The sequence below is a fragment of the Camellia sinensis genome, chromosome 4 (assembly GCF_055761805.1).
Source record: "Camellia sinensis isolate YWXY chromosome 4, ASM5576180v1, whole genome shotgun sequence".
Lineage (NCBI taxonomy): Eukaryota > Viridiplantae > Streptophyta > Magnoliopsida > Ericales > Theaceae > Camellia > Camellia sinensis.
Genome location: NC_138964.1, coordinates 215,598,641 through 215,660,214, shown reverse-complemented (window position 1 = coordinate 215,660,214; position 61,574 = coordinate 215,598,641). Strand labels below are relative to the sequence as shown.

At 36.5% G+C, this 61,574-nt stretch overlaps 4 protein-coding genes and 1 pseudogene across 4 annotated transcripts; 3 read left to right on the top strand and 2 right to left on the bottom strand.

Moving 5' to 3' along the window:
• The first annotated feature begins 13,457 nt into the window (after positions 1 to 13,457).
• On the top strand, positions 13,458 to 18,915 carry LOC145824444 (putative pectate lyase 7; annotated as a pseudogene).
• Positions 18,916 to 20,867: 1,952 nt separating this feature from the next.
• LOC114303742 (FACT complex subunit SSRP1) lies at positions 20,868 to 32,396 on the bottom strand. The gene is made up of 16 exons (XM_028248892.2): positions 32,160 to 32,396; positions 31,327 to 31,512; positions 30,398 to 30,503; positions 29,640 to 29,776; positions 29,437 to 29,520; positions 29,245 to 29,339; positions 29,050 to 29,158; positions 28,777 to 28,863; positions 28,586 to 28,678; positions 28,168 to 28,365; positions 27,864 to 28,009; positions 27,637 to 27,784; positions 26,335 to 26,433; positions 26,081 to 26,263; positions 21,343 to 21,421; positions 20,868 to 21,258 (listed from the first exon to the last, which is right to left on the bottom strand). Exons 1-16 carry the CDS (start codon positions 32,211 to 32,213, stop codon positions 21,131 to 21,133), a joined length of 1,932 nt encoding a protein of 643 aa, XP_028104693.1. The 5' UTR covers positions 32,214 to 32,396; the 3' UTR covers positions 20,868 to 21,130.
• Positions 23,924 to 25,403, bottom strand: LOC114320776 (uncharacterized). Its single transcript, XM_028267846.2, has one exon. The coding sequence runs from the start codon at positions 25,340 to 25,342 to the stop codon at positions 24,056 to 24,058; it is 1,287 nt and encodes a 428-aa protein (XP_028123647.2). The 5' UTR covers positions 25,343 to 25,403; the 3' UTR covers positions 23,924 to 24,055.
• Positions 32,397 to 46,357: 13,961 nt separating the features above from the next.
• Positions 46,358 to 48,484, top strand: LOC114303741 (AP2-like ethylene-responsive transcription factor At2g41710). Its single transcript, XM_028248891.2, has 7 exons — positions 46,358 to 46,794; positions 46,919 to 46,927; positions 47,033 to 47,121; positions 47,226 to 47,299; positions 47,392 to 47,442; positions 47,547 to 47,623; positions 47,751 to 48,484. Exons 1-7 carry the CDS (start codon positions 46,500 to 46,502, stop codon positions 48,341 to 48,343), a joined length of 1,188 nt encoding a protein of 395 aa, XP_028104692.2. The 5' UTR covers positions 46,358 to 46,499; the 3' UTR covers positions 48,344 to 48,484.
• A 4,412-nt stretch (positions 48,485 to 52,896) lies between these two features.
• On the top strand, positions 52,897 to 55,153 carry LOC114303746 (uncharacterized). Its single transcript, XM_082924104.1, has 3 exons — positions 52,897 to 53,049; positions 53,179 to 54,481; positions 54,819 to 55,153. Exons 1-3 carry the CDS (start codon positions 52,897 to 52,899, stop codon positions 55,151 to 55,153), a joined length of 1,791 nt encoding a protein of 596 aa, XP_082780230.1.
• The last annotated feature ends 6,421 nt before the right edge of the window (positions 55,154 to 61,574 follow it).

Genomic DNA, 61,574 nt, shown 5'->3' with positions numbered 1-61,574 from the left:
AATTATATTTAATTCTTGAAATATATACTCTTACTATTACCACTTTATTATATAGGTTTTAATTTGTTCATAATCCATTTCTGTAGGCTTGCTCCTATAACCCTATTTAGAAATATTTGTGTGGTCATCCGCGATGAACACGACCTTAATGTTATCCATGTTCGTGTGGTAAGTACAAAATCAAGTCAATAATTGTATTTATTTTATTTATATAACATTATATAAGATTTTTTGAATCTTTTGAATATTTTGTTTATATTTGTCAGGCAAAAGAAAAAGAAAATGTCAACCCTATGTCTAAAGGAAAAGAAAAGATGGCTCCTATTGACAAGAGAATGACAAATGCATGTCAAGTGGTATTTATTCTTTTTAAAAAATATGATGCAAAACTAATCAAAATTTTGAATAGTTAAAAGGCATGAATGAATAAAATGAATTTGTTGTTTTATGTTATTTTTGTAAAATAATAATATATTTTCCTATAACTTGCTATTATTTGTATGTGTTTTCCAAATTTATTTATTTTTATTTTGCATGGATACATGTGCATTTATAATTTACCATCCACAAGTTGCCACTTATATGAAGAGAATAGGAAAAAAGAAACGAAGGAATAAAGAAAAAATATATAAAGAAATGAGAAACTAAAAAATATAGGTTTTTAATTTATTTTTTTTTTAATAAAAAACAAAATGCATGAAGAAAGAAAGAAATAAAGATAACACTATTAAAAGTATAAAACAAATAAAATAGAAAATAAAATTAAGAGAAAGGAAAGAAATAAGAAGATAGTTTCATTTTAAGCACAAAATATTTACATATTTTGCATCAATGATAAAATATTTTCATTTTAGGTACAAAATGATAATGTAATATCAACAGCTGCATTGGCCCAACGTGCACGGCGAGAGCGTGAAAAAAATGAAAAGTCTTACTTTGAATTTCAATGCTTTGAACGGAAACAAAAGGGATTAGAAGAATGTGCTTAACTACGACAACCTTTTTTAACACCAATTTGTCGCGATCACACTCGCTTGGAGTGGGAAACAATAACTGAAGATTCTCCTTCGGCACAAAAACGAACAATGGTTACCAATCATTCTACATGTTTGTTTTCTATGCCAAGCACATCTTTAGCTCCACAAAGGAATCGGTAAACTACTATGTCTAATCTTGAAATACATACTTTTACTCATATTGTTTTGTTTTACGGAATGTTATTTATACACAAATATCCGTAGGTCTACTCCTATAAATCGATTTCTTCAAGAAGATCTATGTACTAATGATGAATTAGAAGATATGCCTATGAGTACATCGATTGACGCCCGGGCACACAAAGATTCTTGCCGCCATTATCTTGGCAAGATGGATGTATTATGTCCTTATTGTTCAGCCTTACATTGGATGGATGAAAAATTGACAAAATCATTTATGAAACGTCCCTTATTCGGAACTTGCTGTTTGGAAGGAAAGATCAGGCTACCTTTACTTATTACCCCCCCTCCACCACTTCAGGCGTTGTATGATGAGAATAATGATCAGTCAAAATCCTTTCGAAGTTATACTTAAGTGTACAATGCAACCAATGCTTTTACGAGTCTTGGTGGTACATTGGATCATAGAGTATTCAGTGGAAGAGGCCCTACATCATTCACAATTCATGGCGAATTACGACATCGAACAGGATCACTACAACCACAACCAGGGCAGGATGCGAGTTATGTTCAACTGTATATCCATGACCCATATTTAGTTTTAGAAAATCGTAATCATAGAAATCTTAACTTGAGAAGGGATGTTCTCAAAACTATTCAGGATAGTTTGTTGCAAGTCAATGCATTTGTAGATAAATTTCGCCAAGCTCACGCCATTTTACATCAATTAGACTCGATAGAAAACAATCTACCTGCTCATCTTCATTACAATTCAACAACTGAACGACGTCGGTATAACCTACCAACTGCAGATGAGATTGTAATTGTAATACTAGGTGATGGAACAGAGGTAAATGGAATGAGAGATATTATCTTACATTTCTGAGGAAATAATGAGTTGATGCAAATTAATGAATGTCACCCAGCATATTTGCTATTACATTATGTTTTATTTTTTCCATATGGTGAGCTTGGATGGGAACCTGAGTTGAAATCGTGGAACGTTCAGTATGATCGACCTTTAACTAGTCGACTTACTCAAATGGATTTTTATAATTATTGTTTGTTTGAACAACGCACAGAGTATCCAACAATTTTGAGAGGTGGGAAACTATTTCAAGAGTTTTTGGTAGATTCTTGGGTTGCAACTGAGCAAAATCGATTGACATACTACAAGCTTAATCAAGGGAAACTTCAGGCTGAGCTTTACCAAGAGTTGTTAGATATGGATCCAGATTATGTGTGATGTGGTCAAATTGGTCAAAGGTTTGTTTTGCCATCTTCATTTACTGGTAGTCCTAGACATATGTTTGAAATCTTTCAAGATTCAATGGGTATCACGCGATACAACCAACACCCAGATATTTTTCTTACCATGACTGCAAATCCCAATTGGCTAGAAATTACTTCAGCATTATTACCACATCAAAAACCTATTGATCGTCCTGATTTAATTGCCTGTGTTTTTTAGTTGAAAAGAAAATGTTTGATGAAGGATAGAAACAAATAAAGTGTTTGGAAATAAAGTTGCACATGTTTTTACAATTGAATTTAAAAAACGAGGCCTCCCTCATATGCATGAACTTTTATTTCTTAAGGGTCCAGACAAAATTCAGACATGTGTTCAAGTAGACAAATTGGTTTGTACAGAATTTCTAGACCCAAAAGATGATCCTATGCTTTTTGAAACTATCAAATGCTGTATGGTACATGGACCATGTAGTGCTCGAAATCCGCAAGCACCATGTATGAAAAATGGTAGATGCACTAAGAGATACCCTCAAACTTTCACAGAAACAACAACTATGGATCAAGATGGATACCCTATCTATCGTCGTTACAATAATGGTCAAATACATATTGTGAGGGGGCAAAAAGTTGATAATAGGGATGTCATACCATACAATGCATATCTTTCTAAACTTTTCAACTATCATATAAATGTGGAAGTTTGTGCCGGAATGAGATGTGTCAAGTATATACATAAGTACATTTATAAGGGTTATGATCATACAACGATGGTGTTAGGAATGATAAATAAGATTCAACAATATCTTGATGCGAGGTATATTGGACCTCCGGAAGCTACTTGGCGAATATTTGGTCATCCTTTGCATGCAGAGATACCAACAGTTGTATGATTGGCACTTCATGTACCTGGAATGTATCGTGTTGTTTTTAACCCAGAAGAGTCATTAGAAACGATTCAATCTAGAGCTGGTCAACAAATGTCAACTCTTACTGGCTTCTTTGCATATTGTGCTGCCAGTGAAGATGAATGTTCATTCACTTATCAAGAATTTCTACAGCATTTTGTTTGGCTCAAGTTAGAAAAGAGATGGAAATCAAGAGAAAGAGGATATGCGATTGGTATAATGTACTTTGCTAGCCCTAATTGTGGTGAAAGATTTTATTTGCGTTTGTTACTAACCATTGTCAAAGGACCAAAGTCGTTTTAGTCTTTACGCACGGTCGATAATGTTGTGCATGATACATTTAAATTAGCATGTGTTGTAAAGGGGCTTTTAGAAGATGATGAATAATGGATACAATGCTTGAAAGAGGCAGTAGCTATAAAAACTGGATATCAATTAAGGAGATTGTTTAGTATTATTCTCACCCAGTGCTCTCCACTAAATCCATGTGCATTATGGAATCAATTCTCAACGCATATATGTGATGATCTTGCACATAAGATTCGTATATTGTTTGTCATTTCTAACCCAACTGAGGCTCAAATTGAAGATTATGGTCTTCATCTTTTAAATCAAATGCTTCATCAATCAGGCAAAAATTTAATTAACTTCCCACCTATGCCACAACCTACTACAAATTGGAGTGCAATAGTTGGTAATCGATTGATATTCGAACATCAACAACTGCAGAGTGAGGCACAATAAGCAGATCCACAAATTACTATTAATTGTCTCAACAATGGTGTAACAACCTCGAACTCCGATTAACGCTAATCTATGATTAATTATGCCTAACAGTAATTAAGGAGGGATTCTGAATTAATTTGCATGTGCGTGTGTTGCATTATCTGTGTTTGTATCTGTTTAGCATTGAAAGATTTGTTCATATTTTAGCTTCGGTTTACAAATTGAAGGCCTTATCGGCATCCAATTCAGAAATTGACTTGACTTATGTGTTAATTGAGAATTTTAGAATTTTATGGTAAGTTTAATTGAAATCTGATTTGGAACGATTAAATTAGATTAAATTTATGCCATTTGATTAGTTTTGTTTACCTATCACTTAGTGGGCCTTTTTGACCCCACTAGTTCATCTCCTTGCATTCAACACACACACACTCTTGAGCCCACACACACACAAACGTGAGAAATGGAGAGTAGAGAGAGATTGAGCTCAAATAAAGAATTAGCTAGGAAATTGAAGACAATTCGAGGCCTTGAGTTAGAATCATACTTGAATTCAACCTTAGGTAAGAACTATACTCTTAAACTTTGTATTTAAGACAAAAAGTATATGGATTCAAGAGAGTTAGGTGTGCAACTAAGCTAAGATTGAAGAATTAAAGCTCAATACACACATGCATATGTAATTCATGGCATTTGAGGTTGTTTTCCCAAAGAATTCTTGCATGCATGTCATAATCCTAGCTTTGTTTTGGAAATTCTTCATGTTCTATGTCATTTTGTCATAGTTGATCATGTTTTTGAGTTGAATATTGCATTTGATCTTGTTTTGAGAAGCTTTGGTTCAAAGAATTGTATGCAAGTCATGTTCATGAATTATTCTTGAGTTTCAAGTTGAATTTTTGCATAATTGGCAAGCCTTTGGGCCATAATTTCTTTAAATGATCTTTAATTCATGTTGTTTTAAGGGTTTTCATGTATTTTCTCAAGTTTTGGACCAGAAAATTTAAGTTTGATGCTTTAATGTTTGAGTTTGAACTTGAAGATCAAAGCTGGAAATTCCAGAAATTTGATCCACGCTCGAGCAGGGATCTTCACGCTCGAGCGTGCACTCTGAGTACATGCACTTCTGCTCGAGCGGCGTGAATCACACTCGAGCGTGAAATGTATATATCCAGAAGCTCATATGTTTTGCAGTCCGCTCAAGCGAGGGAATTTACGCTCGAGCGAAGGTCTGAGTCTCACGCTCGAGCGGAGGTCGAGCGTCCATCAAGCGTGAAAATCATGCATCCAGTACTTTTATAGAGTTTTGCAGTCCGCTCGAGCGGTGAAAGCCACGCTCGAGCGAGCCTTCATATCTTGTACGTCCGCTCGAGCAGGGAAGGCCACACTTGAGCGTGGACTCTATTTTTAGCAAAATTTGAGAAATGTTTCCAAGTGCATTTTTGCATCATCTTTCCATCCTAGGCATTCCTAAGCCATGCTTGAGACACTATAATGAGGATAAAGACTAGAAACATGTCACGAACAAATAAAGCAAGTTATGAACCATTGAGCGAGTGTTTCAAGTGTGTATTTGTGTGTATGTTCGTGTAGGTTGCATGCCCGAATCAATTGATTAATCTACTCTGTTTGTCTATACCCGGAACCAACAGTATGTAATAACTCTGTAAAGTTATGTTTAACTTTAAGTATTTTCTGATTGATATGATATGATCTGCTCTTTGAAATGCTATTTTATGAACTATGAATGAATGTCCAATTTTCTGAAATGTATTACGGCACCCTTAGTTCACGTGGCCCTCACCCAGGGGTGGCAATACCGTGGCCAATATGCACGTGGCCCTCGCCTAGGGGTAACAATATTGTGGCTTATATTCACATGGCCCTTGCCCGGGGGTAACAATACCGAGGCCTGTATTCACGTGGCCCTCGCCTGGGGGTAACAATACCATGGCTACTTGTGCGCAAGATATGGACCTTTATGGTCGTTGGTACCAACTATGCATGTGGGTCTCCGGACCAAATCGATATGATAGCTAATGGGTGTACCACGCATGATCTTATGTAAAATCTGAATATGAAGATGAATATGAACATGTATCTTAATCTGAATCTATTTCTGATATGAACTCGGATTTCTGAATCTATGATGGACATTGCTCATTTAACTCCTTTACTTAGTTATTATTCACTGGGCTCTAGCTCACCGTATTATTTATATGTATGTAGATGGGCAAGCGCGTAACTAGGCCTGAGATGTCGCCTGGCGAGTTTTGGTGTCAGACAGCTATTATGCCTCCCGTGGAGGTTCTCTTTGAGATCTACCCAAGTTCTTAGTCCTTGGGATTTTTGTATTTCTGAAATGTTTATATCTGGCCTGAACATGTAGTAATCTGTATATGTGGCTTGGATGATGTAAGGCTACTGTGTTTTGATGTCTTATCTGTATGTCTGTAAACATGTATATGGAAGTTTTAAATTTTCTGTCTCATATATATCTGCACAGCTCTATGGACCATGTAACTTTGTATATTTGCTTTCGCAGCCCCTGTTGTATATATGTATTTCTAACAAAGGCCTTCGGTAATCCAAGGATTACTAGCCGATTACGATGCTAAACCTTTAGGAGTGGGTTTGGGTCGTGACAAATGGACTGTGGAATGCTTATAACACAATCGCTTCTTCAGTTTTTCAAAATAAAGGAACTGTTTTCTTTCTAAATGAGGGTGCTAGAATAGGGAAAATATTTCTGTACAATACAATTGCATTAAAATGTCGCAGCCTTGGACATATTGTTGTTACTGTGGCTTCATCTAGAATTGCATCATTGTTACTGGTAGGAGGTCGCACTGCACATTCAACATTTTCCATTCCATTAGATGTCTTGGAAAATTCACTTTGTGGGTTTAGCAAACAATCATTACAAGCTGAGTTATTTAGAGAAACAAAACTCATAATTTGGGATGAAGTTCCTATGCAACATAAACATTGTGTTGAAACTGTTGATCGTACATGAAGGGATATTTGTGATAGTGAAAAGCCATTTGGGGGTATTATTGTTGTTCTTAGTGGAGACTTTTGACAAATCTTACCAGTTATACCCAATGGAGTTCATGAGCAAATTGTGAATGCATCATTAAGACACTCTGTTCTATGGAAGCATATACATATCTTAACTTTGGATTTGAATATGCGTTTGAATCGTGAAGGCCATGAAAATGCTAATTTTGCAAATTTCTTGATGGAGGTAACACTACTTTTACCTTTTTCCTTATTATATAAATTATTTTAAATTAACAAATTGTGTTTACACTCCTACTTGTTTTTATTGATTTCACTTTTTTTAGATTGGGACCAATCCTCAAGAATCGTTAACCTTCCATTAACAATACACAAATGTCAAGATTTGAATGAATTACTCTCTACAATTTACCCACAGTTGAATATGATAGAGACGTCAACCCTACCATTTTTAACTGAACGCACAATTCTGTCTGCGTGTAACGATGATATCAGTGACATTAATACTACTGCGTTGAATATCTTTCCAGGGAGATTATATACTTATCTTGCAGCAGATAAAATGTCTGAAGATAATGAAATTGATCCTACCAGTACAAATAGATATCCTAATGAATATTTAAATTCATTGGATCCTCCTGGGCTGCCAACTTTTAAGTTAGAGTTGAAAGTGGGTTGTCCTATAATATTGTTGAGAAACATTGCACCAAAAGATGGATTATGTAATGGTACAAGATTGATGGTTACTAGGTGCGACACTCGCATAATTAAAGTTCAAATTTTAACTGGAGAAAAGTTTGGCAATTTGGCATTCATACTAAGGATATCTTTGCCACCATCTTCTTCAGAAATGTCGTTCTAAATGACAAGACGTCAATTTTTAGTCTGATTGGCCTATGCCTTGACCATTAACAAATCTCAAGGACAATCTGTGAAATTTGTTAGGGTTGATTTGCGCATACCAGTGTTTAGCCATGGGCAATTATATGTGGCATTGTCCAGACGTACATCATTTGATCGTATAAGTATTCTTCTCCCTAAAGATAGTTTGGATTCTACTACAAATATTATTTATCTTGAAATATTGTTGTAGTGTTCTATGTAGATTAAATCACGTTTTATCATAAGGTAACCATGCAGATTTATTTCTATTGATTATATAACTTTTTATAAAATTTCAATTTAATAATAATTTGAAATATGGACTTTTGTAGGATTGGATAAAAAAATCTATGAAGCTTAAAATGAGAAATACAACTAGCTTGCTTCGATGGGGATATAATAAGGTAATTTAAATCTCAAAATATTTTGATATGTATATTTCCAACAAATGTACTAATCTATATTTTTTTGTTCCACAAATTACCAAATTGTTGTGCATGTTCCTCATTGGGGATACATACAAGTTGATACAAAAAACTTTTTGGAAAGTAATAATGAGAAGAAAGTTTGAGCAAACACATGTTTGAAGACATATTATTGACACACCTCTTGTAAAGCATACATATTTTGGAAAGTTTTAACCCATCTTTTGTAAAATTTTAACCCACTCTTTTCGTGTATGACAATATAATGTTTATTTTTCTTATGTAGTTATAATTTGATTGGCCGCAGTAGCACTAACTGATGTGCATTTTAATTTTAATTTCTTTTAGATTGTAGAGCACTTGCTGGTGTGCATAATTTGATATTTAATTTTTTTTTATATTTTATTTGTTTGGAATTGTAGAGTACAGGCTGTTATGTATTGTTTGATATTTAATTTTCAATTCAATTTGTTGAGATTGTAGAGCACTTATTGATGTGTTTTATTATATAGATTTAGTATTTTTTTTTTTCTTTTTATTATAAAACGTTAACAAGTATACAATAACTTTAATTTCTGTTTTTGTTCAGTGTTTACAATTTTTTTTTACTTGCTCTTATATCTTGATTTACAATATTGGTGAACATTATAAATCTTATATGTTTGTTTCTTAATTTGCATTAAGATTAGGGGGAGTTGTTATTTTATTTGAGTTTTGTAGAGCGTGTAATACAAGTAAAATTGTCACAAGTTCTTTAGGAAGAAAAATATTTCAATATATTTTTTTCAATATCTTTATCAAAAAAATGACACAAACTTTCCAAATTTTAACATAATACGGATAAATTATAACTGCATTTTAATCTTAATATTATTTACACCGTGCCTTTAGGCACGGGCATACACTAGTAGTTAATAAGATAAAATGTCACATTCAACTCATAATCATTTGACTTTTTCTCCTACAACCATCAAATTAACTATAAAAAAAAAAAAAAAAACTAACCAACTTTCCAAACCTAACTGTTTTAATCAGGTTAAAATAATTAAAAAACCAAATAATTAACTTTCCAAACAAGGCCAATGCCATTTAACTTTCACTGCATTCGTTCGCAAAACATTCATACACTTTTTTTTCAATTTTCAATAATAAAACAACACCATAATTCTATTTTTACTTCTCCTATTGTTTATAATGTGACATTTATAATTTATATTATACCACTTGCATGAGATATTCTTGAGTCTTTAACATAGTTTTTATGAAAAACAAGCAAGTGTACCAATAAAGCGTGTGATCATAATAACGGAATATCCCGGGCGTTGCTACTATCTTAGCTTTGTTCTCAACTTTGGTAAATGCCTTTTGAGCCTCTTGCAAGTCTCCAGATTCAACACATAATGCTTCGTTCATCATAAGATCTCTTTGTGACCTCCATGTCCAATTTTTCCAAACTGTCTTATCAATATTCTCTCTCTTGGTAACCTATACCATTCCAGAAAATGAAAATAAATAGGTCAATGATCATATAATCTCATTAAAAACTATTCCGTGAGTGTAGAATGTGTGTATATGTATATGTGGGGACATATTTTTGGGTAGTCCACGTGGCTGAGGTTGTTAGCTGAGGTGCCACGTGGGCGGACCATAATGCTGAGATATGGGGCGATAATACCGGAATTTGAGATATTTGGATAGAGGACTAGAGTCCTAGATGACATCAAACTATCTATTTGGATAGAGGACTAGAGTCCTAAATTGGAAGAGGACTTCGGTTTGGATAAAGATAAGACTCTTAGAAAGTTTATCCCAATCCTACTAGGAGTCCAAAATTAGCAGTAATCCAGAGCCCATTGAAGCTAGGCTTCTATTGGGACTAGGTTTGTGTTGGCTATAAAAGGGAGGCACCCTCATGGGTCTAAGGTATGTTTTTTATGCTCTGTCTAGTGAGTTAAGCACTATTGGTTATCTTTGAGAAATATTTTACTGACTTGATCGTCAGAGTGCCCCCGAGTGGACGAACCACTGCGGGATTCTTATATTTTCGTGACAGGTTGTTCGGGCTTAATCTATTCTACAGGTGCTCTCCAGCTGAATACTAACTTGGCAGTGTGGTCAGAAATCTACTCACACAATTTGGCGTCGTTTGTGGGAACTTAAGGAGAATAGATGGCCAACAACGAGCATGGAGAAAAGATTGGAGACGACATCCCTAGTGGGGGTGGTAAACTTGCCAATCTAAACGTGGAAGAAGAAAATCGTAATGAAGGAGCATGGGATCAGAATCCCAGGGAGAATAACATCGGCCAAAAGGGAGACGCATCAAAGAAAACAGGCTGAGATAAGTACTATCGTAAAAGTAACCTTCAGGTATGGAGGGACATATGCCGGAGAAAAGACAAGAAAACTGAAAGACATGGAAAATAAGTTGACAGATCTACAAACAACGGTTAACCTCATGATGCAGAACAACGTGATGCGGCCGACATCCCTATTACAAGACATGCCGGCACCAGCAACCAAAACTAGTGCCCAGAAAACAAGACCTCGACCTAGATGAGTAAGTCTGAGAAGACAAGAGCTCAGCCTAAGTGAGTAGATCCCGAATTCAAGATCTCGGATCCCAGATCCTAGAAAACAAGATCTCGACCTAGATGAGTAGGTCCGAGGAGACAAGAGCTCAGCCTAAGTGAGTAGATCTCGGATTCCAGATCCCGGATCCCAGATCCTAGAAGACAGGATCTCAGCCTAGAAGATTAAGTTCGAGAAGACAAGAGCTCAGCCTAAGTGAGCAGATCTCGGATTCTAAATCCCGGATCCCAGATCCTAGAAGACAAGATCTCGGCCTAGATGAGTAGGTCCGAGGAGACAAGAGCTCAGCCTAAGTGAGCAGATCCCGGATTCCAGATCTCGGATCCCAAATCCCAGAAGACAAGATCTCAGCCTAGAAGATTAAGTCCGAGAAGACAAGAGCTCAGCCTAAGTGAGCAGATCCCGAATTCCAGATCTCGAATCCCGGATTCTAGTACTTGACGATGTTTCTAAGCGAAACATGACAAATAACTTAGACTTATTATATGGCAGAGTTGAATTATACTTGCATATAATAGAGTTGAACTAAGTTGGTGATGTTTCTAAGAGAAACATGATGAATAACTTAGACTTATTACATGGCAGAGTTGAATTATACTTGTATATAATAGAGTTGAACTAAGTTGGCGATGTTTCTAAGCAAAACATGACGAATAACTTAGACTTGTTATATGGCAGAGTTGAATTATACTTGCATACAATAGAGTTGAACTAAGTTGGCGATATTTCTAAGCGAAACATGATGAATAACTTAGACTTATTATATGACAGAGTTGAATTATACTTGCATATAATAGAGTTGAACTAAGTTGGCGATGTTTCTAGGCGAAACATGACAAATAACTTAGACTGATTATATGACTGAATTGAATTATACTTGCATATAATAGAGTTGAACTAAGTTGGCGATGTTTCTAACCGAAACATGACGAATAACTTAGACTCATTATATGGCAGAGTTGAATTACACTTGCATATAATAGAGTTGAACTAAGTTGGCGATGTTTCTAAGCAAAACATGACGAATAACTTAGACTTGTTATATGACAGAGTTGAATTATACTTGTATATAATAAAGTTGAACTAAATTGGATTAACATGGACCTATCTTATCGGCAGAATCAGACACAGATTGGAACTAAGTGTATATCAGTCAGATTAACAAAGAGACCAAGGTTGGTAACCTCGGCCAGTTTTTGTTTGAATCTGACCTCGGCGACAAGGCCAAAGCCACATGCTTAATGAGAACCCAAGTGGAACTTAAGTTCACATTAGGGGGCAGAGGGCTGGAGAATGATGCTTGGGAGTTAAAATTTACAAGCTAAGATTGGTTTCACACTTGTTGAAATTTTAAGAAAAATTTACAAGTTGAAGTTAAGCCGAAGTTATGTCAAAGGAAGATTGGTTTAACACTTGTTGAAATTTTAAAAAAAATTTACAAGTTGAAGTTAAGCTAAGGTTATGTCAAAGAAAGATTGGTTTAACACTTGTTGAAATTTTAAGAAAAGTTTACAAGTTGAAGTTAACCCAAGGTTATGTTGAAATAATAGAAGACAAAGGTCCTGATAAGTAAAGAGTGAAGTGGCAAGTTGTAAATAACACTTGTGAAAATATTATGATAAATATTTTCAAGTGTTAGGTCAAAGCCGAGATAAAACTGCTAGTAGGTATAGCCGACGTACTCCGTACCGAGAAGATTGCATAGTTAAGGTGTACGTTGCAGATATGCAAAATATAATAAGTATGAAAACATGCAAAACATAGAAGAAAAGCGGTAAGAATACATGATGAAAGCAATATTCAACACTTAGAAGAAAATAGAAGGCTTGCATTGAAAAGAGACAGCTTGTTCAAGTACATAAACAGGCACATCAATCTGACAAAACAGATACTGTTCAAAACAGAGAAGAAAATTACAAAGAAAAAGGTACAATGAAAAGAAAAATTCCTAAGTACTAGGATCTTATGCATTGATCTCAGACTATTCAACCTCGGCTGTTGGCATTGTTTCGGTCTCGACAGATAGCTGGGCAGACTTCTCGGCCGTGATTTCGGCATCGATTTCTAGAAGAGTCTGGTCTAGGCTTTTTGCAGCGGCAGTGATCTCGGTTTCAGAAGTGTCGACCTTCTTTGGTGAGGTGCTCTTGGAGGCCTCATCCTCGTCCTCCTCAATCAAGTCCAGGACTTGATCATTTAGAGTAGAGGACTTGACCCCAGCAACAGAGTAGGGGACTTGGCCCCAACAACAGTTTCAGATTCTTTCTCGGCAACCTCAGCCTCGGCCTCTTCCTTGTCTCCGACCTCCTCATCGTCGGCCTCTTCTACTTCCTTGGCCTCATCCTCAGATTGATTGGGAGAGAAAGGGAAAGGGACATTGAGCTGACCCATATCACGGAGGAGAGAGTCCTTAGGGACAAACATCTTTTTGAGGGCTGTCATCTAGTCAAGATAGTAGCCTTCGTTGCAGGCCATATTGACTTGTTTTTTCAGCCTTAGCAATGGCCTCGGCTTTGGTAGCAATAACTTGGTCCACTTGCTTCATGTGCTTCTCTTTCGAGATATTGAGTTGCTGGAGGCATGAGCCTGTCAAATTGACTATAAGGAGATGGAGTGGATTGCACAGTTATGACATTAGGGATGTCAACAAGAAGGTCTTCTACAACAAGAGTTCGGCGAGACATGTCGTCGTTGGTTACGACGATGGTTACTCACAGATAAGGCGATTAAAAAATTATCAAGGTCTAAGGCTGGAAGCTTAGGACCTCGGTGTTTCCTGTTCCTGGATCTAGCTGCAAGATTGTCGCTATGTCGGTGTTTGCACTGCCATTGAAATTGTGGGTTGATACGTGGAGTAATTGATGAAGTGCTTGGCTGCTAGCCTGGTTCAGCTAATAGAGTTTGAACCTGGGGCACAAATCGATTATTCATGGCAATGAATGCTTCAAGAACAATGATAATGGTTTGCATAGGCAAAAAAAGAGAGTATGGGGACACAGATAGAGGCAAAATAAAAAAAAAATGGCAAAAAGTTATGATTTCGAGTCCTTAGGTGACGTGTTCGTGCTGATGTTAGACGACTAGGGGTAAAATTGACGCGACACGTTGGAGACGTGATTAGTACGCTCTAATCTGATGATGATCTTGATTGAGAAGTGCAATCTCAATTGAGATGATCTCGGTAGAGGTGATGATCTCGGTTGAGATGACGACCTCGGTTGACATGATGATTTCAGTTGAGATGTTGATCTCGGTTGAGATGTTGAATTTGGATGGGAGCAGAACTTGTTTATTCTTGGTTTCTTATGAGATGATATCAGGATCTTGATGTTCTTGAACTAGCAAGTCATGATTTTTGCTAGTAGTGTGATCTCTGTTGAGATGTTGGACCTGGATGAGATAGAACATGATGGTTCTTGGTTCTTGATTCTTGATTCTTGACGAGTGGACATATGAGTCCTTATTTCTTAGCGTTGACAAGTCATGATCTCGGTCGGAGGAGTACATGTATAGGTTCCACTACCTCAGTTTGCCGAGGTAATAGAACCTAAGAGGCAATTGTGGAGACATATTTTTGGGTAGTCCATGTGGCCGAGATTGTTAGCCGAGGTACCACGTGGGCAGACCATGACGCCGAGATATGGTGCAATACTACCGAAATCTGAGATATTTGGATAGAGGACTAGAGTCCTAGATTGGGAGAAGATTTCAGTTTGGATAAAGATAAGACTCTTAGAGAGTTTATCCCAATCCTACTGGGAGTCCAAGATTAGCAGTAATTCAGAGTCCATTGATGCTAGGCTTCTATTGGGACTAGGTTTGTGTTGGCTATAAAAGGGAGGCACCCTTATGGGTTTAAAGTATACTTTTTATGCCCTGTCTAGTGAGTTAAGCACTATTGGTTATCTTTGAGAGATATTTTAATTACTAACTTAATCGTTGGAGTGACGCCGGGTGGACGAACCACCGTGAGATTCTTATATTTCTGTGACCGGTTGTTCGGGCTTAATCTATTCTGCCGGTGCTCTCCAGCTGAATACTAACTTGGCAGTGTGGTCAGAAATCTACTCACACAGTATATATATACACATATAATATTTGTGAATTTGAATGATTAGAAATAATGAACATATACAAATAATGTATTTTTCTTTAATTTTCCTACTGCTTTTTGTACCTCCCTGAACCTTGGGTTCAGAGGAGCAATCTCAATGCATCTATTTCCCTGACTAATGATGGTAGGATTGGAGCTACCTCCAATAGCATACATGTTCCAATGAGTATAATCGTTGTTGACGACATGGATGAATCCCCATCGACATCTAGGCATTCTTTGTGTTAATCTCTTACCAAAGTGGTTGAATGCAATTGTGACCTGCATAATCTTATCCTTTGAGGGTGAATCATGTGCCCCAAATAGCATTACCTTCACCATTCCAAGCATTTTTGTTATCAACATCAAATTGAATGTCATCTTAGACATCATTACAGTTGCCACTTCTTGAATTATACATATACATATCACTTAGCTTCAAATATCAAAATACGTCCAACTAAGATTAATTAAGTTGGCTTATTATGATCTGTGAAATGACTATTTGAAATTGTGATACCAGTGCATCTCCAACACCTATCAATTGGGTTGGTAACCAAGCAAGGACCAGTGTATTTTTTTTCCCTTTCGGTGCCTTCTAGCGTTGTTGCTTGTCAAATGGATGTTGTCTGATGTAGTAGCATTGCTTGTCAATCTGATGCTCCTTACAGTCCTACACCATAGCAACAACATAGATATGCATAAATATGATTTATCTATGTTTTATTGTAAAATTATAGTGATATATAGTAGCCTTGATGTCAAAATAAAATTTTGATGACTTTTTTAGGTATTTTTTCTGTCTAATGATTCTCTATCCGCAAATTTCTATAATGTGTACTAATGCACTCACCTCTAGTAAATTATGTGAAATCTCTAAATACATGAATCTTGAGGCGTGATTCAACAATTGAGGTGCATTGTGACAGAGAGACGTGAGCATTTGGGGACAAAAAAATCTCATACCTTTTTTCATACATTTTATATTCAGATCCAATAACTTTTTCAGGCATTTTTTATGAACAATGATTATTTATCCTCGAATTTCTATTTTTCCTGTATCAGTACACTCCCAACCATTAAGGCCATGTTTGTTTGGGCGGACTGGATTAGTATTCCTATGACTAATAGTCCTAGGACTATCAATCCGTTGGATTATGTATCCTATCTTAACTAATAGTCAAGTTTAAAATAATTAATCCGTACTTCAATTGTTTAACCAAACATCGGATTAATAATTTTATTGGACTATTAGTCCAATCCCAAGCTCATGTCCACCCAAACAAACATGACCTAAATTATATGAAAATGTGAGACACTATATAATAATGAGAGGTGTATTAATTGGGCCGAATAGAGAAGGAGATAAAATCTAATACCATTTCCTTTTCTTTCTTTTCTTTCTTTCTTTCTTTTTTTTTTTTTTTTTCTTTTCTGTTTTGAGCATTGCTGATCTATTTTTTTTATACATTTCATGGTTTCAGAGTTTTGAATGCCACCCAATTAGTAAAAGTGAAGCCCCATTTGGCAAAGAACACCACCTAGCCAATGAAGCACCCTTTAAAGGGAAGTCCCAATTGGCAAAAAACAGCACCGAATCAAGTTCCCCAATCCAAACGGGGAACAGCACCAGGAGAAGCCTAGCCAACAAGAAAAAGTACACAGGCCCATGCAAGGCCACCAACCCAATTGACAAGTGCTGGAGGTGCAGGCCCCTTCAGAGAAAGAGAAAGAGGCTGGCTGACTGTGCCATCGGCTTTGGCCGCGTCACCACCGGAGGCAAGGCCGGAAGAATCTACATCGTCACCAACCCCTCTGACGATGATGTCTTGAACCCGAGACCCGGAACCCTCTGCCACGTTGTCATTCAGAAAGAGCCGTTGTGGATCATATTCCAGCGCAACATGATAATCAAGTTTATTTATACTTCTATACTATTATAAAAAAAAAAATTAATTTTTTTATGAAATTGTGTCACGTTATTTTTTCCTAACTAGTGAATGATAAGAATTTGATTCATAACAATTAATGTAGGGTAGCTATGTAATTGTAAAATTGACACATTTCTTTTGTAATTTAATCATGAAAGAATTTTAAACAGAAAATTCATGAAGTATTTCTATACGGCTCCATAAAGACTTTTCACTAATTGGTGTAGCTTTGTGACGCTTTTAAAAATTTTTCAAAATACCTTGAAACGTTGATAATTGTCATGAGATCTAAACTGTTTTGATTCTCTCTCTTATTCAGGTTGAAGCAGGCCTAGGAGTTGATCATGCAGAGCCACAAGACAATCGATGGCCGCGGTGCTAAAGTCTACATTGCTTATGGGGCTGGCATTGCCATCCAGTTCGTGAAGAACATCATCATTTTCTATACGAAATTTCAAAACAAAAAAATTATTTAGATTATTACTACATCAATTAACTATATTAATTTTGAATATGACTCACATTACGTTAATTTTGAATATACACTATATATCTCAGTTCGAGATACAAATTTAATTACATAATTTATTTTTATTTTTTTATTGCGACAATTGTCTATGAGATATTGATGAAGAGAGGATGATGCTAATATTGGTTGTACATGTAATGGTGAAGGTACTGCTATTTGGTGCACGTGATACAAACATTGCTGATGACTACATGCAAGTGACAGTTATGTGCAACCATTTTGGTAAAAGGTTACATCAAAGAATGCCAAGAGTCCGATCCGGATTGGTCCACGTTGTCAACAACGATTACACTCAGGCCATCTTTGTTTGGACGGATTGGATTAGGTTAAATTAGCATTATCATGACTAATAGTCCTAGGATTACAAATCCTTTTGGATTGTATATCTTATCCTATGTTTGGATTGAGTTAAGATTATAAAGAGAGGCTAATAGTCTAAACTTTTGCTTAATCCTCTAATTTATATCTCACCTCTCTCTGTGGGATTGAATTGACTACCATATGTGAGATACCATATCCGGATGGATTGTTAGTCCGTACTTCAATAATTTAACCAAACATCGGATTAATAATTTTATTAGACTATTAGTCCAATCCCAAGTTCATGTCCATCCAAACAAACATGGCTTCACTGGAATATGTATGCCATTGGCGGTAGCCACCATGCTACCCTCATTAGTGAGGGCAACCGGTTCATTGCTCCAGTCAGACACGAATTTAAACAGGTACTATTAGGAAAACAAAAAAAATGTATCCATATATGTATGCAATTTAATAAATTACAAAATGTACATCTTTTTTTAATTTGTTTTCTGTGTGAGTGATTTTCTGACCACACTGCCCGCTTAGTAATCAGCTGGAGAGCACGGGCAGAATAGATGGTACCTAGCTGACCTACAACAGAAAGAGAAGATTCCGACGGTGGTTCGTCCACCCAGGGGCACTCCGACGATCAAGTCAGTATATCTCTCAAAGATAAATCAAGTGCTAAACTCACAAGCTTGAGTATCAAAAGCATACCTTAGACCCATGGGGGTGCCTCTCTTTTATAGTCAAAATAAACCTAGTCCCAATAGAAGCCTAACTTCTATGGACTCAGGTTACTGCTAATCTTGGACTCCCAGTAAGATTAGGATAAACTCTCTAAGAGTCTTATCTTAATACAAATTGAAGTCCTCTCTCATTTTAGGACTCTTGCCCCTCATTCGCTTATCTCGGATTCTGATATCTTCGAAGGTAATCTCGGCCTATCCGAGATGACCTCGGCATAACAACCAGGACATGTGGCACCTCGGCTGACACGTCGGCGTCACCTTGGCCACGTGTTGGTACTCAAAAAATATATCCCCACATTTTCTATTTATGGGATGGTGTAGGTTACACATAGGGATGCCCCCGAGTCTTGAGTGGAAGAAATGGACATGGAGATCAAAAGGTGATCTATTCCAGAGAGGAGCATTCTTTATTGAATCTGGAGACTCTAATGGTGTTAACAAGTTCGGACGCCTTGATATCATTGTACCAAAGAAAGGCAAAATAGTTAAGAGCCTTACCCGCTTTTCCGGTGTCATTGGTGGTTGCAGGCCAGGTGTACCTTGTTAGAAATGTTTCTTGCATCTAGCCTAAACAATTGCAATGTGAACAATACTTTCTAGGTACAAAGAATTCAATCGCAAAAAAATATATATAAAACAACTATATACAGACGTATTTTAAGTTGTTTTCATTTTTTGATTGAATTTTGTGTACATGGTTTTTTTTTTGGGGGGGGGGGAGGGGGGGCCAATGTAAATATGATGAAAAGAGAGGGAAGGAACAATGCTTTAATATGTAATGCAATGATGAGAGAAATCAATGAACCCACTTTATTGGCTTTACTGGTCTATTTATTTATTGTTTTGGTTAATTTTCTATCAAAATAAGCACTTAAATTTCTCACAACACCCACTATATGGATTCGAATTCTTATACCTTATGAAAAAATACTTGCAAATAAGTATAGAGCAATATTTATTAAGTGTATTTAGAAGTTTTCCAAATCCAGAGAGCTTCTAAATGCACACATTTAATATCATCTTACACCCACTTTAATCTCAAAACTATCCCACATTCAATCTCTTCACTCTCGGCAAACCATCCACTCCTCTCGCGCTCTCTCACCGTTGCTGCCCACAATTGCCGCTCCTTCCTCCCCAGCCTCCCTACCACCCCTTCTCTCCACAACACAGCAATTTTAATTTAGAAAATTAATTTTTGGCAAGTATGAAAACAAAAAAATTGTGTATTTAGAAGCTCTCTCAAATGCAGAAGCCTCTTGGTTATCCATCTGCCAAAAGCCATCTAATCCTACCAAATGCTTGGTCTCTATATATCTCTCTATTATAAACTACTATAGTTCATGCAACATTTCGAGCCCAAAACAAATGTTTAATGATGATTTATTAGGTAATGTTTGACTCACTGAATAAAGGTAGATTAAACAAAATTATCATTCTTAACTTCTTTATAGAATAACCATTTTTTTACAACGGTTAATCATAATTCCATGCACTTTCTATAATTTTTTTAACAAACCAAACATGAAAATGAACACTATGATAGAATATCATTCTCTTAGAATTCATTCCAATAAACCGCATAGCATTAGGATCCAGAAGCAAATATGTTGTTAATGAGAAGCTTTCCTTAATTCAAAAGTTCAACCCTTCTTAGTGACTTATTGCATACTTCAAATGTGTAATATGGTCCTCTTTGAAAAATCTTGTAATAAATTTTAACAAGTGAAAATAGCTTTTTTATGATGTGAGATTTGACGAGCAACAAATGCTTAAATGTACTTATCCAAAGCAAAAAAACAAAATTTACTAACTAGCATGCCATACAAATAACATAAAAATAAATGGTTAATAATTAAATTTAATTTCTATTAAGTTTTATTAAAATAATCTTAATAAAATTATTGCTAAAAATAATTTTTGGTGGTGATTTTTTACATGTCGCTAAAACTTGACAATTAGTGATTTTTTTATCATGATTTTTATATATTACTGCTAAAACTTACAATTAATAACGTTTTTTTATAACAAAAATTTCAAACTATCATTAAAAGTTAAAAATTAATGACTTCTTTATAATAATTTTTTAAACTGTTACTAAAACTTATAATTAGTAATATTTTTTATAACAAAATTTTTAAATTGTCGCTAAAGATTAACAATTAATGATATTTTTTAATATTATTTGATGAAAAACGTCATTATCATAAGATTTATTAAATAATAAATTCACCTATTAAAACTTACACGTAAATCTCCTAATAATAAAATCTTAAACCTGTCAACATCAATAAGAGTCATTGTTAAAGGAAAATATCAAATCTCAACATTAAAAACTTCTTAAAATCTTAAACAAAATACACCTACAGATACACGAATAGACAGCGCAAGAATTCTATAAACTAACAATTACTAAATGATTAACCAGTTCTCTTGCATACTCAAAATGTGCCCAGAGAACTAGATTTCTACAACCAGAAAGTTGGTATAGAAACATCATTAACTAAATACTGCTACTTAGCAACTTAATTGAAAATAAAATAAAATAAAAAGAAGCCCTAAAACTCTATGCACTGTCAGATTCATTTCCAGAATCAATAGTCATCGGCTGAGGGTTCTTGTAACCACTGATTTCATCCTTGTAACGCATTTTATCAGCTTGGGCCTTTGCTTCAAATGGTTCTTTCTCCTCAGCTGCAAAAACCACTTTCAGCAAAATTAGAAAGTAGTTATCATTGATTATGTACTAGGAACAAACATCATGTCAAAAGGACAAACCTGACAACTTCTTCCATTTCTCACCAAGAACTCTCCCCACATCAGTGAATGCAATTCCAGGGTTAGTTTTCTTGATATTCTGCAATCAAAATTACAGTATGAGAAACCCATCCAATCAACTCTAGGAGGTTTGACATATGACAAGAAAATATACTGACAAACATTGACACACACAGAGACATAAGATGTATTTGTCATGTCCTCGTGAAATGAGTTGGTTCTAGAGTCTCAGATAGAGGTTCAAAGACTAGGGAAACAATTAACACTAACGCTGTGTTTGGTTGGGAGATTTGGAGAGGAATTTGGAAAGGGAAAGAAAAAAAGTGTGTGAAACCAAGTGAAATGTAAGTATATTTTTTTCACATTTCACCTACCTTTTCCATTTCCCTTTTCAAATCCCTCCTTAAATCCCCTAACCAAACACAGCATAAAGGTAAGTATAGATTTGTACAAAACCCAAGGGGTAAGTATAGACTCCAAGAACATCTGTAAGCATCTGAATATGGTACTAACTCTGAAAATTATAAGTGCCTAGCTTGCATATAAAAGAAGTGGCACAGTAATTAAATATCAGGTAAATTTCACTGACTCCCCTTGAGGTTTAGAAATATAATAAACCCCACAAGTTGGGCATAATGACACTAACTTTCCTTTTAGCCTTACTAAAAAAGGACCGGAACTAATCCTGATGGTTTGTAGACATAGGGATAAACATGAATATATATGCATTTTAATGTAAAAGATATAACAATATGTAAAATTTGATGTATGAAAAAATAGAGAGAATGAAATATGTATTGATGATTGATATTATTGATTGATGTATGTTTTTTGATTTCTATTACAATGATTCATGATTCCTATATATAGAAGAGGGTGAGTGTGTAGTAGGTAGGGAGTAGGTGAAGTGGAGGTGGTAGTGGTGTAGTGGGTTAGGTTTAGTAGAGTAGGTGAGGTGGTAGTGGTGTAGTGGGTTAGGTTTAGTGGAGTAGGTTTAAGTGAGTGAAGTAGGTCGAGAGTAGGTGGATTTTAACAGCCTCCGCAAACTCAAGGGGGATAGGAACTAACTAACTTGAGTTTGGAGAGAGTAACAAAACAAAAAAATACATAAAAATAAAAGAGGATACGAGACACTGTATGGTCGTGTCAGACCATTGGTGAAGACACTGGATGGTGGTGTCATAACGTTGTAGAGGACACTGTATGGGGGTGTCATAACCATGTAGAGGACACTGTATGGTGGTGTCATAACGGTGTAGAGGACACTGGATGGCGGTGTCAGACCGATGTAGAAGACAGTTTATGGGGTCATGTCGGACCGTTGTAGCAGACACTGTGTGGTCGTGTCAGACCGATGTAGAAGACAGTTTATGGGGTCATGTCGGACCGATGTAGAAGACAGTTTACGGGGTCATGTCGGACCGTTGTAACAGACACTGTTGTGACAGTTGTTGTGACAGTTTACGGAGTCTTGCTGGACCCTTGTAGAAACTAATCGGAATCAATGTCGGGACAGTTTACAGAGTCTTGTCAGACCCCTGAAGGAGCTAACCGGAATCAGTGTCGGGACAGTTTACAGAGTCTTGTCGGACCCTTAAAAAGTCGCACCCTTAAAAGGTGTGCCCAATCTTTCAAAAAGGCGTGCTATCAAAAAGCGTGCCCAATCCATAAAAAGACGTGCCATCAAAAGGCGTGCCATCAAAAGGCGGGCCATCAAAAAGCGCGCCCATGTTGTCGTCGAGCGCCGAGCGGCGCATGATGCGCGTGTCTGCCTCTTCGTCAGGGTCTTTATAAACTGAGGCGGAGGCTGTGCTTGAGACAGAAGCGAAGACAAAAAAACTTTGTGAAAAAACTTCTGAAAAAACTCTTCATTTTCTGAGAGAGATATTCGTTTTCTGAGAGATTGTCTCTAAGAGCTGCAAATCTTGAAACACTCTGTAATACTCGGTTGCCCAAAAAATGGCCTCGTCGTCCCGTAGTCTGCTCACTCTCTTTCCAGACCTCAACGAGTCAACAAGAGAGATAACTGGTGCGGTGGCCCGTGAACCTCAACCAAACACCTCTGATTTTGCTCCGTTGAACTTTCCGATGCGGTCTGTGGAGCAAAAAATGGCGATGCAAACTGATATTGAGGTCAATCAGTATACTTTGAAGTCATGTGTGGAGACCATGACGGCGGTCACAAACTTGTCGCACCGGCTGCAAAGTAGAACGAATGAGGTGCAGCAGCTAAAAGCCCAACTGGCTCTGCTCCAACGAATGTATAAGTGTGCGCGAGCAGAGATAAGTGTGCTAAAGGCAGAAAACAAGGAGCTGAAGCGGAAGGCCACCGTGATGTTCCGATTTGGAGGGCCGCCATATGCTACAGTGGAGGAGCAGGGAGTAGTGATCATGCCCAGTGGAGTGGGAAACACGGAGGCAACACCGGCAAGGGCCGCCCAGGACGGAGGCAAGAAGAAAAGACCGGCGGAATAGGCGAAGAAGTGAGGTCGGTTGGTGGCCGGCCGCAGAAAAGAAAACAAAGCTGTTGGTGTTTTTTTTTTTTTTTTTTTTTTTTTTTTTTTTTTGTGTAAAATGATGATCGGGGTGGATCCCTGAGATGAATAAAATATGGTTTGGTGTGCAAAGCTATATGGTATGAATGGAATTGGAAAAAGATTAAAAATAATGTGAAAGAAAAATAAAGAAAGAAATAATAAAAATATATTTGAAATCAAAAATGAAAGATGGGGGAAATAAGGAAAGTGGTTTGGAGAAAATAAATAAAAATAAAGGAGTTTGAAATCAAACGGAGGAGAGATGATGATGGGTTTTTTTTTTTTTTTTTTTTTTTTTTGAAAATAAGAATAATAATAATAAATAAAATGAAGTGTGGGATAAAGGTGAAGAAAAATTTCGGAAGGTTAAAGTAATAAAAAATAAAAAATAAAAAAGAAAAGAAAAGGGGAGATTCAAAGGTGTTGGCGGGTCCTACCACTAAGGGAAAAAAAAAAGATGATGGGTGTGCAAAACAGTGTGTGGTTCGTGTCCTTGTCAAAAGGAGGAGTAAAAGAAATATAAAAAAATATGAGTGGGGAACAAGAATGCGTGTGCAAAACAATGTGTGGTTCCTGTTTTGTTTTCTCTTTTCTTCTTTATTCTCCTTAAGAGAGAGAGAGATGGTTACATGATGATGAGGATGAAAATTGTTCCTTCTTGAAAATTGTTTTCTCAGGAGATATAGCCCATCTTGTCTGCTGCTGCTCTGCCGAATATGGTAGGTAGCCACAGGTATGGTCCATCTCTTGGATGGAGCTCTCTGCAAACAACAATTGATGAAATCACGAAATTCTCTCGACGCCGTAGGCGGTGCTTGAGGCGGCTGAGTATTGTTGTTTTGACAGCCACAGGTGCATGTCGGGCAGGGTACAATTGTGTTGTTGTAGAAGGATGAGAGTGAAACACAGCAAGTAGGAGTTTTCTGAGCCAGAAATTGCGAATATGTGCATGTAACATTCCAAGTCATCATAGCTTGTGTGACTTTCCTTACATCTTGGGTAACAAATTTGGTGGGTTTGCCAACTTTTGCCGGACCACAAGTATAACCTGGCCCTGGTGCTTTCAAGGTCAAGGTCTTGGGCACCCTCACTGTTTTGTTAGTAGTTCCAGCTCCACCAACACTAATCTGGAATGAGCTCGCAGCATTGGATGGATCTTGCACCCATGAGTTAATTACTCCCCCCTTGCAGCAATTTGCGATCTGCTGGTTGTAAGGAGTTCCTAGCAACAAGTCCACAACTGTTGGATCCTTCTTACAGCAATGTGGAATGTTCCCTTTGAATTTCGAACAATCTCCTTGCTCTGTGGTTTGGCCTCCCACCATGCTCCATAGGGGGGGTAGCGTGACCAGCTGCAAGCTGTTTGGTGTGTTGCTATCACCCACGGTGGACAGAGGGTCCAATTGCAAAGCTGTCTGCTGGGTGCAAAAAGGAGCTATGAATCCTGTGTGTGTGAAACCCATTGTTGGGAAATTTGGATTTGTCCGGCAGGCGGCCAATGCGAGATTGCCGCCCGCCGGTGAAACGAAATTACTAGGTTCTTAACCTCGCTCTGATACCATGTAAAATTTGATGTATGAAAAAATAGAGAGAATGAAATATGTATTGATGATTGATATTATTGATTGATGTATGTTTTTTGATTTCTATTACAATGATTCATGATTCCTATATATAGAAGAGGGTGAGTGTGTAGTAGGTAGGGAATAGGTGAAGTGGAGGTGGTAGTGGTGTAGTGGGTTAGGTTTAGTGGAGTAGGTGAGGTGGTAGTGGTGTAGTGGGTTAGGTTTAGTGGAGTAGGTTTAAGTGGGTGAAGTAGGTGGAGAGGTGGATTTTAACACAATATCATTTTTATATCCATATGACTTCACAAATTATAGGTAAAAAGAAGGATAAATGCTATATGAATTAAAGCATTAAGGGAGCTTAATAGAATTATGTCAAACTTGCGGAGCTCAATGACACACAAAAGGCTCAAGAGATTAATATATTATCAGGAAAAACTTCTTAATTCAACCCAAAAATGAGTTTTGCTTCTAAAATGTGTGAAGTTAAATAGCTAAATCAACATATAATTGCATCTCTATAATGGCATGCTCACATAATTATCAGGCTCGTTATATATTAGTTTCTAAGAACTAACAAACAAAGACTATCAAAAGGAATTAAGGAAACAGGGATCTGTATCCAAAAATACTGACCTCCCTCTCGCTCTGTGAGAAAAACATAAAACCAGACATGGCCCTCTTTGGTGCATTTGGATCCTTCTTTTTCTTCTGTTTCCTCTTCTTCGAACCATCTTCATCACCATCTTTAGACTTACCCCTACTAGAGGATGCCTTTGAAGCAGCCAGTTCTTTCTTGGATTCCTTTTTGGCTGGTTTCTGAATTCACCATTCATCAGATGTAAGACTAGTTTTACAGAAGCAGAACAAGAATGAATGTAATGATTTACCTCTTTCTCGCCTCCACTTTCACTAGCATCAGATTCCTCATTACCAGAATCATCAGTAGGTGAGCCTCCATCATCCCCGTCAGCAACAAAATCTTCATCCTGCCAAAATCCACCAGGTTTAACAATGAATGAAGACACCCATAAAGAGATACAAAAAGACAAATGTAAATGCACAAGCATAAAAATAAACACAAGGGGGGAAAATAAGGAAAACAACTAATATGATCATCCCCATACTTTATCTTGTGTCAATTTGGTCCATGTAGCTCTAATTGCAACAAATTTTCCCTTTAATTTTTTATATTGTGCCAAGTTGATCCAATTGATAACATCTGTCACTATTTTGAACAGTAGTGGTCATGTGCACCTCAGGTGACCATCTTCCAAAGGCAAAAAGAAAAAAATTAAATCACCACCTTTCTCTCTCTGTAGAACACCACCACCAAACGAAGCTTTTGATGCCAAACACGCCCAGTGGCAGGTGAGATCTACCGCACAAGAGTGTAGGCATCTCTGCCACTCACATTCAACTTCTTTACAAAAATAAGGTCGTCATCTTCGAGCGAACGGACTACCTCCAATCTCTCTCTCCCCACTGGCAAGTGCTGCCACAATGACACCATCTTTAAGGCCGATTGCTCTGCCCACTCTCTTCTCTACGATGTTGCTATCAACACCTATCACCTTCTCATGATGCAGACCAGCATCGGTGGTTCCCCCACCAACCCACCATCTCACAGCACCCTCCACCACCACCACCATCCAACCCAACCCCTCACCTCCTCCTTCCCCCACCACCAACCCCTTACCCCGCCACAATCCAATCCACCCACTCAAAAATCCAATCCCCCAACCACCAATTCCCTTGCCCCACCACAATCCAATCCACCCACCCCATCCCATCCCATCCCTTGCAACCCAGTCCTCCACCCACTGTCATCCCCCTTTCATTCATTACATAAATTTATTTATATATATACACGTCAAAGTAATTTAATTTTGATTAATCAAGTGTTATCTAACACTGGCAAAATGGTGACTTCTTCTGTCCCATTTCCTAATGGCTGTTTTTAATTGAAACAAATTGATACGATGTGAAAATTAAAGGGGAAATTTGTCGCAACTAAAATAACATTGACCAAATTGACACAAGAGGCAAACTACATAACTACTATAAAATAAAAATAAAAATCAAATTTTACATCAAAGTAAAAAATCAAACTTTCAGTTGTCTCCAATCTTTGGCAATTTCAAACATGACATGGCATCCAATGAATGAAGCTAAATGAATTTTGAGTTTACCTCCTCATCACTCTCATCTCCACCAGCAGCATTCTTAATCCGCTCAAGATGTGGGTCAACAGCATCATCATCATCATTCTGCAGAACAGCAGTGACACCATCTGTAGTTCGGATGTCTCCCAAGTTCATGATTTTCAAACCTTTCCCACTGCATCAACAGAACAATAGAATTAGAGTCCAAGTAACTTCCAACTCTCCATAACAGAACATGAGAAGCTTATAGCAACCTGATGAAGTCAAAAAGATTGTGATATTCATTCCTCTGAATGTTCCGGAAAAGATGTTCTTGCTCAGACTTCAATCTGATAAGAAGATCAAAGTAATGCATATTTGCGCCTCCAGCAGCATGCCTTTCAAACTCCACATAATCAATCTGAGATAAGATACGCCAGTTCAACAAGTCAATCCACCCCAAACCAGGCATATTTTGTTTTGAAAAGTAAACCCCAAACCGGATATAATTCAATATAATATATCTATCACCAACCAGTAAACCACAGGGTTAAAGCATTTGTATGGCCAGAAAGTTACCTCTTCATGAAGAATAAGAGTTGGAGGCTTGGGTAAAAAGAAGAATCCCTTTTCAAGTGGATACAGGACACCATCTTCAGCTTTCAATGAAGACTTAACAGCATAACCATCTTGACAGCTACGGAACTTCCCAGGTCTAGTGACTTTGGCACCAGACAAGCCACGCATTATCAAAATGAATACTTCATGAATCAGGCCCTGATGTATTAGAGAAAAGAAAATCATACCAAAGCGAGTAGATTTAGTTATATATATCTATATATATTGCTATCACAATATAAGCAAAATTGTGTAATTTATTACACACACACAAAAAAAAGGAAAAAAAAAAAAAAAAGGCAACAGATTGTGTTTTGAACATGTACAAAATGGTGCATTAGGAATGGCATCAAAAGATGAAACAACATCACTACTATACCTTATACGATGGTTCTAACTTGTCCTTGTATTTGCTATTCAAAAGATCTTCATTCATTGACAGGGTGCTTTCAACAACATAGTCTGTTTCAAACTGCATAAAGATGGTAGGGTACAATATAAATCATCACATGGACACATGATCTCTAAGAAAGCTTAAATGGTGACCTTAATGAACACAACCAACAATACCTGCAAGACAATATGTGGGTACAAAGTTTGGCCTTTACGGATAGGTGGATCGAGAGTAACAACAACAAAGGTATGTGGTTGGTTAGACTGCAGAAACACATGACAATATATGTGAGTTAAGTTTAATATTGTCGCATCTTCCAAAAAACACAACTAGTCAATATTGATCAATTGACAATTTGCATGTTAATGTTTCTAACATTAAGCAAAGAAAATGAACTTCTGGACCAAGAAAAAAAAAAAAAAACTTCTAAACTATAAATAATAAATAACCTTAGGCAGTAGAAAAAGGCGTACAACACTGCTGTACTGAATTTTAAAATCATTGGCTTGCCCTTGGAGCCTCAAAAATGAAAGATGAAGTTCAACATTGTATCGACCCCTGCACAAAGAAAAACCAACATAATATAAAAGACACATAAATACCATGGAACTACAAAAGATACCAGATAGAAGCACAGTACTCACCTTGGAGTAAGAATCGCAATTCCTTCAAATGTAACAACAGACTCTTCACCACCTGCACCAACATCCGCCATTGACATGATTTTGTCACGAAAGACCTAACATAAAAGAAAAAAATATAAGTAAACAATTGTTCGATTTCTACCCGTAATTCAAAGCAAACCCAGGAAACCAAAAGAAAAAAAAAAAACTTACCTGAGCAGAGGGACAATTTTCATCACCAACAAACTGAGTGTTGGAATTAGGAATGTGAAAACTTATCTCCATCAATGAATCTTTCTGCAACCATAACACCAAAGCATCATGATAATGAAATTGCTCCAATAAATGCAACTTAGAAAGCATCCGATGTACAAAGACAGCATGATTCAGAAAACTCAAAATGAACTGAAATCAACCTCATTAGCACCAGTTGTGTCATCCACATGGAACTCTAAAATGACATCATTTTTTCCTTGAAGTTGTGTTTGGGAGACATCTGCTAAAGATACCTCAAATGCTTGCTTTGAACCAACTAGAAAAGTCAGCATATTCCCTACAAATTTAAAAATGAAAATAAATAAAAACTTGGGAGCCGTTTTAAAAAAACAACAGGATATATGTGAAGGAAGTAATGTATACAAGTAAAATGGTAAATAGTTTCAAGCCCTCAATGCACGCAAACTCCAAAGTTAATGGCTTGAATGAGAAAAAGGTTATATAAACTAATTCATCATCCAAAAGCCAATGATGAAATAGGGTGGCACAAGTCCATTCTTTTATTTATGATACAAAAAGAGAGAGCAAACATAAGATGATAACTACATATTACCAATGAAAGAGGCTATAATTTGCAAAATTGATGGGGAACGTTACCAAGGCTTTATTTGGAGCTTGGAACCAACTAGGGAAAATGAAAAGGTATGAAAAATAAAATAAAAGAACCATTTATGAAAAAAAAAAAATTTCTTTTCTTTCCTTCACATTTTCTTCTACTCATGGTTTTCCAAAAGACCAAACCATTTAAAATGTAATACCTCATAATTTCTTCCTTCTTAGTTTAGGAGTTCCAAACAAAACCGAAACAAATTTACTTTCAATAAATTGCTTCTAAGGCAAAAAAGGAATAAATACAGAAATGACCAAACAACACTACATGCCAACAAAATCCACTCACCATTTAAATCAACTTCACCCCAGTTTTTTCCACTGACAGAAAGCTGCTTCTCTTCGGGTGTAATTCCACAACTGCTCTGAAGAAAACTGGTTACAGTAGCCACATCCTGAAAGGCAGGTATGGATGCACAACATAAGAATTATTATCTAGTTTAAGAAAGGTAAAATGTATATAGCCACATCCTGCAAGGCATGTACTGATGAACAACATAAGAATTATCAAGAAGTTTAAGAAAGGGAAATTGTATAACTATTACAAGGACCCAATGATGGGAAGGTTTACAATATTTACATGGAGATATGACAAATAGAACTCCAATGGCTGAAGTTAAAAAATGTAAACCATGAAGAAGCAAACTTCTAGGTTAAAGTTAGTATATTACTGGAATCATAATAAGAGGCAGTTTAAGAATCACAATGGAGGTGGGATTATAAGCCACTACGCAACTTGAAATACCATATGAGCAAGGAGTTCAATAGTACAAAAGTTCTAAAGAACCAAAAATACCCTACTGGGCAAAGGCTCCCTATTCTTTTGCAGTAACCCAACCACACGCGAGAGGGCGGAAAAAAAAAATGTTGGGAAAATTATAAATTAAAACACATAGTCAACATCATGTCTAATAAGGTTGACAAACACAGCAATCCGGGACATAACCAAACAACAAGAAGCTTGTATATTAAACATATACACAATAAGCATATGACAGGTTCCATAATAGGCTTAACCTTCTGGATAATGATGAAACTATTAAGTTACCCAACCAGAAGTACTCAACTTTGTCATAAATAAAATTAAAAGTTCCTAATGTGTACACAGAAATAATAATATTCCTTCAGTATGACACTCAACAGACTTAATTAAGGAACTACATTACCACGATATAAATCAAATGCAGAAAAGAAAACAATCCCAGATAAAGAAATTACCTGGTCACGGAAGCCAGTGAATTTGTAGTACAGACCGTCCTTAATTCTAACCCCTAGTTGATTAGAGCGGGGTACCTTCATCCAGGTTAGGCCCACAACATCAGCCTTGTCAACTTCCACAGCTTTCCCACCTCCTGTTTTTTTCCACAGTATACCCCCTGAGTGAATCCTAAGTTGCCCTGCATTCTGCATTTCCCAACATATGCAAGTTAAGAAGGCAATTTTCACATCATCGAAAATCCATCCAAATTTAAATAAAACAAAACAATTTTCCCAGAAACTCGACTAAACTCCAATCTAAAACCCTAAAATTCTGCCCATACAGGAGATTGGTTTAAATCATCGATAAATTAAATTAAGTACAATAGTTTGAAAATTGAAAATGGTTTAAATTATCTAAAATAGCCTGAAAATTTAAGTATTTGAAATTTGGGTGCGGTTCAAAATCCTCATCTCCCAAGTTCGCACGATTGTGACGCTTACTATTAAAACAGCAACAAAGTACAGAATATGTACACATATTCATACACAAAGAGCCTGGAAAATCTCCCACTGTTCGTTGAAAAGATAGAAAATCGAAACTACATCAGGGGAAAATCTTCCAATAAATTCAAACAAATAAAGTACAAATCATGTCCAAACCCTAGAAAAGCAGGAAATCACACAGGGATTTGGATAGACAAGAGAAAAATTAAGGTCCGAAAGAAATTAGAGTTAGGGTTAGGGTTTCGAAAACCTAAAAGAATAACTCGAAAGTGTAAACATTTATCGAGAAAAAAAAACCTGGAACTTCAAATTTCTACAGAATCTAGAGAGAGAGAGAGAGAGATTACAGTGCCGCCGCGGCCTCCAAGGGAGATGCTGTTGAAAAGGTGACCGTCTGCCATTGTTGCGAGCTTCGAATGAGAGAGAGAGAGAGAGAGAGAACAAAAAACACTTCACAGAGATTGTGATTTATATATATATATAGAAAGAGAGAGGCGGTGGGGAGTGAGGCATCGTGCGATCCTTTGGTATGGCGCGAAAGATGAGTGGGAAATTTCCGCCGTTAAAAAAATAAGATTAATTACAATTACACCTCTTAACTTTTACCAAAATATCATTTTACTCCATTTTATTTACGGGTGTTAAACTAACTAAATTATTCAAACTTGACACATATTCAATTCATTAAAAACTCAATAATATTCACTCGTTATATAAATAAGTTAACTTTATTAAGTTTTTAAGTCAAATTTAAACATTCTATTATTTGATTTGATAAGTTTACTTGCAAAAAATCAAACTATTCGAACTCGACTCATATTCGATTCGTTAAAAACTCATTTGAAATTGGTTTTATTTATAAACAAACGAAGCTTGAACATAATTGTAAACTCATTAGGTTATCAAATCAAATTTGAACAATTTATTATTCGGAACCCCAAAAGAGTTGTTTTAGTGGGTACAACTTAAGTCCTAAGATATGCTCCCTCTAAATCTCATATTCAACTCCCATTGGGAGCAATCCATTCATTGGGGTCATGCCTGCGAGCTCTATCCAATATTTGCCTAATCCGTATAGAAGGGGTGCTTTGCAGGCCCCGCCGTGAGATTTCCGAAGCCCAAAGCCGATAATCAACTAATAAATTTCTAGGGCCCTTCACATTTTTTTTTCATTGAATGAAATAAAAATTTGAAAGTAAAGGACAAAAAATTAATTTCAAAATTACAAAAAATACTTAGTATTACATTACAATGACTAATAAGTATCGCTTGATCCTCACTCTTCTTGTATTTTTAGTAGCAAATAAATCAATCATACTTGCATAATCTAATTTTTTTGCAAAATCATTTTCAATGAATAATAATGCTAATTATTTTAAATGGGCCTTTCAATTTTTTAATGGATTAATTTATTTTAAGTTAATTTGAGTCTTCCTTAATTTTTTTTGGACTTAAAACATACCTAATATATTACACTAAAAATTATAATAGAATGGGGCCCTTTTTTTTGTCTATTTTAAGGGGCCTTGTGGCCTATGCCCCAGGGGCGGCCCTGGTGCTTTGCGTGAGTCCCAGAATTAGTCGAGGTGCGTTCGTAAGCTGGCTCAGATACCCGATCAGAAAAATAAAATAAAAAATTATTACTCGGCTCATTTTCAACCCTACTTTCTATTTATAAGGCTCCTTAATTATAAATTTTCACACAAATGTTGCATTCACATGGAGTGAATTTGATGCATTTTTATAATTGAGATTAAAATATACAAATTCCTAAGTAAGGTAAACTGATATTTGTTAAAAATTGAGAGGTCTTAGTGTAATTAACCTTTAGAAAAAAAAATTAAGAATAGGGTAATAACATGAATTCACAAATGAGGTAAAATGACATTCGTTAAGAATTGAAAAGTCTTAATGTAATTGATTCTTTTAAAAAAAGGGCAAATTACAAATATCCCCTCGAGATTTGGTGAAAATACAGATTCCTCCCTAAGGTTTGAGAAATTACATCCCGCCCCCTGAAATTTATATTTCCATAACAAATTGTCCCCTGAGGTTTTTATTTTCATACAGATTCCCCTTAATTTTCCCTAATTTGTTATGAAAATTTGACCCTCAGGGGGTAATTTGTAATTTCTCAAACCTCAAGAAAAAATCTGTATTTTTACCAAATCTTGAGGGGGTATTTGTAATTTGCTCTTAAAAAAAATGAAGAATTCAAGCTTCAACCTTTAGTCCAGTTATTGACACAATAAATCATAGTATATTTTTTATTCTCAACATATAATGGTGGTGGATTTACTATTACCAATTTACCATTTTGGGTAGGAAATGACAAATACAGTGATTTCATTGGTATCTATGAAGTAACCAAAAAAAAAAAACATTTGTAATGGCCTTTTGTGTGCTAAAGTGTGTATTATTATAAGATGGTGTAATTTTGTGCCTTATTTGTTTATTAACTTAAAAAGTGTGTAGCAATTATGGAAAATATTTGAGCGCCACAATTTTTGTGGTCACAATGGCTCAAAATTGTTAAAACGACGTCGTTTTGGCATGGTTTACATCCAAAACGACGTCGTTTTAACAGTTTTGAACCATTGTGGCCACAAAAATTGTGGCCCTCTAGCATTGTTGAGCAATTATATATTGAGATTTTTTTTCCCTCTCTTTTCCAACTTTTTTCCTTTCTCTTTTAGGCCTCGTTTGGCAAGTGATTGTTTTAGCTTAAAAGTTAAAAAGTTTTTTAAAAAATCAAAAAGCCAACAACTTATACCAAAAAGTCAAAAATTCTATTTTCTCTCTACTTTTTGCACATCTTTTCATAAAAAGTCATCTCAAACATACTAATTTTTTTACCTCATATTTTAGTTAAAAAGTTACTAAAATAACATGTTCCCAAATGAGGCCTAAGTCATTAAGGGACTATCGATAGTTAACCAACAATTTAGCTAGTGTTTTAACTAACTATTTTAAAAAAAATTGTCCACTGCAAGCTATTGTCACTAATAGAAGTACGTTGAAGATGCTCTAATTATTTAATTTTATTATGAAATTTACCATATCAATAATACTATTAAATAAAATAATATTATTGTTACTGAATAAAAATTATTCAATGTCACTTATGACAGTGTCACAAATAAATTCTGTTTTTTTATTTATGAGATCCATACAAATAAAATTGTTTATTTTTTATTTTTTACTTTTATTTATCTGTGTAAGTTTTAAATCCAAAGCCCAGCTCATAGATTGAAATTGCCAGCTCAAAGCCCTCGTCCTCTGGCAAAATTTCTTACCTTTACCTACAGAGTTTGAGAAAATGAATAAATACAAAAGTGATATTATCTTATTTAGTATCACAAGTTGACAAAGAATTTAAATAAAATTAGATGGACATTGTTCACCTTCACTAACCCATTTTTGTAGTCACATTCTGTAACGTGCAATTTTTCATTAATTTGTTATATACCACATAATAATATGGTTATACTCAATATTTTTATTTATTTATTTATTTGATAACCAAGTATTCGGACTAATTTACGTGCACCTTGACTAACTCAATATTTATTTACTTGAAAAAATGGATAATTATTAACAGGTCCTATAGACTGAACTTATTTACTCATAAGTTGTGTGATTTTTTTAATGCATTATTTTGAGATTTTTTACGATCCCGCTAGGTAGCTCGAAATATACAAGGCTCGAGTGACTCGAGGGGTCAAAACGATCGTTTTAACCCCTTTTTTCTTTCTTTTTTTCATTTCCTGTCTCTTCTGCTACCTTCCGCTCTCCAATTCATGAATGGATTCTCTCATCTCTCTCTCCCAAAGCTCCCATGCTTCACCTGATCTTCACTATCATCTTTCTTGGCTAATCTTTGTAACCCAGGAATAATCTCACATGTTCTCTTTTTTTTTTTCCCCTTTTTCTCTTTTCTTCTCCCTCTCTTTTGTCTCTGAAACTAGTAACAGAGGCGAGAGAGAGAGAGAAAAGAGGGAGGAAGAGAGAAGAAAAAAACAAAGGGAAAGGAAGAGAGAAGATGTTCTTCTTTCTCTTCAAAATCAAAATCAATTTTTGTTTACCAAACAGAATGTGAAATCAAATCAAATCCAAAACCAAATCGAATCAAAATCAAATCCAAATTAAAAAATCAGAATGAAAATAAAAGAGAAATAAGGCTGTAGATTAGAAAAAAAGAAGAATCCAAGAAGGATAATCTAATGGAAGAAGAAGATAATTAAAGAATGGGGTCAGAAAACTCACCTCAAAAAAAAAAAAAAAAAAAAAATCGAAGACACCATAGTTCAATCACCCACTACCCAAAATCAAAATCAAACTCAAGCAAAGATTTGAAAGTTATAGAGAAGGGTGAGAGTAATGGAGACTGATGTGGGTTTGTCTGCAAAACGAGGGAGTGAGAAAGAGAGAGAGATAGAGATAAAGAGAGAAAAGGTATGTTTTTGGGTCAAGTTTCTTGTGTTAGGTTAAAGAGAGAGAAAGATAGAGATAAGAGAGAATAGTCTTTTTCGGGCCATTTGAGTCTCACTTGCTGGAGCTACGGAGCATTTTTCGATTTTTTATATATGTTTGATATTTATGAAAGGAAAATGCTCCGTAGCCGGAGCAAATGAAGCTCGAATGGCCCCAAAATACAAATACATTTTCACTCTTCTCTCTCTCTCTCAAACTTGACCCAAGAAAGCTTTGATGATTATTCTCTCTCCTCTCTTCAAAACCCACTCTCAAGAAAAGCTTTTCTTCAGTGTTGGTTCCCTACAAAGAAGAAGCTGTGATGATTGCTCACTCACCAACACTGAACATGACCCAGGTTTTATGGAGGATATGAATCATCTCTCACCCAATTTCTATCCAAAAAAAAATTACAATTCATCAAAGACTCCACCAAATTCTCACTCCCCTGTTTTCCTTACTTCCTCTTCTTAGATTCTTCATCTATTTCTTCAATTCTTCTTCCTCTTTTTTTATTTTTATTTTTTTTCAGTGAGTTTTCTGACCCTATTCTTTGATTATTCTTCTTCGATTAGATTATCCCTCTTGGATTCTTCTTTTTTTCTAATCTATAGCCATATTCCTCTTTGATTTTCATTCTGATCTTTTGATTTGGGTTTGATTTTGATTCGGTTTGGTTTTGGATTTGATTTGCCCTCACATCTTCTTATCTCTTCATTCCCCTGTTTTTTTCTTCTCTCTTCCTCCCTCTTCTCTCTTTCACTCACCTCTGTTACCAGTTTCAGAAGATAGCAGAAGAAAGCAGGAAGAAAAAGAAAAAAAAAAAGACATCTCGAGCCACTTAAGCCAGATATATTTCGAGCTACCTAGCGGGATCTTTTATGAAGTGATCATTTAAAACGATAAATGGCCTTGACATTTTAACCTTTGTTTATAATAAGGCCAAGTTTCGCTAACCTAAAAAAGTGCACTTATTTCATCTTTTTATCTTTTTTGAGTCACATCAATCAACATCTCCTCTCTATTTGTTCTACACATAATATAAAAAAAATAAAAAAATATACTTATTTAATCTTCCCAAACTTAGCCTAAATTTATCACTAAAAAGTGACAGAGATTCTTGAATCATCACAAACCTCTAAGGTTTTATGGTCTCCAAGTAACTCCGTATTTTGGGATAAGAATATTTCAAAAAAGTGTAAATTATAAACATAGATTTAGGTCAAGTTTGGTAATTCAAAAATAATTTATCTTTTTATCTTTTTTTCATTATATCACCTCTCTATTTTTTTGTATATCTTTTTATAAAAAGATAAAAAAGTATACTTATTTAAGTTATCCCATACTTAAATTACAAACTATCTCATGTGGTTCTAGAAATTATATTATGTCTCATAAAGTTTCTAATTTCATAACAAATAGGTCATTTTATTAATAAATCATTAAGTTAATTAACAATTTTTAATAATGTTAAAATTTTATTTCAATTAATAATTTAGATAATTTTATTATTATATAGGTGTATAATTTAAAATTTCACTTTTTTTAATTAATTCTATTAAGTAAAAAATCTGACAAATAAAAAGATATTTGTAATTTTTCAACTACAAAAAATAATTTTTATTTTAAACAAATTTCGATAAGTGTATTTATAATTTACCCGTTAAAAAAATAGACAAAAAATCCAATGTCGGACTTTGCATTATATGTGTTTTTGCATCTTGTTTCTAAACACGGCCCAACCCATATATAGAGTGTGAGGCTGTTCAAAAGCCTACATCACTACAAGCCTGACAAACCCAAATCAATCCACCAAAAAATGAGTTAACGTGTTTTTGTTTTTGTTTTTTTTGTTTTTTTGGTGAAAAGTAGGGCTGAGCAAGGAATCCGTGAAATCCGTAATCTGATTCAGTCCAGTCCAATCCGATAGATTTGGATTGATTTTTTGAATCCGCGGTTCGGTTCCGGATTGAATAATTAAAAATCCGTAGTTCACGGATTGGTTCCGGATTGAATCCCACGGTTCCGGATTGGAACCGATCTGGACCGTATACAAATAGTCTATATTTTTATTATACATCCTCCCCCATAGTATCTTTTCTTATTCTATGTAAAATCTAAACTCAAACCTAAAACCATATAATATCTTCTTTTATTACTTTTGTTTGTTAATTGTAAGTTTTAATTTGCAATGATCTAAATACTTATGGTGAAACCAGTTTTCTTATGGTTGTTTAAATTCTACAACAGTATGTCGTTATTATAGAAAAACATGTTGCTATTATGGAACTAATATAGCGCTATGTTTATATTTTTATGAAATTCAAGTGTTATATATATATTTTTGTTATTTAATTATATGAATCCGTGGTCCTAAACCGATCCAATCCGTATTTAAATGGATTGGTTCAGATTGGTTCAATGATTTAAACGGATCGGATTGGTTCCAATTTTTTAAGAACCGTAAATAACGGATTGGTTCTAGTTTTACCCCAATCCGGTCCAATCCGGACCATGCTCACCCCTAGTGAAAAGGTCAGTGCGTTCGGATTAGGCAATGTTTGGAATCAAGAATTTGAGTAAGAATTCAAAAAGGGAAGAAAACAAAAGTAATAAAAATATAAACTAAATTTTTCTCCATTTTTTCCACTTTTTCCTTTCTCTTTGAAAATTGTTTTTCATAATAAAAAATAAAAGAAACCCTTCATATTTTAGTCAATTTGTTTTACTTTTTAAATTCTCTTTAAAATAGTTTTGAATTTTTTAAAAATTCACTAAAGATAAAAAAAATAAAAAATACACTAACCTTTTTTTAAGTGAACTTTTTTTTTTTAATACATTTATTCACAAAAAATTACTTTTTAAGTTCATCTAAATTAGGCACATATAAATAATTTAAATAAAAAAAAAGAAACTAAAATTAAAAAACACTCAAAAGCAATTACAGAATTAGAAAGCAAATCTTCTAGCACACAAGTTCCAGGCACATTCCTAAGTAGCAATTAGTTTTGTATTTAGAACCTTCAGAAGAATACATTATCAAATGATTCCATAGAAGACACCGCCTTTACAGCGATGTCCAGAAAACAAACTCCAGTTTAAGCTAGAGTTTAATATTTCTAATTCGCATTAACAACCTTAAATATTATACTTAGACGAAGAATACAAAGAAATTCTGAGTTATGATATATTAATTACACCATGTTGTTGCATAATATGACCAAATGATACTTCTACTTATCATACATGATGTAAGAGGGGCTAATTTGAGCCCACTAAATTATTTAGGCCCAATAGCCCAAGATTAGTGGGCCCGAATTTATCGCAAGTCCAAGAATCGGTGGGCCCAGATTTATCGCCATCAAACGGATTGAATCGCTGTAAGCCTCGAAAGGGTTCGGGTCCACGAACCTAGAGACTTACTCAGGCCCGGAACTCGAAAGGGTATTAGGCAAGCCTAGAGATCCGAGGCACTCGAACTCGAAAGGGTTCGGATCCACGAACCTAGAGGTCCGAAATACTTGGCTTCGAACGGATTCAGACGCAATCTAGAAGTTGCTCCGTTAATGAGTCCCAGAACACTTGCGGGCTCGGAGCTTTCCGGGATCTACGCACCAGAACCATGGGCGTAATGGAGGTCGAACAAAGGACCCGATCCCGAGGACGGTGAGTGGAGACAAATTCACTCTTCGGTTAAACTAGCCTATACCCGGGTCGAGGTGGCACGATCCCGGGGGGTCCATGAGACTCGGCAATATTTTGCGGCAGGACGTCCTCTGGGACTACCCCTGACCCTTTGGGATGATTGGGGATCATTGGTTAGGTGTGGCTAAGAAGAAGGGTTCGCCGAGGGATTGATCTCTTCTTCGGGGTTTTCTCATCCTCGGAGAAGTCACCTCCTCGGAGAGGTCACCTCCTCGGACAAGGTGGTTAGAGAGAATATCCCCCATGTGCCTTGCACATGGGCTCCATCCTACATCATGAGGTGCCTATAAATAGCACACACCCATAGCTTTACAAGGGATGGATTTTTGGAGATTTTTAACTCTTGGAAAAGAACTAATTTCCCTTCTCCATTATCAACCTTGAGAGTGAAAGTGGGAGATCAATGGGAGAGCCTTGCCATTATTCTATTCTCTAGCCATTTTGCCTTCTTCTTCACCCAATCTCTTATCTCCATCATCTCCTTTGTTGTTGTGTTCCTAAGTTGAGATTATTGAAGAATCTAAGCCTCTCATCATGTTCTAGAGAATTCGAAGTTGTTCTTCAAGGATCTTCGAGGATCTTCGAAGATCTTCGAATTTTCCAACTCTTTTTCTTGAACCCTCTCCTACACATGATCACTTATATCCCACAAAAAATGGAAATCATTTCAGCGAAAAATGATTATATTTCACTTTTTAATATTTAGGGTGAATTACACTAATAATCCCTATAATTTGGGGCTTGTGTCACTTTGGTCCTGACTTTTCAATTGTGACACATTTGATCCTAAATTTTGAATCTTATTCTAAATAAGGACAATTTAAGATATCACTAAATTTTTTAAGGGTAAAATCGTCAATTTAATGAAATATAAACTAATTTGACAAAAATAAATGTCAAGCAAATATTTTTGAATTTTTTAAAATTATTTCTACCCACTAAAAATAAAATTATGTAAAATTAAAAAATCTTTTAAACATTTATATATATTTTTTACCAAATTAATTTTTATTATGTGTTTGGATGATAATCATGTAAAATTAATTTTAAGAAATTAATCATGTAATTTTTATTAATTTTTATCAATTTTACATAATTTTATCATTGATGGATAAAAATAAATTTTAAAAAATTAAAAATATTTTTTTGACATTTATTTTTGTCAAATTAATTTATATTTTATTAAATTGATGATTTTACCCTTGAAATTAAACAATAATATCTTCAATTGTCCTTATTTGAAACAAGATTCAAAATTCAAAATCAAATGTGTCACAATTAAAAAGTCATAGATCAAAGTGACACGAGTCTCAAACTATAGAGACTATTTATGTAATTTATCCTAATATTTAACCAGTGTTTCACTAATGATTATATTTCACTACTCCATTCTCACCGTCACCACTCCACCACTACCAAGACACAACCACCATCATGCCACCAAATAAAAGAAAAAGTTTGCACAGAAAACATCTCCTGACAAAGGTTTTTAATAGAAGACTTTTTTCTGAGAAAATATTCTATTATATAAAACATACATTCTTTAGAATGATTTTTCTCCTTCGTCAAACCATCCAAAATTGCTAATCAATATTATATAAAGTGTGACAACAATTACATGAAATGAGATGTATATTTGATATAATCAGAATAGATTATACCTGTTCCACAAGACGAAGACGAATATACTACCATCTGAGGGTCCTGTACCAAACAATCAGTAGCAGAAAATGTGACAGTTAGACCAAGTTCACATAATTGACCAATGGAAATAAGGTTTAAGGTAAGAGCATGGATATGATAAACGTGAGGTATAGATAAAGAAGAGGTGGAAACAGTACCAACATGACGAACAGACATGAGGGAACCATCAGTAGTATGTATTGAGGGAATATGAGGAGATGAAGATAAGGAAGAAAAGATAGTAGAACTGGAGGTCATATGATTACAACAGGCAGAGTCAAAATACCAAGAAGAGTTACCTGGGATTACAGACAAAGCAGTAGGAGGAGGTGTACCAGATGGGGAGAGAAGTTGTTTGAGCATGGCCTCTACATCCGTCGGAGAAAAGCGAGGGGTAGATGGAGCAGGTGACTCAGAGAACCCTGCAGAGGTAGTGTCAGTGTGATGAGACTGATTCCCGGAGGCAACAGCAGCAGTGTGATGAGACTGATTCCCGGAGGCAGCAGCAGCAGTGTGATGAGACTGATTCCCGGAAGCAGCGGTAGCAGTGTGATGAGACTGGTTCCCGGAGCGATGAAAGCTTCCCCGGGAAGAGCCACTACGAGAGGAGTGGCTATTGGAGGATGAGCGAGATGGATTGCGAAAACAATCCTGTTGCAGATGACCAGGACCAAGTTTGTTGCAGTAGCGGCAGGATCTGACGGGGCAATTGACCAAGAGATGGGTTGAAGGAAGGCCCCGATTCTGACAATAGAGGCAAGCAGTGGTCCGCTGGGTAAATGATGGCCGGGACGGAGGAGTGGCAAGAACAGAGTCCACATGATGAGTTTGAAGAGTACTGAGACGAGTCTCCTCTGATAGCAACTCAGAAATTGCTTGTTCAAGAGTGGGCAATGGATGGCGATGAAGCAGAGAGGCACGTACGAGCTCAAAAGAGGAGGTAAGAGCCATGAGAAATTGTACCAACCGTTGCTGGTTACGATAGATAGTAAATAAAACGGCATCTTCGGGGTCATGCCAGGCTGGTTCTGAAAGAGCAAGCTGATCCCAAACAGAGTACATTTGAGAAAGGAAGTCATTAATGGACTGAGTGGATTCTTGGCGCATGCGGTGAAGGTGGTTCTGAAGTTGATATTGATGGGCAAGACCAGTAGTCTGGTATCGTTCTTTTAAAAAATCCCAGATGTCCTTCGCAGGAGTAGTTACAGAGTCAAGCTGAAAGCGGCCAAATTGAAGACTGATAGAGGTAACAGAGGTATTACGAAACCAGGTAATGATTTGGTAATTCTTACTGTCCCATTCCTCAAGTCGGTCTTCATATGTAGCAGTATGAGTAGGAGTTTCAGTAGTGGCACTGTCTTTTACTGGTTTAGTCATATCCCCGGTGACAATTCGCCAGAGCTTCTTGCCTTTGAGGAAAGAGGACATGGCTTGGGCCCACAGAACATAGTTTGAACCATTTAAAATGACAGAAATGGGATAGGAGACATCATGACGATCCATAATACTAGTTGAGTAGGGTTAAAGTAATAGAAATAGACCTGTAGGAGCAAAATTAGGTAAAACAGAGTGTACCAGTGAGTCCGGAAGGTCGAAAATAGCAAGGAAAGGTATGCTGGACAGAGATGATGTCAGCAATGATGTCAGCGGCGCACGTTAGCAGAGTGCAGGGAAGAGCACGTTAGCAGGAAGGCGACGACGCACGATAGCAGACAGGCGCAGGCGCGGCGCGGTAGCGGGTTTGGCGCACGCGGGTGCACACTAGCGAAGTGGCGCACGAGAGGCGTACGGTAGCAGGCGCGGCGTATGGAAGCCGCGGACGTGTGGGCGTGTGTTGGCGCGTGGCGGAAGTGAGCAACAGCAGATGGCGCGTGTGGGCGCGTGTGAGAGTGGTGGCGGAAGTGTTGACGCGCCGAGGACAAGGGCGGCGCGTGTGGGCGCGTGTGAGGTATTCTGAGAACGGGCTTGGTGCCGTTGGAATCAGGAGAAAATTTCGAGCAGTTTGATGTAATTTCGAGCAGTTTAATGTAGTGCCACGGTATACGGGACTAAACAAAAAATTGCCAGAAATGTAAACCGGGCTCTGATACCATGAAAGATTAGTTTGAGAGAGTGAGAGAAGCTAGAGAGCGAGAGAGAGACTCTGAAATATTTCTGTATATTGCATATTACAAAGAGAATGAACTCTCTTTATAGAGAGAAATATGGCACATTGGATACCAAACAAATCCACTGCCACCGAAAGTATAAAGACTAATGCTTAAAGAAATAAAGCCAAAGCTAAAGGAATAAAGCTAAAGCTAAAGTTAACAATTAACAAGTATACAATTAACAATTATATACAATTATATACTAACATTGATAAAATATAAACTAATTTGACAAAAATAAATGTCAAGCGAATACTTTTGAATTTTTAAAAATTATTTCTACCCACTAAAAATAAAATTATGTAAAATTAATAAATCTTTTAAACATTTATTTATTTATTTTTACCAAATTAATTTTTATTATGTGTTTGGATGATGATCATGTAAAATTAATTTTAAAAAATTAATCATGTAAATTTTATTATTTTTTATCAATTTTACATAATTTTATCATTGGTGGATAAAAATAATTTTTAAAAAATTAAAAATATTTTTTTGTCATTTATTTTTGTCAAATTAGTTTATATTTTATTAAATTGACGATTTTGTCATTGAAATTAAACAATGATATCTTCAATTGTCCTTATTTGGAACAAGATTCAAAATTCAAGATTAAATGTGTCACAATTGAAAAGTCATAGATCAAAGTGACACGAGTCCCAAACTATAGAAACTATTTATATAATTTACCCTAATATTTAACCAGTGTTTCACTAATGATTATATTTCACTACTCCATTTTCACCGTCACCACTCCACCACTATCAAGACACAATCACCGTCATGCCACCAAATAAAAGAAAAAGTTTGAACAGAAAACAACTTCTGACAAAGGTTTTTAATAGAAGACTTTTTTCTAAGAAAATATTATATTATATATAGCGTACATTCTTTAGAATGATTTTTTTCTTTCATCAAACCATCCAAAATTGATAATCAATTTTACATAAAGTGTGACAACAGTTACACGAAATGAGATGTACATTTGATATAATCAGAATAGATTATACCTGTTCCACAAGACGAAGACGAATATACTATCATCGAAGACACCACCATTAGAGCTCCGTGGAAGAAACAAACTCTCAGTTTAAGCTGGGAGTTAAAAAAATCTAGCACACCTTCACAAAACAAACACTATTATATTTTTTTACACGGACGAAGAATCCAACGTATTGCTGAGTTCTGATCTAAATAATATATTGCCATCCTGTTGCATAACAGGAGACTGTAAATGCTGCTTCTACTAATCATCTTAGCACAGAAAATACAATTGTGGAAAAATAATAAATAAATAAATTGGAAGCATTCAGAAGGATTCTTGTCGGTCCAAATATTGTTTGGTTTACATGGAAACTCCTCTTGCCTTTATATGCTTGCATATTCCAAACTTCTTAGCTTTCTATATTTGTTTTCATCTGGGTGTTGTTTATAAGGTGTTGCTTATTATTGGAAGTATTACTATACACATTTTGAAAAGGTGCACAAGGGTATGCACCCAAAGTTTCCTTTCATAAAATTATGAATACCTAGAGTTATTGAAATTTTTGGGATCCTAACTGCTTTTATAGATAAAATTCTGAATACCTAAAATTATTGAAATTTTCTGGGTACTCTTTCTAGGGGATCTTCTATTGGACACCTCACATCCTCGGTTCATACCAAGCTCAATTTGAATTTTTTAATATTTTTTTTCAATTCACACAATTGATTTTTTTGAATAATACCAAAATACTCTCATCTTCTTGTTTGTACATTCATATTTGACGGCCTTAGTTAGTTGGATTTAGAAAACTCAGTGGATTTGTATTGCATAATGACCTTGAGTACTTGCCAGAGAGAACATGGTGAAGCTAGTTCTCATTCATGATTAGCTTTGATATTGTGCAAAACTAGCTTCAATTCAAGCACATGAACTAGTTGCCCATCGATTCCCTGAAAGAAACTAGGAGGTCTCAGTCAATCAGTTAAATATTAATATATAAAATTAAAAAAAAAAACTAAATTACTAATTACCAATTACTCGTTCAGATTGACAAAAAGGCTATGATCCTTTTTAGCAAGGACTACATAGGACCAAGTCCATGACACCAAAACATATCCCAGGAACAATAACTCAACAATTTGTTTTGAAAACAAGTGAAAACAGCTTTTTTTCATTTCAAAAATTTTTGAAATCACTTCCCTTTTTTTGAAAACAAAAATAATATATCAAACAAATTTTCATTTTCAATTTCCAAAAAAAAATGAAAATGAAAACAAAAACATTACCAAACAAGGAGTAAATGACAATATGCTCACTTTTGAAATGGCAAAACTGCCCTCTTAAGATCACATAATATAAATTAACAATAATGGCATCCAAGCAAGCACATGAAGCAATTCCAAAAACATGAAGCAAATATATATTTTAATTCCATGGGCTGGCAAACAGAGAGTATAGGCATACCCAATCTGTCTTTAGTTGCTTCGAAATAATCCCCTCCTTTGTCTTCTCCTAATTCCGGTTGTAGCAACCAAAAACAAGACATAATAAGACCAAAAGCAGCACACAGAATATATATGCATTCTACCTACAAATTCTTCAAATGTCAAGCAACAAGAGCAAGAAAGTATTAAAGAAACAACAACCAAAGAAAATAAACAAGCCTCAAACAAAGAACTAAAGGGATAGCAATGAAAATGGTGAAGAACGAGGAGAATCCAGGAAGGAGAAGCAGAAGCAGGGTAGATGGAGAGGCCTTGGAAGCAAAGTGTGCCAAGAGAAAGAGAAGAGATCTAATACCCGCGTGCCACAATCAACAAATAGAGCAGCCACAGCAGCAAGTTTATCAAGCTTCCGCCCCTACCACAGTGAAGAGAAGTTCAAAGTTTCGCGGTGTCAGCAAGCATAGATGGACAGGGCGATTCGAAGCTCACTTGTGGGATAAACTTTCTTGGAATGTTACACAGAAGAAGAAAGGGAAACAAGGTAGACAGTGTTCATTCTTCGCACACTTCCTTCATTTTTTAAATTGAAAATCTAGTGCCTAATTTGAGATTTCTCACTTTGTTTCTGCGGTCTGGCACTTTGAAATGGGACTTCGGATCAACAGTTTACCTTGGTGAGTGCTCTTTGTTACTAGGAATTTTGGACTTTACATAGTTCTATTTTTTTATCTTTTATTTTTACATTAAACTAAATAAACATATTTCCTCAAATCTCTCAGGAGCTTATGATGAAGAAGAATCAGCAGCAAGAGCATATGATTCAGCTGCACTCAAGTATTGGGGGACATCAACTTTCACCAATTTCCCGGTATAACATCAGTTGTGAATAAATATGAGATTGTTTGCACTATACATGTTTTCCATCTATATGAGATATAACTTATAGTTGAACACCCCTGAAATTTCACACAGGTGTCTGATTACGACAAAGAGATTGAGATAATGCAAACCGTAACAAAAGAGGAGTACCTAGCCTCTTTAAGAAGGTATGAATTCAAATATCTCATCTGATTTTTAATAAAGTTTGTTCATGGATATTCTGCTTAAATACCTAAGTTTTTTTCCCCCTTTGTTATAGAAAGAGCAGTGGCTTTTCAAGAGGTGTATCCAAGTACAGAGGGGTTGCAAGGTATATTTTTTTTTTCTTCAAAAAATAGTGATGAACCGACATATATTTATTAGTGATGAGGAAGCAGATTATTCTAAAACTATTGTTTTGGGGACAAAATGCAGGCACCATCACAATGGAAGATGGGAAGCTAGAATAGGAAGAGTCTTTGGAAATAAATACCTCTACCTTGGCACTTACAGTAAGTAACATCCAAATCTAGAATGAATACAATACACAACATATATAACCAAAAACCAACCATAGGTTAACAATACAACAATATAAGCTACTGTTTGCTTACCTATGCGGCACATCTCTCGTTACAGGCACCCAAGAAGAGGCTGCTCGTGCTTACGACATTGCAGCAATTGAGTACAGAGGCATCAATGCTGTGACCAACTTTGATCTAAGTTCATACATTAGATGGCTCCAGCCAGGAGCAAACAATCCAATTGCTGTGCAAGAACAACAGATGAACACAGAATCTCAGTCAGTCCCATCCTCTAACTTCAGTTCAGGAGAGGAATTCCAATCCTTGTTGTTCCATGTCGATAATTTCAGTGTAGATGACTTGAACTTTCCTCAAAAGCAAGAAGTGATTGAAAGGAAATTCCCGGTTAGCAAATACGCAGAGTCTTCTTCTCCCACTGCGCTTGGCCTCCTCCTTCGTTCTTCAGTATTTAAAGAATTGGTGGAGAAGAATTCTAATGTCTTCGAGGATGAAATTGACGGGGAAGACACAAAGCACCAATTACAGATGGGTAGGGATGACGAGTATGCAAGGATATTATATGATGGAAATGGTGATATCCCATTTGTGCTCTCTTCCAATCGTGAGTTCCAAGGAGAGCTTCACTTCACCTATAATGATCAAGGTGAACTGCTTGGAGCAGCATCGTGCGACATGCCTTCCATGTGATCACTAGTAGCATTTGCAGGATATCTTGAGTAATCTTAATTGGTTTTTTTTTTTTGTCTCTCTAGAAATTTATTACTTGAGCTTTTCTTTGTTGATATGAAATTCCTCTACAAATAAATATGAATGAAGTTCATAACATGCTCCAAATATATATATAGCTACCAATCCAACACACCAACTATAATTCCAAAAGACAGCCAATACCTAAAATAAAAGGTCTCCAAATAACTTCAAGGCATATAAATAAAATTTTAAAAATAAAACAAAAACTTTCTAAAGTTCAGACCACACAAACATTGATATTCCTGCATGTTAGAGTTGATGTATAAAGAGAGAATAAAGAGAGAAATACGGAGAGAATAAATTGTATGTATTATTATTGATTGATATGTGTATATTTAGTGATTTACAACACTCTCATTTATAGAGAGTAAATAGGATACATTGGATGCTAACCCACCGAAAGCATAAAGATACAACAACAACATGAGTGAGACAGCTAGATAGTGCAGCTGTATTACATTAATATTTACAATAATAATACTAACAGCCCCCCTCAAACTCAAGGAGGATAGGCACTAGCCAACTTGAGTTTGGAGAGAGTCACAAAACAGAAAAATAAACTGAAAAATAAAACAGGATAGGAGACACGGTATGGTCGTGTCAGACCGATGTAGCAGACAGTTTATGGGGTCATGTCGGACCGTTGTAGCAGACAGTTTACGGGGTCATGTCGGACCGTTGTAGCAGACACTGTGTGGTCGTGTCAAACCGATGTAGAAGACAGTTTACGGGGTCATGTCGGACCGTTGTAGAAGCTGACCGGAATCAATGTCGGGACAGTTTACGGGGTCATGTCGGACCGTTGTAGAAGCTGACCGGAATCAATGTCGGGACAGTTTACGGGGTCATGTCGGACCGTTGTAGAAGTTGTGGTGGTGCACCGAGGAGGCGACTTAGGGAGTGCGCCATGAGCGACTTATACATGATACTGTGTATAACCCCCCCTCAAACTCAAATAGGTGTGAAGATAGAAACCTATTTGAGGTTGAAACAAAGGGATTGATAAAGCTGACTGGTGTAGAAGACACTGTATGAGTGTGTAGATAGGCTGCCCAAAAAAAAAAAAAAAAAAAAAAAAAAACCAGAAAATACACACTGATACATCCTGCACATGGGCACCCACTCAACACACTGCCCCCTCACACATGACATCCCTCTCTCATCTTTTTATTATACTCTATTTCCCCTATCCCTACCATTATTAGTGAGAGTTTACGGGAAATAGAGTATAATAAAAAGATGAGAGAGGGATGTCATGTGTGAGGGGGCAGTGTGTTGAGTGGGTGCCCATGTGCAGGATGTATCAGTGTGTATTTTCTGGTTTTTTTTTTTTTTTTTTTTTTGTTTTGTTTTGTTTTTGTTTTTTTTGTTTTTTTTGTTTTTAAGTTGAAATCGTCCGTTGCCTTGGGAAGATATTATAATAAAATATATATATATATATATATATATGAGTATGGAGGGAATGATGAGGATAATGTGATGTGGTGGGTGGAGGATGAATTATTTATTTTAAAAAGAGAGTGGATGGGAAGGAAAAGACAAGGATTTTGAAAAAGGAGAGTGGGAGTGGGGAACATGGACGGGAGGGATGGGATAAAGAGAATAAAAAAGTAAAATAAATAAATAAAAGAAAAAGTGTGCTCAAGCAGAGAGTGAGTGGTCAAGACACTGCGGGTACACCTTTTGAGTATCCCCAAATGTGAGGTGTTGTAAGAGCACCGAACTGCTGTTGTAAATCCTCTTGGAGATGAAATTGGAGTCCCAGCAGAGGAGAGCAGAGTCGCCGGACTTCACGCCGCAGAAATTATCCCGGCCACCGGCGATGTAGTCGAAGGATCTCGCCGGTGAGATTTCGATCAACTGGTCGTTGCGCCAGCATGGGATTTGCCGGGTTGTTTGTTCGGCGACGATGCCGCAGACGGTGGCGGAGCCGTAGATTACGGCGATGGTGGAGGAGGAGCCGCCGAGGGCGTGGGCTGGAGAGACGGCGGCGATGAGGAGGAGGGTGATATTGAGTTTCGCCTTGGATGCTTTCGCTTGTTTTTCGATCTCGGCAGGAGTGTAGAACGGGTTGGCTGTGATAATAGTTATGCCGCTGTACGATGCGCCGAGGAAGGAGAACACGAATTCGGGAGAATTGTGGAGCAAGAGCATGATGACATCGCCTTGTCGGATGCCGAGGTTGTTGAGGCCGGCGGAAACTTTGCGAGCGATGAGCTCGACATCGGCGTAGGTGTAGGTGTCGCCGGTGGAGCCATTGATGATGCAGGGACGAGAGCTGAATTGGGATATGTTTTCGAAGCAATATGTGTGGAGTGGCAAGTGATTTGGGATGTAGATGTCTGGAAGTTTGGATTTGAAAATGAATTCTTGTTTCTGTTTTTGGTTCTCCATTGAGAGAGAGAGAGAGAGAGAGAGAGAGTGTGTGGCTCTCGGGTTTCCATGCTTGCTCAACGTGAGAAGCGGCAACAACAGTTTCGCAGCCTTAGTTCTCGCGATCTTGGCTCCAATTCTGCTTCCATTGTAGACTTCGCAGATCGTCATCATTTGAGCTTGGAAACAATGGAGAAGAGCCTGATTTATCATGGGTTCAATCACTTGTCAAAGAATCTCCACAAGTAATGAAGGAAAGGCCTGCAGCACCAGTCTTAGGTGGTGTTGATGGATCTGGATCTTCTGGTGAGGGCTCAAATTCGAACTTGCAGATTGAATGTTGAAGAATCGGCGGCGGAAGCGGCCGCGGAGGACCGAAACTGGGAGGTATGGCAGACATGTTTTGTGATTAGTTTTCTCATCGTCCGGCGGGCGGCCAAGGCGAGGTTGCCGCCCGCCGGTGAAGCGAAATTAGTAGGTTGTTAACCTAGCTCTGATACCATGTTAGAGTTGATGTATAAAGAGAGAATAAAGAGAGAAATACGGAGAGAATAAATTGTATGTATTATTATTGATTGATATGTGTATATTTAGTGATTTACAACACTCTCATTTATAGAGAGTAAATAGGATACATTGGATGCTAACCCACCGAAAGCATAAAGATACAACAACAACATGAGTGGGACAGCTAGATAGTGCAGCTGTATTACATTAATATTTACAATAATAATACTAACACTGCAAAACAATGTCGAAGAACTTGAACTAGGTCATTTATAAAAATATGGAAGTATAAACAAAAATAATCAAATTAGATAAATTCAAATATGGAAAATGATTCCTTGTGCACAAATAGGAGAATAAAAATATGGAATATATAACTTAACAAAATTGATAAACACATAGGCAACTGACCAACTTAGGATTAACTAACAAAACAATTACTACCCTAAATAGAATACAAGCTATGATGAATTGTTGGCAATTGGGCTGGGTATTGGACCTGAATTTGGGCGCCCATGTGGCATGACCCATGGTCCATTCAAATTACCCATGTAATTTGAATTTGATTTCTTAATTATCCTATTTGTTAAGATAACTCTCTATCTATCTACATCTATCCTATCCTTAGCAGATATGGATAGATGGATATATAAGGTTATATATCTAATTATGTTCATTGATTTCCTAATTATCCTATTTGTTAGGATAGCCCTCTATCTATCTACATCTATTCTATCCTTAGGAGATATAGATAGATGGATATATATGGTTATATATGATGTAGAACAAGTAGCCGAAGACTTCTTGGAACAATTGGACCGACAAAAGACAAGAAAAAAGATGTAGAACAAAATTCTATAATTTTTATATTTCTTAATTTTATTGTTTAGAATTAGGTTTTTGACTAGGATTTTAAATAGTTTAGAATTTTTAGTCTCTTAGGTTTCCTAGTTCTCTTAGGTTTCTTAATTTGTGTTGATTTAAGTTTCCTAGTTTATTTTGGAATCACTTTTCCTACAAGTATTAGGTTTAGTCTATTATAAATAAGCCTACAAGCATATGTAATTTTTATTCATTCAATAATATTTTTAAGAGTTTTTCTTCTATCTTCCTTGTAGATTCAAGGGTGTTCTTGTAGATTCAAGAATTCTCGTCTGCTAGAACAATATCTAGTCTCGTGTGATTTATTTCGTTGCGTCAAGTGGTATCAGAGCAAGGATTTAGCTGGCTCAATGGCACAAGACAGAGTAGATCATGCAAACCCTACTGGAAGTGATCGTGGGGTCGAGGCCCTGTGGGTAGCATATGAGAAACAGGAAGAGTAGTTGAACGAAACTCGTGATCTGCTTATTGGCCTGAATCTCAATGCCAACAACAGGCCACCAGTGGTTGATAGGGTCCGTGCTGAGGGAGTTGCTCAAGGCCAACCTGTTAACCAGAACAGAGTGTGCACCGAAGGATTTGCCCGAGGTCAACCTGTTCAGAATGCTCCTAGACGTCCCCTTCGTTGTCCATCTGATAGTGAGGAGGAGTCTGAACCAGAGTTTGAACCACTTCCAGCCAACTATCGACCCCGAAGGCAACAATAACAAGGGTTCGATGAGTACCGAATGAAGATAGATCTTCCCCAGTTCAATGGAAATCCACATATTGAGGATTTTCTTAACTGGCTTTCAGAGGTGGAGCGATTTTTTGGGATGATGGATGTTCCAGAATCAAAGATGGTGAAATTGGTGGTGTACAAACTAAAAGGAGGTGCTGCGGTATGGTGGGATTAATTACAGAAAAATAGGCATCGATAAGGAAAAGAATCTGTACGGACTTGGCGTCGGATGAAACAACTCCTCCAAGACAAATTTTTACCACCAGATTATGATCAACACTTGTTTCAGTTGTACCAAAATTGCAACCAAGGAAGTCAATCTGTATTTGATTATACAACTGAATTTTGTCGACTTTCAGATCGTAATAATCTGAATGAGACCGAAGGACAGCGTGTAGCCCGGTATCTCAATGGGTTAAAATTAACCATTCGAGAGAAGATAGGGCTATCAGTAGTGTGGACTATGGATGAAACACATAATATGGCTCTCAAAGCCGAGCTAATGGAGCGCAAGACAACCTATTCTGGATATCGTCGGAACCTTCATGATTCATCGTTTCTCACTGGGGAAAAAGGAAAAGGAGCTGCCCAACCAACAGTTCCAGTAAATCAGCAGAGGGGTACCGCTGGTGGAGGAGGAAACCAGATGACTGGATCAAGTAGTAGAGAGGCATCTCGAAACACAAATCCTTATGCCAAACCAACAACGGATATGTGTTATAGATGTAGTACGCCTGGCCATCGCTCTAATGTCTGCCCAGAAAGAAGGACTGCTAATTTAGTTGAAGAAGAAGATGAAATTGGAGATAATGGAGATGCAGAACATGAGGGTGATCAGTATGAAGGTGCTGAACTCGCCAGAGAAGAAGGAGAACGAGTCAACTGTGTAGTTCAAAGGGTTCTATTTACACCAAAAACTGAGGACCTCAGTCAACGTCACAATATTTTTCGCTCTTGTTGTACCATAAATCAAAAGGTGTGTGACCTTATTGTGGACAGTGGAAGTTGTGAAAATTTTGTGGCTAAACGATTGGTAACGCACCTGAACTTCTCTCCTGAACCACGCCCCTCTCCCTACAGCATTGGCTGGATTAAAAAAGGACCTGCTGTCAAGATAACCGAAGTATGTGAGGTACCTATTTCTATTGGCAAACATTATAAATCCGATGTATTATGTGATGTGGTTGATATGGATGCTAGTCATGTATTACTTGGAAGACCTTGGCAATTTGATGTGGATATTACATTTAGAGGGCGAGACAACACTCATGTGTTCAATTGGGGGTCTCATAAAATTGCTATGAGTCCTTTAAACCAACACATAGTGCCTCCAAAAGTCGAAGCGAAGTCTTTCCTCACTATAACCAATTCAGAGGCCGAGTTTGTGGCAGATGCGAAAACTTCGCAAGATTCATATGCTATGGTTATGAAAACAATGGTACCTATGGCCAAGGAGAACACAGTCACACCAATCCCTCAGAAAATTAAACCATTGTTGGAGGAATTCCAAGAGCTTACTGCTGACGAGTTGCCAGATGAACTTTCACCCATGAGGGACATTCAACATCAGATTGATTTCATACCAGGAGCAAGTCTGCCAACCTACCACACTACCACACTATAGAATGAGTCCAAAAGAGAGTGAGATCCTACGGGAGAAAGTCGAAGAATTGCTGCGAAAGGGACTTATTTGTGAAAGCCTAAGTCCATGTGCTGTTCCGGCATTATTAACGCCAAAGAAATACGGAAGTTGGCGAATGTGTATAGACAGCCGAGCCATCAACAAGATTACCATCAAGTATAGATTTCCCATTCCCAGACTAGATGATATTTTGGACATGCTGGAAGGATCAAAGTGGTTTTCAAAGATCGATCTGTGAAGTGGGTACCATCAAATTCGAATCTGTCCTGGGGATGAATGGAAAACAGCATTCAAGACTAAGGATGGTTTATATGAATGGTTGGTTATGCCAATTGGCTTTTCTAATGCTCCTAGCACCTTCATGCGAGTGATGCATCAAGTATTACGACCTTTCACTGGGAAATTTGTCGTGGTTTATTTTGATGACATATTAATCTATAGTAAATCAGAGGAGGACCACATGGCCCATTTACGAGAGGTGTTGACAGCACTGAAGGTAAGCAAGTTGTACATTAACCTTAAGAAGTGCAGTTTCCTTACAAGTAGTTTGCTGTTCTTGGGTTATATAGTTAGTTCAGATGGCATTCATGTGGATCAAGAGAAGGTTCGAGCCATCCAATAGTGGCCAACACCCAAGACTGTTAGTGATGTTCGGAGTTTCCATGGGTTGGCTACGTTTTATAGGCGTTTCATTCGAAGTTTTAGCACTATTATGGCACCAATAACAGAGTGCATGAAGAAAGGAAAATTCCTGTGGAATAATGATGCAGAAGAGAGCTTCTTGCTGATCAAAGAGAAGTTGCGCACTGCACCAGTACTAGCTTTGCCCAGTTTTGAGAAGATTTTTGAGGTAGAGTATGATGCCAGTGGTGTGGGCATTGGGGCTGTCCTATCTCAAGAACATAAACCAGTGGCCTTTTTCAGTGAAAAATTAAGTGAAGCTCGGCAAAAGTGGAGCACTTACGACCAAGAATTTTATGCAGTGGTTCGAGCTTTGAAGCATTGGGAACATTACCTGATACAAAGAGAGTTTATGTTGTATACTGATCATCAAGCCTTAAAGTTTATCAACAGCCGGAAGCACCTAGATAACATGCATGTAAGATGGTCTAATTTCCTTCAGAAATTTCCTTTTACTATTCGCCACAAATCAGGGGTTTTGAATTGAGTCGCGGATGCCTTGAGTCGACGGGCTAGTTTATTAGTCACGTTGACACATGAGATTGTGGGTTTTGAGTTCCTGAAAGAACTTTATCCTGATGATGATGACTTCAAGGAGATATGGGCAAAGTGTATTCAAAGACAACCAGTAACTGATTTCCACATCACTGATGCTTATTTATTTCGAGAAAATTGCTTATGCATTCCCTGTAGCTCTTTGCGAGAGAAACTAATTTGAGATCTCCATGGTAGTGGCTTAAGTGGACATTTGGGCAGGGACAAGACTATCGCAAGTATGGAAGAACGATATTTCTGGCCTCAGTTGAAGCGAGATATTGGCAATTTTGTGAGGAAGTGCTACATTTGTCAAGTATCCAAAATGCAGTCTCAGAATACTGGCCTCTATATGCCTCTACCTGTTCCTAACAACATATGGAAAGACTTGTTAATGGAATTTGTGTTGGGACTCCCTCGTACCCAACGTGGAATTGATTCTGTGTTCGTCAAGGTTCTGAAAAGCGGTTGCGGTCGCTGTAACGGTGGCGGTGGAGCGGTTGCGGTTGCGGGGTGTAAAGGCCGTAGCGTAACGGTTGCGGTAACCGGAACCGTGAATTTTTTTATTTTTCGCACAATTTGAAAAAAACTTACCGATACGCACATTTTTTTTCCATGATCATATTTATTGGGTTTTAAAATAAATATTGATTAATTTTTATAAATTTTTTAGTTTGATCCAATATATTTTATATTTTTAAATCATTACAAACTGAGTTTTTTACATTTTATTTTAATAATTAATGACTTTATATTATACAAAAAATCAATCACTAACTATTATATGTAAGATAAACAATGACAAAAGTAAGAGAATAAATAAAAGCTTAAATATATATATATATATATATATTAATCAAGCCAAATAGATAATGACCACACTTAGTATTATTGTTATTATTAAACAATATATAGATAGACACACACAAACAAAATGGTTGAGTGATAGCAGCTGAATATAATAGTATAAGCCTTACAGCTTCAACAAATCAATAACATGTTCTTCATCTTCCCTCTTCTCTCTCTCTATCTCTTGTTCCTCCATCTTCCCTCTTCATCTTCCATCTTCTCTCTCTATCTGTCTTCTCCATTTTCAACTTTTTTTTTTTTCGAAAAAAGCAATTTAAAACCGTTACGTAACGGTGCGTAACAGGCCGTTACAGCCGTTACGGCACCGTTACGACCGCTATAGCAGCCGCTACAGCCGATACACCTGTGAATGTCAATCACACCGCAAAAGCGGCAGTAACGGGTGGCGGTAACGACCACAACCATTACGTAACGGCGTTACGTAACGGTTGCGGCCGCTTTTTAAAACCTTGGTGTTCGTAGTGGTTGACAGGTTTTCAAAGATGGCACATTTTATTCCTTGTCGAAAGACTTCAAACGCCTCTCATGTGGCTCGATTATTCTTTCGAGAAGTAGTTCTTTTGCATGGAGTCCCTCAATCCATTACCTCAGATCGTGATGTCAAGTTCCTTAGCCACTTCTGGGTGACTTTGTGGAAGATATTTAACATAGCCTTGAATCGTAGTTCAACCGCGCATCCTCAAACAGATGGTCAAACAGAGGTGACTAATAGGACTTTGGGCAATTTGGTTCACAACATTTGTGGAGACAAACCAAAGCAATGGGATCTTGGTTTGCCTCAAGAAGAATTTGCATATAAAAGCGCAGTTCACAGTGCCACAGGAAAGTCACCATTCTCTCTGGTGTATGTCGCAGCTCCAAAACATGCAGTTGATTTGCTCCGTTTGCCTCGGGGTCCAGGAGTGGGTACTGCCGCTGAAACCATGGCCAAACAAGCCCAAACAATACAAGAAGAAGTACGACAAAAGTTGGAGGAAACAAATACCAAATATAAGGCAGCTGCAGACAACCATCGGCGCTCCAAACTGTTCAAGGAAGGAGATTCAGTAATGGTGTTTTTGCTCAAAGACAGATTTCCAGTTGGCACATTCAACAAATTGAAGCCTCGCAAGTATGGTCCATATAGGGTGTTGAAGAAAATCAATGACAATGCTTATGTGATTGAGCTACCAGACGACATGAAGATTTCCAAGACTTTTAATGTAGCTGATTTATATGAGTATCATGCTGAAGAACCCCTCTATCCAGAATCAAACTCGAGGTCGAGTTCTCTCCAAGAAGAAGGGACTGATGTAGAACAAGTAGCCGAAGACGTCTTGGAACAATTGGACCGACAAAAGGCAAGAAAAAAGATGTAGAACAAAATTCTATAATTTTTATATTTCTTAATTTTATTATTTACAATTAGGTTTTTGACTAGGATTTTAAATAGTTTAGAATTTTTAGTGTCTTAGGTTTCCTAGTTCTCTTAGGTTTCTTAATTTGTGTTTATTTAAGTTTCCTAGTTTATTTTGGAATCACTTTTCCTACAAGTATTAGGTTTAGTCTATTATAAATAAGCCTACAAGCGTATGTAATTTTTATTCATTCAATAATATTTTTAAGAGTTTTTCTTCTATCTTCCTTGTGGATTCAAGGGTGTTCTTGTGGATTCAAGAATTCTCGTCTACTAGAACGATATCTAGTCTCGTGTGATTTATTCCGCTGCGTCAATATATCTGATTATATATTTGAATATATATAACATCAAATATGTTATGTATTTTTTACTCATAACATTTTTTCCCATACTCTTTCTCTAACTCTCTCTCACATGTAAAACGATCAAGCCTTTGCATTGTGACTAGAGAGGGTGATACTCATACTGTGGTATCACTCCATTGTTAGGAGTTCATAGTTCGTGGTTGTCAACCACGTGATTTACCCATAAGGTTCTTCGTTCTAGATTCTTTTACACAAGGTATATATTTGAATCCTTTTACCCGCTGTGTTATTTGTATCTTACATTGGTATCAGAGCCATAAATAGGTATTTTCGTACTTTTTTTATGTATTAAAATATGTATATAATTATATATACACACATGATATATGCATGAAAAATTAATATTTTCCGAACTTTCTCCGATCAACTTGAAATTTACATATGTTGTAGTATATTCATGTAAAATATATCTGCAAAGTTTCATGAAAATCCAACGGTTGGATTTTGAGAAAAATGGAGATTCATATTTAATTTTTCATAACTTTGACTACATGCTGGTTTTACATGCTTTGTTTTTATGTTATGAAAATTATATATTTGAAATCCTTGTTTTGATACCTTCAAAATGGTATATTATGGGCCTGATTCCGACTTACGGTCGATGAGAAAAAGCAAACCCTAATTTGGGTTCGTTTTGTATTTTTGGTGGCTTAAGGAAGAAGATGAAGTGCAAAGTTTCTGCACTTCCACTCTCATTAGAGAGAGAGTGTGCTACACTCCATTATTTTTGTTTGTTAAATGTCATTTTTTAGACCACTACTGTTTTTATTTTGAAAAAATGAGTCCGGCAGTACCAAAATCAGTCTAGAAATCATTTCGGAAGGTAGCACGTGTGACTCACATGCTAGCTGGCACAGCCAGAGATTGCCACACGTTGCCACGCGTCCCACCCGCCAGCCACGCGCTAGACACGCTTCCCACGTAAGCGACACGCGCCCTTCTCACGCGAGCGTTAAGCCATGCTGCTTCGAGACGCGCCACGTGCGCTGCCATGCGTGCGCCGTGCACTGCGCCGAGCCGAGCCGCACTGTTTTTCCACACTGGCTTGGCTGGCTTGGCGGCTGGATGTTAAGGCACTATTTGTTTTACCCTTAAATCCTGAATTGCGTTAAATGGTCATAAATAATTTGTTATAGCTTTGTTTTGAGCGTGGTTGGTACTATTAGACTTAGAATTAAATTTTTTATCTACTGTAAAATTTTCAAAATTTTATGAAAATAAAAAATATTTTTCCTGAGATAATGATTTATTATTTCTACTTTAAAATGCTTTTAGGGTTGCATGACTAAGTTTCTGAGGCTGAAATTTTTACAGTAGACTACTGTACTGGTACACTATTTACTGGTATGATTTTTGCATTTTCTCAGATTCTAGAATATTTATTTCTGATTTTATATGTATTTATTAGTTATTTAAAATTCCAGAAAATATCAGAAAATTTCAAAAAATTTCAAAAGTGATGTACTTTCTGTTATGGCATAATATGAATATTAAACGCAGCATATTGTTGTTTTTTGACTAGAGTTTCTAATATGTTATGATTAGAATAGCATGATTAAATTTATTTATTTATTTATTTAAATTTCATTATTAAATGTAACATAGCATGAGTTGATTGTGAATCTTCATTAAGATGTTATTGTATAGAATTAGAATATTTTATCATACTTTAGACATGCCATAGTTAGTGGGAGGTTGTTCGGGGAGGTTGTTCGGTTGAGAGATATCTTTGTAAATTTACTCCCGAAAACTAATATTTTGCACATGAATTAAATTAAATTTTAGATAATTGTCACCTGTGGCGCAAGAAATGATTACGAGCATAGCGGATTTTTGATCTTGCGACTTGTGAAATATTGTCATTATTTAATTTAGATTTTTACGGCAAAGTTATATTATGCTAATCAAATTAATCCCAATGCAAATTTCTCTCTAAGTTGACTTAGCTTACGGAAGTTAATTTGGTTGACCTAGACTTAGTAGAGATGTTCAAATGTGAACAATGCAATCATATTCTTTAGATGAGCAAAAAGTCTTAGAGACTTTAGGCCAGACCTTAATTGAGCCAAAGTAAAGAAACATGACTCAAAGTCGCCGTAGTTTTGTTGCCTTGTTTGGCACAATAAAAAACTGATGTGTGCGCTATAGTTAGCGACATGCTACGTAGTTTTGATCGGCACGTTTTGGAGTTGTGAAATTAGTAAGCCCTCAATAGATCTGTATATGATCTTGACTATTAGGCTGTGCGGATTAACTTTGTAATTTGACTTGTAATAATGTTGCATCATTGGATGAAGTAACATTTAAGAGTCACATCATACAAGAAATGCGAGCTTAAATGAATTAGTCATTAAGTGTAATACGAGTAACTAGTATAAGCAATGTTTTGCTCTCTCCCCAACTGTTGGGAGTGGATGGAGCAAAATTTCACACTATAATAGTTTGCATTAAAGTATCACTTGAAGTTAAAAGATTAGCGCTTAGTAACAGCAAAAATCTATTAACACTAGGTGAAAAGATTAGCGCTAAGTGGCTGCAAAATCTATTAGTATTGCCAACTTGTCTAAGTCTGGACACTTACTGTTTCCACACTTGAGTGTGAGACATGAGGAAATACTTCTTTGTATGATTCCTTAGCTAGGCTAACACTTTTGAATAACGTTTACCACTAAGCGCAGACGTTGCAGCATAGTAATGAAAAGGTCAAGGCCAACAAGGTTGTTATGACTCTAAGAATTTGACGCATGACTCGTGAGAGCATTGTGTTGAATTAGACTCTTTAGCCTAATTCGCACTTAAGTTACTTCGGGAGCTGTCGTAGATTGAAAGCTTATTCTCTCATTCTTGTGGATAGTACAATTAATTGCAAGTAACTATGAAGCGAGAAATAGAGATGGCAAGAGGTGTATTGTCATCTTTCAACTAGATGCAGTAAAATGTGTGGAGAATAAAATTGACTTAAAGGTGCAGGGGATTAGTACTTACTAGTTAAATTTGCGACTTAGATGCACTTGATATCTCCATGACATCCTTTTATGATCAAGTGAACATGAATTAATCGTGAGTCATTACCTAGTTTGGGCCTAAACCTTTAAAACTTGTCTTCAAGAACTCATACATTAGGATGATTGGAATTAGTTTATGACATTGGTCATGAACTGTCACGCCCTCAAAATAATACATAAAAATTCATC

Coding starts and splice junctions, on each gene's coding strand:
- LOC114303742 (XM_028248892.2), bottom strand. CDS start 32,213: ATGGCAGACGGTCACCTTTTCAACAGCATCTCCCTTGGAGGCCGCGGC. Junction 28,864..29,049: donor GCCTTTTTCTACTGCCTAAG/GTTATTTATTAT, acceptor GTGTTTCTGCAG/TCTAACCAACCACATACCTT. Junction 28,366..28,585: donor AGTTAGAACCATCGTATAAG/GTATAGTAGTGA, acceptor CTAATACATCAG/GGCCTGATTCATGAAGTATT.
- LOC114303746 (XM_082924104.1), top strand. CDS start 52,897: ATGAAGATAGATCTTCCCCAGTTCAATGGAAATCCACATATTGAGGAT. Junction 53,050..53,178: donor AACTAAAAGGAGGTGCTGCG/GTATGGTGGGAT, acceptor CACTTGTTTCAG/TTGTACCAAAATTGCAACCA. Junction 54,482..54,818: donor TGATTTCATACCAGGAGCAA/GTCTGCCAACCT, acceptor AATGGAAAACAG/CATTCAAGACTAAGGATGGT.
- LOC114320776 (XM_028267846.2), bottom strand. CDS start 25,342: ATGGGTTTCACACACACAGGATTCATAGCTCCTTTTTGCACCCAGCAG.
- LOC114303741 (XM_028248891.2), top strand. CDS start 46,500: ATGAAAATGGTGAAGAACGAGGAGAATCCAGGAAGGAGAAGCAGAAGC. Junction 47,300..47,391: donor TACCTAGCCTCTTTAAGAAG/GTATGAATTCAA, acceptor CCTTTGTTATAG/AAAGAGCAGTGGCTTTTCAA. Junction 47,443..47,546: donor AAGTACAGAGGGGTTGCAAG/GTATATTTTTTT, acceptor GACAAAATGCAG/GCACCATCACAATGGAAGAT.